General features: G+C 41.4%; 2 protein-coding genes across 3 annotated transcripts in view; both read left to right on the top strand.

Moving 5' to 3' along the window:
* The window catches only part of slc25a10b (solute carrier family 25 member 10b), a 12,451-nt gene extending 7,851 nt beyond the window's left edge, over window positions 1–4,600 (top strand). The window contains exons 7-11 of the mRNA XM_029435355.1: window positions 69–139; window positions 1,500–1,592; window positions 1,681–1,758; window positions 1,880–1,936; window positions 2,720–4,600. Coding sequence (XP_029291215.1) covers window positions 69–139; window positions 1,500–1,592; window positions 1,681–1,758; window positions 1,880–1,936; window positions 2,720–2,821 — 401 coding nt within the window. The 3' untranslated portion in view covers window positions 2,822–4,600. The remainder of the gene's footprint in view (window positions 1–68; window positions 140–1,499; window positions 1,593–1,680; window positions 1,759–1,879; window positions 1,937–2,719) is intronic.
* Window positions 4,601–15,372: 10,772 nt separating this feature from the next.
* gcgrb (glucagon receptor b) lies at window positions 15,373–71,492 on the top strand. Of its 2 annotated transcripts, XM_029433927.1 has the most exons (14): window positions 15,373–15,465; window positions 55,704–55,824; window positions 55,969–56,065; window positions 56,133–56,240; window positions 58,347–58,435; window positions 58,839–58,945; window positions 59,685–59,841; window positions 61,256–61,415; window positions 63,311–63,371; window positions 63,606–63,675; window positions 66,295–66,383; window positions 66,501–66,645; window positions 68,726–68,767; window positions 69,120–71,492. In XM_029433927.1, exons 2-14 carry the CDS (start codon window positions 55,771–55,773, stop codon window positions 69,534–69,536), a joined length of 1,596 nt encoding a protein of 531 aa, XP_029289787.1. In that variant the 5' UTR covers window positions 15,373–15,465; window positions 55,704–55,770; the 3' UTR covers window positions 69,537–71,492. The 2 variants fall into 2 exon arrangements, with proteins under 2 accessions (XP_029289787.1, XP_029289795.1); XM_029433935.1 differs by lacking the exons at window positions 15,373–15,465; window positions 55,704–55,824 and having other exon boundaries at window positions 55,983–56,065; window positions 58,347–58,430.
* The last annotated feature ends 597 nt before the right edge of the window (window positions 71,493–72,089 follow it).

Below are 72,089 nucleotides of genomic sequence, written 5' to 3'. Positions count from 1 at the left end.
AGTGTATGTAAAGTTTTTTGTACACAGTGGCATCATGTCTGACCTTTGACCTGTGTCCTGTCCCACAGAGGGTGTGAGGAGACTGTACTCAGGAGCCACCATGGCCTCCAGCAGGGGAGCGATGGTCACTGTGGGACAGGCAAGTCACAGATACCAAACCTTTTAAATGCCTGCAGGTATTGAAGACTCCCAAGGGATTTTCAGGCCAGTGAAGAGCAACAGTTTGTTTCCTTCTTTGCGTATTGTACTTTATTCCATCTGGACTAACACAATCGCAATTTAGATACATTTTCTCTTAAACACATAGGAAGACATTTGTTATTCATGTTCAATGCTCCAATTCAGAATCAATAAAGCATCTGTAAGTCCTTTTTAATAAGATAATGGAATTACATTTAGTTCAATTTAAAGGTACATTCATTTATCAATGCTGAAATGGTTTCCAAGATGAATATGCTTCTTGTTCAGATGGTTCCATTTAATTAATGCATAATGCATGATTCCACAGTTGCAATACAAATGCAGAGCCAGAGCCATCATGTGCCTAGACCTTTAAAACACATGGCCGTACACATTCAGACGCTTTAGCCCGTAATACAATACAAATAAGGTGTTTAATGTGGAATTATATCGCTTAATCGTCACTAACTGTTTTTTCCATAATGAAACAAAAACGATCTTAAACAAGGTAATCATAAATCACAAGGTCCCCCTGCACAAATAAAGGAAACATTATGCGAGTCTGTTCTTTCCTACATGATAGTTCCTGTATTTTCTTCAGGTCAGATCTATATTTCACTTCTACTACGAGCTAGACGGCTTCTTCAAGTCATGTGAGGATATTCTGGATTATCCTGATTATGGAAATTCAACACGCTTTAATTTATTGTTAATGTTTATCGTGATGAAGTCTTATACGGTGCCATTCCTACATGCAGCTCCGTCAAAATATTTCTGACCTACGCATACACTGAATACATACATTTAAATATAAAGATCCTCGGGTAGTCATAGAAAAATAAGACGATCCCAATGGTGCATGTTTTTATACCATCACTAGAGGGCGCCGAAGTCGGACAATTTCAAGCTGCTTTAAATTTGACAGGCTGATATTTGATTGATCTTATATCTATTTGTAAACCACATGAAGGCCAACACACTTAAAATCCATCCTGTGACTCTAATATGCACACCATTTTGGGGGCTTCCAAAATCCAGGAGTGAAGGATTGTGGGGGTTTTGAGACTTAGTTAATTATCATGACATAGGGGTGGCACACCGTGAGGTCATTTATATCAGTCTCAGCTAACCCCGTGTGTAATGTGAGGCTAGTTGTTTGCTTACATTTCTGTGGCTCATTACACACAGTTCTGAGGAAGTCCAGCTGTATTGAGTGAGAGCTGTGGCTTCAGGGAGTAAAGAGATACTTCAGCACAGGTTAGATCATTAACATGATAGCATTTCTTTCTTTTTCTCCTATTGTTCCCACCTTTTTTCAGTTGGCGTGTTACGACCAGGCCAAGCAGCTCGTGCTGGGCACAGGCATCATGGGGGATAACATACTCACACACTTTCTTTCCAGCTTCATCGCTGTAAGTATCCGGTGTTATCTGTGTGTTATTTGGGTCAGCGTGAAGTTTACAGGCCTCTTTTGTGAACTGACGATCTGTTCCTCCGCAGGGAGGCTGTGCTACATTCTTGTGTCAGCCTCTGGATGTACTAAAGACGAGGCTGATGAGCTCAAAGGGAGAGTACACAGTAAGTCTAACCCCCCCCCCCTCATCCTTGTCTCCTCTAATCTTTTCATTCCTCTGTTTCTCTTTGTCCATCTTCTTCATTCCTCAGCGTTCATTCTCATCCAGTGTGTCTTTCTCTTTAGGGGGTGACTCATTGCTTACAAGAAACTGCCAAGCTTGGTCCGTTGGCATTTTACAAGGTACCTACACACTATACATAAACACCACTGTGGTTTTTTAGTGCCACTTTAAATCAGAGGTTACAAAACCAGGCAATATAATAAGAATACTATAAATAAATGCTATACAATGTGCTCTAACATGCTATTGTGTAATTGTTCAAAATGTAAAAGATATTGAGAAATGAAAAACAGGCTATGACACAAAACAATAACCCTCATTAGCCTTCCAGTTATTACGTCCCTCTTATCTACACACATGGACACATTGCTCTTCTTTAGCAGGTTACACAGCAGCCAGTCTGTTGCACTTTAAGCAGTTTAAAACGCACCGTCTAGTTTGGATGTTTTGTGAAGCTAAACTGTGGTGATGCTCCAACAACACTGCTAACGAAACACTGTCTGCACATCAGGGCTCGCAAGCTACAGTTACCAGTTCACATTTGTTTACCCACAATGCCTCAGCCAGCTCAGCTGTTAGGCAAACACAGATCCAGACCCGCCCTCTCAGGGGCGTGAAGGAGCATTTCTGATGTAGATCCAAATGACTATGTATAATATGAATATGTGTTTTGTTTGACAAAAAACATGTGAATTTTGGAAATGATTAAATCTCTATTTTCAAATCATTTTGACTTTACATAATAAATACAAATACATTAGCGGTCAGTCTACCTTTTTTTTTTTAAATGATGAAGTGCCTGTTTTATACCAAATACTTTAGTTACACACAGTATATTTGAATTGATGGATGTAATGAGGGGAAAAGTACAAAAGGTAATCTGATGCTAATTGTTTTTGCAGGGTCTGGTCCCCGCAGGGATCCGCTTGATTCCTCACACAGTGCTCACCTTCATCTTCCTCGAGCAGCTCAAGATAAACTTCGGCATTCGCATCATCTCCTGAGCACGCTCAGTGACCGGCCGCATTCCCGCCCCCACAACTTCCCCTCCCACAGCACCCTGTCATCGCTCTTCTCTTGGCATTTACAAGCAAAGAAGCAAGAAAGGGAGTCGTGTACAGTTTGTTATGGGCTTGTGCATGTTCCCCTTCTCTTTCTGCTCTACCTCCTATCTCACCACTAGTAATGATTATTATGAGCACCAGCTTCTAGAAGGGACAATGACGAGAACTAATGGACGGTTTCCTTTTGTCAGCATAGAACATGCTAAATGTAAAGGCGCTTCAAATGTGATTAATAGAACGGCCTCCCAAATTCAGAGAGGAGATTAAAACGATCTCCCGCAGATGTTTAATGTAGTCGTCCAGTTTTAAGTTCAGCTTGGGTTAGTTACGTGACAGGATGAGACGAGATTAAGTGTTTATTTAGAGTTAAGGAGCAATTAATCTGTCACGACAGACTAAATGTTGATTTTCTTTTACTAATTCCAGTTCAGATTTTGTGATTTTATGTTTTAATGTCAGCAGTTTCACCAGTGCTGTGCAGCGCCCTGAGAGCTCACTCCAGTGTGTGAGCCACGACTGTGACTTAAAAAGTTAGTGCCAGGAATGTGTTTCCTACTAATACGAATACTTTTATTGGTGTCATGTTATCATATAGCAGAAGTCCAAAATGCAAACAAACACAGTGTAGCCTTGTCATCAGTGCCATTCTTTCCCATCTGTAATATTTCCCAAAAGCCATTCACTGAAAGCTGTTGTAATTACATGGTAATCATTCCCAACAGCGGTGACCAAATGTGATGCACCCCGAATGTAACAGTTCATTCGTTTTGCGTTTCTCTTCACTAAATGTTTTATAACTGGAAGTCACCTACTAACAGGTTAAACTGTCGTTAACTTTTGACCCGATTCTCCTTTACTTCATTCCGATTCCTCTGTCATCGTTTCACTCCCAAATGTATTGGAGAAGAGGACCAAGCTTGTTCGTCTCGTGTTTTTAAGTAAGGAGGGAGTTTGTGGAGGAAGCCCAGTGACATTCTGTACGACCACTTGATCTCTTAAAAAGGTTCTTACTGATCGAACAGAGATGCATGTAGAGGACTGCTGAACTGTACAAGTGTACATGTAGCATTTCCTTCCGTAATGTTTCGTTTAGCTGAATGCATATCAGACTTTATGACTCAGGATGCTACTGTTTTATAAGGCACTTTATAACAATCTCTGGACTCCTACTGACTAACCTGCTGCGTAGAAACACATGCTGCATACTAGAACAAGCTCTAATAGTAAACACATGTATTCAGATGTTTTGAATTCACGATGTTAGAAGGTTAAAATTAAGGCCAATCTCTAATGCTTTGTGACTCTTGCCAGTTATTGTCCAGCGATAAGTTTGGCCTTGGTTCAGTGACATAAAGCATTTCCTGTGCTGTGCCTGCTCTGTTGACGTCAAGTCATGTTGCCTTACGTTATGTGTCCTCCAGGGAGCAGTATAGTAACGTGAATGATATCAATGCCAACAACCTGAACTCCTGGGTATCCTGTGAAACCTTCATCTGAGGAGAGCCATAACTTTAGATCAGCCTCAGACTGTAACTGTGCACGTTGTTATGCTCAAGTGTCCCTCAACAATGTGAGGTACTGTAGATCAGCCATAGAGAGTAATGTTAACCCCAGGTTTATTCATATGCACAGAAATGAAACTGGAGGGGCCCTCAGTGCTGGGTGATTATACTTTGTAGATGACTGACTAATGATTTTGGAATTAAAATACTAATGGGACATGTGTGTGGTTTTGTATTGTTTCACCGTCTACTTTAATTCAATGTCAAGTTATTGACTTTCATTTTGGTTGTAAATCGGATTTGCTGTAAACCACACCACATTGGTATTTAATTATTATTTTTCTCATTTTGTAAATCAGCTGCGTGCCCTGTGGTCAGTGTTTAATCCATGTCATAAAACAAACGGCAATATCTTTGTGTTAATTTTCTGCTGCCACAGGCTCTTACAATGTTGCTGGCTGTGATCGTGAATCAAGCTTCACCCTCTGGGACTTTAACGGACCTTAAATGAGTTCTTATTTTGAAGAATTACAGTCTCCCAGCCTGCACCATATGGAGTTAAGTGGTGATGTTCAGCTGTGATGATGAACAGCAGCAGTGTGACTTGCTGTCCAATGCTTTTATTAAAACTATCGATCACATGCAAAGCAATAATGACTGCGAGCACTGCGAGCACCTCTACAATCATGTGTGGGAATTGCTGAGCCTTATTCCTCTGCATGGACTGCTATTATAGCAAAGCAAAGGCAGTATCAGGCCTACGTATTGTGTTGTTCCTATTTCAGAAATGTGCTTTGATATTAGGATGAACCATCATCCTATATACGTTCCGGGTCTATAAATATCTGAAGCTTTCATAAAAGAAAATTACAAGAAGGATTAAAGATTCCCAATCCATCGGATCAGCTTCTGTGAGGCTTCGACTGTGATGTCTGTGGATTCTTCCTCTCAGGACGACAGCTGAGACCTTTAAGTCGAGAACAGGGAAGCATTTTTTCTTTTGATGCACATTGACATTTTTCAATATTTTTTGGGATTAATTCTGTATATTCAACATCCAAACACTAATTTGTAATCAGGGTTTTCTGACTTTACATCTATGTTCAATTTGTTGTACTGCTGCTTTTTTATGTACTGAATAAAATCATACAACAGCAAAGAAATGTTGCAGGAGCTACAATTCAAATGTGTTTTTTTTTTAATGAGAAACTAACGCATATACAAGTAATATCTACTCATTTGTACATGTGTTCGTTTCAGCCTATTCAACATTTATAGGCTGAATTCATTATCTGTAAAGAATATTGGAAATAAATGCCTCTAAGGAATTTATTCAGTTCAAGGCTGTTAACTACACTTGTGCGATTTTCATTTAGAAAACAGTGTTTTGTTTACCATTGTGTGTTATTAAGTCGTGCTCATTTATATGTTGGACTTCAATTCCTTTACTTTGACACCATCCTTCACCCTTTTTCAAGAAGACTTGAGTTCCAATGAAGGACCTTCCCAACTGGAACACGTTTGTTTCATTCATGTGGTTAAAAGGCAAAGCTAAGAATTTCTCTCAAGGTTTTGACTTCAGCATGACTGTGTGAGTGGGAGTAAACGTGAATTAGAGATCTGGTGAGAGCAGCTGTGAAGGTATTGAAATAAAACGTTTATCAAAAGCAGAGAGGGACCTGCAGTGTTGTAAGGGTATTAACGACCATGTGTTGGTTTTAATGTGGTCGTATAGAAAGACTTCAGCATCCACACACTGCATCTTAATGAAGGAACTGTCAACGATCAAATCTACATTTTGAATGATCTGCATATCCTATTTTTTATATTTGTTTTATCTTTTTAAATCGTTCATATACTTTGAATATGTGTTGTAATGCTGTAAGTCATATAAATAAACTTGCCTTACTCGGTTTCGTTTAGATTTCAATGGTTGGCTTGTTATTGAACCCAAATGTAACTTGTTTTTATTGTGTTTCATGTATAAAATATATTTTTATTATGTTGATATGTTGGAACCACATGTGACAGGTGTAGGTTATTTTAGTTCAGTAAATGGAATTAATCAATTTACCATTGCATTGCTCGTTCTCTTTCACTCCCACACACCCCACTACAATACCACACACACACACACACTATTCTGCTCACCTTTTCACAACATCCCCACCACAAAGAGTGCAGGCGTAAGTGATCAATACACTACATGACTGAGGTGTGACAGCTGGGTCCTTGCAGCTCGCTCAGAGCATTGTTGAATTGTCTTCAATTCAATTTCAACCCTATCTTTTGTTTAAGTGGTTCTTTTGTTCACATTACTTTATAACAGTTTTTTATCGTGGAATGTAGTTTATGTTGGCTTTATCTTTTATTTGATAGGAAATGATTTCACGTGTGCCTGCAATTGGCATTACTGTAACATTAGGATAGAAGAGCTGTAATTTCCAGGATTTCATGGATGAATAAATTCAACTCTGAATCTTGAACCTTAACAGTTTGATATTGGTCAATGGAGCGGATCTGCTTGTCAAGCGCACCTTGATGTGAAAGCTGGGGTCATTTAGCCTGTAGGAGTGAATCCACTGATCAAAGGATTACTTTAAATTGATTGCATTTGATTACAAATGTTGTCGTCTTAAATATGAGTGGGATCATGCCCTAAACCTGAAGAGGATGTATTGAGTGACACAATGAAAGGGGAGATGAGTTTTGGTTGTGTCCAGAAGTAAGGCCCTGTTCACACCTGGCATTAGAATGCAGCTCCACTTGAGTGAACACTTGTTAATGGCTCTCACCTCCTCGCTCTATATGCAAATAAACATATATCATTTCTGTAGACAATTACAAAACACATTATGAAAAATCATTTTTGCGATGACTAATGAAAAAGCGCTGCCAGACGTTACAGTCTTTTTTCTGTAGGGTCTGTGCCAGTGTTGGCTTATTGTGTTATTGTTGGAAAATGATGTACCACGTATGTATCACATGAATATGCACAAAGTTCCATTCACTACAATTGAGGGTCCGCGTCGGTCTGGCGTTCCACTAAAGAGCATTTACCGATCCTAAACTCCATTCCACTTGGTGTTGTTACGTGCCAGGAGTCTTTGTATTCCTTTAAAGACTAATTATATTCATGTTGGTAACTGCAAACCTCCTGGTGAAACAATCATTCAGTTTGTAATCTCTTCTTCTTCTTCTTCTTCTTCTTCTTCTTCTTCTTCTTCTTCTTCTTCTTCTTCTTCTTCTTCTTCTTCTTCTTCTTCATCTTCTTCTTCTTCTCGGCAAACAAGAGGTAGGCTGGACTGGAGTCTGAAACGAAACAGGATCGTGCGCAGTCGGAGCGTACAGTCTGTGCCATCACAAATTTGACATGGCGGATGATGACATTTGCGTCACAAAGACAAAAGCAGAACCTTTGCGGGCACACGGATGTCAGAAGTCATGAATTAGCCTTTAAACCTCTGTAGTTGAGATAAAGCTATGTTAACAATTGAATATCAAAGTTCATTCTTGAAACAGCAGTTCCAATGTCAATGCAACAGAGTCTGCGTCACTTTGTGAATGAACAAATTCATCCACGTTAAATTAAAATGGGGTGGGGTGTATAGGTATGTATTGCTGAAAAAGAGTATGAGAAATGCCAGAGGGCAGTGTGTGATTGAGTTTTTCTCTCTTTTTCTCTCATGCACACAAACCAGAACACATATTTCACCACAACTAATAAGACACAACCAAAAAACAGGGATGTAAACTGAGTGTACAACAGGGAGAATTTGTCTCACTGACACATTCGCATTACATTTCTGCTGGGAGGAATATGTGAACGATCATAACTTACCCTCAGGCTGACGGTGGGACAAACAGAGGGGGAGCAGCAGATGTTTGCCGACGTTGAGTGTGTGACAGGGTGTGTGGTCATTAGGGTGGATATGAAGGAGTTCTCCGATCTGATCAGCGGTGTTAAGATAAAAAGCAGGCTTAGTGATTTATGACCCGGGAGATAATTCCTCTTGACCCGCAGCCTCACTCGCTGATTGTTCTGCTGTCACTAAATCAAAAACAACTGAGAAAGGGCCAAGAAACAAAGATCCTCTGTGTTTTTAATTGCTTGTTTCCTCTTGTGTGACATGTGTGTTATCACTCACAGTGTGTGTGTGTGTGTGTGTGTGTGTGTGTGTGTGTGTGTGTGTGTGTGTGTGTGTGTGTGTGTGTGTGTGTGTGTGTGTGTGTGGTGAATGGGCTTGTTGTTAGAGCTGAGTGAGTGAGAGCGTCAGCAAGGATAATGGAGATTGGGAGACAATACGAATAAAGCAAACTGATGTCTTTGTGGATGTGCTATATATATGTGCAAACATGTCTGTATTTGTGTGAAAGTATATCCAGGCCTGATCTATGAAGGCAAGCTGACTTCAATTAGGTGTCCGTCTTAAGTTTAGTTAAAGAGATGTGTGTCTGTGAAACTTACATCAATAACATCATTTCCTTTCCCTTCCTGCTTTGTTTTACTCACATTTTCTTTATCGTTACATTTCCACTTATGGTTCATCATTATTTAATTCTTATTGTTGTATTTATTGCAGTTATGTGAGGTGGGTTTGGACTTGCAGATTGGAGCACGTAGGTAGAGTAAATAAGTAAACATTGGTGCCCTGCAGTGTGCAAGCTAATTTTATGATCTACTCACATTTGGGTTTAGCACCTGACCTCTTTGGCTTGGATGTGCGTGCATACTCCCACTAGCAGAGACACATTGTCTCACAGGGATTTAAAGCTGCACAGAGAACAGCTATTATAACCATATTTCTTAGAAATGAGACGAGAGGAGAAAAACATAAGCCATCAAATAATTTGCATATATGCAAATAATGATTGCAATTCTTTTTTTGTTTGTTTCAGATTCAGTTGCTTTACATTCAAGGCAAAACTAAATAATTGGAACTGTGTTGAAGTGCTTGGCAACCGCCTGAAACGATGGCTGAGAAACACAATTTGTCTTCCCCAGGGGAGGCGTTGGATGTATGAGGCATAATTTTCTTTCTTCAAATATACCCAGGAATATTTATTTATATATCCAGAAAAGGGTTTTGCAGATCATAGAAGCTTTTGAATCTAACATTTTTCTGTTATCCCCTCCTGGAACCACATCCAGAGGCGCCGCAAATAAATCTGGGCTCCGTCCATATGCAGCCCCAATGGGCCCCCTTCACCTTTTACTAGATCCATTGTCACACATGTACAAATAACTTAATGAACAACACATGCATCTGTAGTGGTTATTACGCTCACCAGTCAAGGTGGTAAAACACATTTAAGCTACTGACATGAACCAAATACATTAAACAATGAAGGAAATAAGATTTTTAACAACAAGAGCACAATGGATCGGCAATGAAGAGATAAAGAAATGAGAGGCAAACTCAGGAAGACAAAAGATGCACACAGGAGGCATTCAAAGCTGGCAACCTCCAAACAACGTGGGAGACAATGAAAAACATGACAGTTTTGCCACGTAAAAATCATAAATCATTTGTGACTACCGATGAGTTGCCCTCTGCAAACGAGGGCAATGACTTTGGCCCTTTGGCCCTAACCTTTGTATTAATGAAGACATTAGAGAGAATCATGTCTCACATGCTCTCTCGGTCTATACAGGATAATCTTGATCCATACCAGTTTGCATACCAGCGAGTGCGCAGCCGTGAAGATGCTGTGTACCCTCATGCACCTTGTGTGAAAACATCTGGATACACCGAAAATGAAACCATATGCTAGAGTGCTGTTCATAGACTTCTCCTCTGCATTCAATACAGCTGGACATTCTGCTCTTCAAAATGCATCAGTTAGTGTTTAACCCATATATCATCCGCTGGTACTGCTCCTTCCTAAGTAACAGGCAACAGCTGGTTAGGGTCAGTAACATCTACTCGCCCCTTGTCACAACCAGCTGTGGCGCTCCACAAGGATGTGTCAGCGACCCACTGCTATTCACCCTTTACACCAAGGGCCCTGTTACCTAACCACTACATCATCAAAGTGGTTCAGTGGTGTGATCACAATTCTCTCATACTCAATACTCTCATCTTAACATAGGGTAGGAATAGATTATCCACTCGTTATCAATACATTGGCTGTAGGATTCACCGTCAGCCGACGTAGCCGATATCTAACGTTCCTCTAACGTAGTCACGTAGGTATTCACGTACTATATTTACATAGGTAAGTATTCACGTACGTATTCCGTATTCACGTATGTCTAACGTCACGTAACGTCACGTAACGTCTGCATATCTAATGAAGCACACGTCTGGTACGTCCGGTAATTTCGAACATGCTCAAAACATCAGCGTTCAACAACGCACCCCAGCGTAACACCGCCTGCTCTTAACGAACACTACTTATACCTTACCTTATATCAACGTACACCAGGGTGTACGCCATATTTTTGTATACGTTATGCATTCGTTGGGCATTCCTCTGATACATTTTGTATAAGTAAGTGATACTCTATCAACAGGTTAGACATGCGTAACTGTATATGTTCACTTTTCCGATCCGATGAAAAGTTGGACGTATTTGGACTCTGACAAATTTTCATAAAAGCCAGCATACGTTTCTGCCATACAGATATGTGTGACAGGGCCTTTAGTAACTTTATTAAACCAGGAATTCTCATTGAGATCAAGTTCTCTTTTCCAAGAGAGACCCGGGAACAAGAGGTATTCGTGTTAAAACAACCACACATCTTATATACAAGGACAACACGTTTAAACAACAAACATTCAAGCATCAAATAGCATTATGAAAAGCATTGAGTCAAGAAAAATAGAAAAAAAAAAAGAAAAACATCAAGTAGTAAAATCTTCAAGGCGAATACAATTATCGAGTTTGAAGGCAGTTTTCAGTTTATTCCATTTAAAAAGTGTGTATCACCTGAAACTCGTTCTTCCAAGGTTAGTGTGTATATTGGAAATATAACGTCAGATAGTTAATGGATTGTGTGCTGCAGTTACAAGAAAAGCAATAGCACTAAACACTTTGCCTGCATGGTTCCTCCACATTCATATCAATGAAATGTTTTTCTCATAGATTCAGAATGAGGAACTATATCTTTATCAATGTATCATCTCATATTTATGTATATTAAATTGGAGAATGTTTGGGGACATGCAGCATGCAATAACATCCAATTCTGGGTTTTTGATGCATGTCGTCAGCATAGAAAATGAATTTTACGTTTATTTCACTAACAATCAGAGATTAACACTGAAACAAGGGGATTGTGGGAAAACACATCAATGGGGAACAATAAAAGGGATTTTGGCGTGGTTAATGTTATCAGTCGGCTGATGGCGGATATCAAAGGTGATGAGAAAGAAGAGACATCATGGTGAGGCTGATAATGACCATCGGAGTGGATTTCATGTTTTCTTTTTTTTTCTGGTGTAATTGGCCAGAACGTTTTACAGTTTTGAAGCTTAACCACTGGTTTGTGGGTAATGAGGAAGTCAGTTTGCTGCAGCGATACACACTAGTATTGATTCCTTAAGGGTTTTGGGAGTATCATGGATGTATCTTATACACACTGATAATTGTATATTAGCATGGATCAAATGACCCTGTGTAATTTATATATGTATGTATGCTCTATATCTTTTATTTTAGTATAATTCAGAACCAGATAATTGTTGGTGGAGACCAAACCAGAGCCAACATTTACATTAGACTTGTATTTGTACAAGTCCAGATGAATGATAATGTTGCCCGTATATCTGCTGCATGTGAAAACAGGCAAGTATTTGTTAAACAAGTTCACCTTTAAAACTTAATGAAGGGATACATGTCAGTGTAACTTTGCTTCATATCTGAATTTTGAATTTTCTTTTTATAGCTGTCATGCGTGATGGGAGACCATTTGTATCTGGCAGATATCTTTGATCAACTTGCTGTTTGACTTAAGAAAAGGTACTGGAACTAAGATGACAGCTTATTTTACACACACACATTAGAAGAGAGAGGCGTCATCACTATTGGTGAGGGAAATTACAAATAAATTAAACAAATGGAGCAGATGGTAACAAAGAGTCTTATTATTTTGAAGATCTGCAGTTACCATCTGCACAATGTTTACAAGTTAATTGCCCAGATACATCTTTATGAACTTCAGATCAGAGCTGTTCGTCTATTCACAGCAGGAGTAAAGAATGACTGTCTGAGAATTTTCCAATGATCACTTTAATGAATAAGTAACAATTGATATAAATGTTAGGCGGAAAGAAAGTTTGATGTCAGTGGGCCTTTTCATTTTCTCCTCATTCAGGCTCATAAAGTACATCAATTATAAGTAAAAAAAAAAATACTGGCTTTGTATTGCAAAACACCCTTATTCAACCTTTGTGTGTGTGTGTGTGTGTGTGTGTGTGTGTGTGTGTGTGTGTGTGTGTGTGTGTGTTGTGTGTGTGTGTGTGTGTGTGTGTATGTGTGTGTGTGTGAGAGAGAGAGAGGGGCCTAAGTAAATGATTTATTTCTTCATTCAATAAAATACTATCAGATGACTGGAAAAGACATTTCAGATTCTTCCAGCGCTTAACTCTATCTGAACCTTGACATTAAGTATAATTATAAATCATCTGACACAGCATTGAATGTGTAAATAGACTCTGGTGGACATGTGGAGAATGGTAGGTCTGGGCCTTGGGAAAGGGTCTGTAGGCAGGAACAGAGGGGCAGGCTGATCAAAATTCTGAAGCAGCTTTCGCTTTGCTTAATGTTCAGAAGTCTCTTCCTGTTGCGGACTGCATCCCACACCTGCCTGAGTGAAAGCTTTCAATGCCCCTGTGCTCGTCCTCCTAACGCTGCATCTTTTTCCTCACACAGACACTATGGTGTACTTTATCTATTTATCTAGAAACACTACAAAATATCCCCCCAAAAAAACTACAATATGATCACTTTCCATAAAATTCCTTTGGACTGATAGGAGCCCAACAATACATACCTGTCAACATTGGAATTTCAAAATAAGGGAAATGTTTTCCAGGAAACATGTCACTGCGACTGAAATCATTGCAGAAGCTGAAGACTACATTATTTTTGGCGCAAAGCATTGACATCTTTCACTCAACTTCGTCTGCCTCCGACACAGTTCTTGTCACACATGAAGTCATTGACAGTGTGTGTTTTTGTGCCCCTCGGCGTGCTTGTGCTTGGATGATTGTTCATGCTGGCGAACAACGACCTGTGCAAAGCTAAAATCTAAATGGCACACTTTACAAAAAGCACGAGTTTGCCCGACAAGTTTTAACTTGTTCGGCAGGTACAACTGAGTCTCCATCTATCTCCCTGTTCACTGTGACTCTCATCCATATGTTTTTGTCTCCTTCTGTGCTATTGTTCCTGTTTTCTTCTTCTGTGTGTTTACTGGTGGATAACGTTTTTCAGCTCATGTTAAACATAATACTGCCACCTACTCTACCGGAGGCCACTTTACCACCTTACACTTTTTTTAATTAGGCTTTTTTTTTTTTTGGTTAAAAATACGGGATAATTACGGGAAAATATTTAAACGGGAGAAAAACGGGATAGAAGTAAAAATACGGGATAATCCCGGGAAAAACGGGAGGGTTGACAGGTATGCAACAATATATAACAAACATCGAATGACCACATTCAATTAGAAACCCCAACCAGGAACCGACCTGAATAAAGCTAACCACATTTAAGAATATTCTTACCGGAAATTCTAAAAGTGGTATTTCAAAATAAAAGCATAAAAGCACGATTGCACCAAAAACACTGATAACCACGATCATGACAGACAAACAAATGTTATATTCGCCCAAGGCTGTGAGATGATGCTGCCTTGAATGAAGCAGCAGCCTCATCTCTCGAGAGATTCAGCAGCGGGCAACTTCAAAGCTGCTGTAGGATTGTTACTTTCCTGTGCTCTGGACTAATCTGTTCAGCATCTGTTTGCTCTGTCTTTCTGGTTCGAGCGCCATCATTTTGTTTCTGTTTTCCTCATTAATTAATACATGTGCTATAACAATGATAGTAATAATGCCTCAGTTTTGGTGCTTCAATTTAACTGAACATTTGGACTGTAGCTTTTAAAAAGCACGTTTACATCCAGGCACATTGTAAACATATCGAGATTTCCCTTTACAGATTGAAGAAAAACGTTATCGTCTATCATCACATAATGAAAGAAAGTTGTCTTAGGTTAGAGGGCTCACAAACAAAATAAAACATACACACACTCATATAAATAAAAAGGTGTGGGTTACTTCTGTTTTCCAAGTTCTATTAATGTGCATTATAGCACTATAGGCTAGGTCTCAATTATATTTCACATATTTTAGTGATTATATATTCTTATTATATAGATGAAGGTTTAGGATTATTACTTGTCTTTGATTCATTACCTTTCCTGCATTTTTGCAGACCTTCCTCTGCTGCTATTCAAAACAATAATTCACATTTACAGGACCCTCTTTTACAGTAAATGGCCCAAAATCACAAAGATCACCTGCAGTCCATATTTTGTGTTATGTGTCTGGTTATTGTAAATGCATTGATCTGATTCTCCAAGTTTAGGCCATTTATTACAAGGGGATAATAAAAGTTTCAATTTAACCTTCATCTACAGACTTGCAACGCTGAGTTGTATTTTGAAACTTTCCACCGGAAGTCTCGGTCTATATTATGACAGAAATCGGGAGTGCAGAGCACCAACAGCGAACCACTCAGCCTCGTTCAGTCCGACGCACCTCAGTCCACTGCAACAGGAGCGAAATTTCATTTAGAAAAGTGCTTAATAGAAACATCTACAGAGAAACAAAAGCGGACAGAAGCCTAACTGGACAAAGGGAAAAGTTGAGAGCTCATAAGTCCAGTCTTTCTTTCTTATTTATTTATTTCCATCCTCAGCGCCCTTGTTTTATTTTTTTCTCCACCTTTGGACACGGTGATGCGTGCTGGCCGTGCTCTCCGGACTGTACCTGAGGTGATGGGCCGGGCCGGGAGATGAGCAGCGGGCGGAGCGGGGGTGCCAGGGGCGCACGAGGAGGTCTGGACGCTTAGGTAGGAACTCGTTGTGTTGATGTTTGTTCTGTTCATCTTTACTCTTGTGTCTGTTCTCTCCAAGCTTTAGTGGAGCAGGGTGTCGGATACAACTTTCTGATGTATGTGAGGAGTTGTTCTTCTTTTTCTTCTCCCTGTGGTCCAAACAATAATAATAATAATAGTAATAATAATACATTAGATTTGTATAGCGCTTTTCTAAAAACTCAAAGACGCTTGACAAAGACAATGTTTTATTATTCTGGAGCAGAGTGCAGCCTCAACGTTTAGAGGCGTTTCAGGAGCTTTAGTGTGTGTGTGTGTGTGTGTGTGTGTGTGTGTGTATGTGTGTGTGTGTGTGTGTGTGTGTGTGTGTGTGTGTGTGTGTGTGTGTGTGTATGTGTGTGTGTGTGTGTGTATGTGTGTGTGTGTGTGTGTGTGTGTGTGTGTGTGTGTGTGTGTGTGTGTGCACGCACACAGTCGTCTTATCGCTAAAAGGGAATTAGAGAACTTAGATAAAAGAAAATCGTTAAATAAACTGTTTCCTCTTTCAACAAGCAACTGGTCTGTCCTATTTTAATTTGTATGAGCAGCAAGCCAAGTTATTTATTCGTTATCTGCTTGTCCTCTTCATGCCATGGTGATACATAACTCCTTACACATTATTCATTATAATTCATCCACCTGCCGTTGCATAATGTAAACTATGCACTGGTTATCTGTCTCTGAAACATGCTGATATATTGTTTTATTGTCTGTTTTAGTATTCTATTCTATTTTCTTCTTTTTTGGTTGGTTGCTTTCTGGCTACTGTGTTTGATAGATGTGATAAATGAACATGTTAAGACTTGATCATTTCACTTGTGGATATCCAGAACAGATAAGTAATTGTTTGAGACTTTGGATAAGGTGAAAGACAGAGCACAGAATATCTATCCATGGATATTGTATTGCGTTTTACAGATTATTCTTCTGATGGCCAATGAGAGGCATGTGATCACTTGAAATTTCATTATAAAAACTTTGGAGTCTGATAAATATCTCTTCTTTTTTTCTTCCCTTTCATCCATCATTCTCTTTCTCTCTAGGGCTTATGTTTACCTGCAGTCATGACTATGCAAATGCTTATTGATATTGGTTTTTCACTTTTGGTGGTTTGCGTTGTGTGATGTGAAGTGCTGCAGAAAGCTGGTTACATGATGGGTGAAAATATTCTATTTAGTTTGATTCCAATGTGATTGCTCAATGATTATTTCACGACACAACAGGTGGTTTTATTCATGTGAAACTGGAAGAAATATTTTGTAATCTCAACAAACTAGATTTCCTTTCATTAACCCTAAATGTCTTGTTATCACTGCGCAAAGACGCGCCAGACTGCGCTGGGTAATCATCTGGAATCAGAAGACATTAGGCAATCACTGCTGGTTATTTTGCTGCATACATTTGACATATGCACAGAAGAATTATTGTAGCTTAATGCAGCTGCAACCATGTAATATGCCTTTAGGGCTGAGAGTGGCCCTGTCGTCATCAGCTGGTTTACATTAGCCTATAGGGGCCCCAGAAATCAATGTTATGTTCCTATAAGGAACTCATTGTGTGCAGTTGCTGTAAAAAGGCAAATCGTATTACATCTAGATCTTTGATCACAGAGCTGCAACAGTTCATCAATTAATCAATTAGTTGTTTGGCGGAAAACTATTTTAATAATGAATTGTTTTTGTATTTTTTTTTAAACAAAAATATGTATAAAGTATTGATTGTTTCCAGCTTCACCAATGTGCTGATTTGCAGCTTGTAATATATTATAATTAACGGAACATTTTGTGAGTTTTGGACTGTCAAAACTTTGGCTTTTGAGAAGCAATTATTCAAAGAAACAATCAGCAGATTCATCATGAATGAAAATATTTACAGTCCTATGTAAAAACAAAAAATATTATTATACACATGCCCTTGGCGCTTTCTGTACTCTCAAGTGATGTATTCAGGGTATATATATTTGTTTATATATGTGCTGACGACACTCTGCACCTCACTGACAGGTTTTCTCCTTGGAGGAGTTGACCTGGACTTTCGTCCCGGGCCATTTGAAAATTGTTTTCTGCTTTAAAAGGGGATGAGGGAGGCTGATGTGATTGTCCATTAGTGCAGCCTGTCCCAAGAACAATGTATCATCCCGTCCTCCCTTCTAGATTGTGCTCCGGTACACCTGGTTTACAAAAACTGCCCCAATTCTTTTCTCCAGAGCACTTTCTCCTCCTTCTGTGCTTTCATTCGCTGTCCAAGAAGTAATATCCTAAGTTGTCCGGACCCCGGGCTCTGTGGTTTCCTCAGACATCCGACCGCTCTTTTGTAATGGTATGACGGCTGGAGATTTGATTTGCTTGGTCAGGATGGGTCAGCGAACACACAGGAAACATTTACAAAGGGCAGATATTGATTCACAGATATTTGTTCTTTAAACGTGAACGCAGACAAAAAAAGGTAATGTCTTCTTTCCATTAACTTCTTCCTCCTGACACTATTGTTGTAAAGCTTGCGGTTTCACTGGCTCAACGTTTATTTTCCTTCAGTAAACAGACAAAGAGTGTTGTTCTGAAACAAGACTGGGCAAGTCTCTTTCTGAAGGGCTGTGGATGGAGCCTGTGGGTTGTGTTGAAGAAAGTAATTACTTTGACCTCTGAAGTTTTAACACATTGGACTTGTTTTATGCTTCCTGCTCAATGAGACACAGTTTCAGAGAAGTGAAGTGAGGCTTTAATATACACACTATACATTATACCAGACTTACATTCCACTTAATAATGTCTACAGTACTTCTACACGTGATAGTAAGTGATGAAGTGTCACACCCTGATCCTAACTGTCTCTTCTTATATTGATTAAGACAAGCTTTCACCCAAAAATGTAAACCAACAAATAAAAAGTATTTGAAAAATGTTTGTTTGCTCAATAAGAAAACAAACAATAAAATGTAAATATAGATGAAAAAATGTGCATTTTCCCAAAAAAGTAAGCTAAGCTTAAAAAAAAGAAAAATCCCCCCGAGCCCTTATGATTTTAAAATGATCCAAAAACTCAAATCTTTCTGTCCTCCCTCTTGGGGATGACGAGCCCCGGCTACTGTTCCTTAACTTCTTCTTCTGTCCGCATGACACATACAGTACAACGCGTGTGCTAATGGCGTCAATGACGTGATGCTCGGCGATGCAGCTGGTGTGTGTTACACTGATTTGGTACTTGTTATTGTCCTGATTAAAGTTACAGTACAGGTATATTTTGTTACTGACGGCGTTGATTGCGATTATGTTGTAATTTCTTGGAGTTGGCGATTGAAGCAAAGGAGGAGTGTGTGACAGCTGCTTGGAGCCTGATAGACAGACCAGACAAGCACAACTTTAAACAATGTCCTTTTTCATATTGTAATGCAGTAGTATGAATATATTGCCATAAGGATTGGAAGTAGCCTCTCCATTTATAAGAGTCTACTGTAGCAACCATAGCAATCCATTAAATAGTTGCTGAAATGTATCAGTTTCTAAGTTCCTTTTCCACACTTTCAGTTAAGTTAAAGGTATAGAGAGTTTTTGAGCACTTGTTACGCTATGAAGAAGTGTTTTTACCTCAAATCAGAAGCAAACACCAGGACATCTTATCAAACCTTCTGGCCAAATCTACTGTGCTAAACAACATCACATGTTGTCTGCCTGAAACCAAAGCCACAGATAATTGCATGTGCAAAACAGAGATCATATAAAACAAATAGCTTATGGGATGGTTTGTGCTTCTTGCAGGAACTTCAAAGTGTTGGACCTTTGTTAAATCGCTCGGAGAGAGAAGGATGTTAGAAAGGTCTTACATAATTCATGTACTGTTTTTCTTTTGTAGACTCATCTATTTGATCTCTCTGTAATTTATTCATTAGGATGGGTTGAGGCACAGCGTGAGTGATCACACAACGAACCCAACTTTAGTCAAATTGTCAACACACACACACACACACACACACACACACACACACACACACACACACACACACACACACACACACACACACACACACACACACACACGTGCATGGACATATAGTAAATGTGCACACATACATTCAGATTTTCTGCAAAGATACCTTCCCTGATCATTCAAAGTGCTGGGTCTGGCCCCCACATCTTTAAACTTCCTCCCTGCCCACTTTTAATATTGTAAACATGTGTTGAGGGGTTTCCACCCTTTAACGGTGAGCTGGGAGGACACTCGGGGAGCTAGAATGATATTGGAGAGTTCTTACATTGTTTTACATTATTGCTCCCCTGTCTTAGAAATCGTTTTGTGTTCCTGTGTGGCAGTTGCGTTTGAAGTCAGTCGATCCACTAACTATAATTCCAACGCAAGAAGCCACATTATTCGTCTCTTTGTCTCGAGTGACAAAAACAAAGTAGTGTGACAGCGTAGCATGTGTATACTTTTTATGCGTGTTGAGAGAAGGTCTGCTCTATAAACACAATTGTTTATTTAATCAACATTGACCCAGACTGGTTTCTGACGCACACACACACACACACACACACACACACACACACACACACACACACATACACACACACACACACACACACACACACACACACACACACACACACACACACACACACACACACACTCAGAGCACATTAGAGGCAGATTGCCCCTGCTTGGTTAAACAGAGACATTTCATGTGTCAGCGAAAAACACATTAATTAATCTTGGTCCGATGCTGATGCCCTGTGACCAGTTAATCTAAGAAATTACCGCAGAGCAGCGCAACAGGGGACATCGCACCTTACAGATGTTTTAAATTGCTGAGCTTTCTGTACGGACAGAGAGTGGAAGGTGAGGCAAGTTTCAGTCTCGCACTCTTACATGAGTAAAATAGAAAGTTGTTGTCACAGTAGTCGACGACATGCAGTTAACACAAAGAATCACACATCTGATAAAAGGATAATGACCATGTTGTTATACTAACATGGTGATTACTCGTGTTCTGGCGTTATGAGGGAGAGGAGTGCAGGGGGAAATAGACCCAAAGCCACAATACATACTATCATTATACCATATATACTAATAATTTCATAGTTTTTGCAGTGGGTAGAAGACATGAATGTACTTTACCATTTTATACAGGAAATCATAAAAGACAGGAGCGGATCAAAACTCCATATTGCAAATTACAACATTGTTGTTCCTTAAACTCAACAAGGAGGAAGCAAAAGTTGTTCCATATGGAAGCAGCTCTTGAATATATAGTGCTTTTTTACGCTGAAAAAGTAGATCCTCGATGTGAGTGTGTTGTTGATAGACACTATCCTGTTTTTTAACGCTGTGTGTGCCGTTTTGTTGTTGTTGTTGATTGTATGTTTATAGTGTCTCGTCGGTTCTGAAATGAAAATAAAAATTGTTGATCACAAAAACGATGAAGACAATGCAAATACACAGGGAAACGGAGGACCTACTTACAGCTGGAAAAAAGGGACCATAATTCCCAAAATGAACATCACGCTGTATTGAAGACTAGAAACGAGGGATTGAGACCAAAAACTCATCAGGAAAATCGGGTAATTTTCTCATAGACTTCTATACAAACGGACTTCATTTTTTGCATTATGCATTATGCATTATTTGCATTATTTTTGCAACAAGTGAAGTCGCCCCCTGCTGGATGATAGAGAGAACCCCGGAGGTTGCCGCTTGTCTGAAACTCACTGTAAAGCTCCGTAAAGCTGATTGGAGCTGCCTTATCTTCTGTAGACTGTAAACTCACATTGTTTCCACATTTTCAGCTTGCGGTTCTGGCAAATAAAGTATAATTTAGAATATGGTTAGGGCTAAATTTGGTAAAGGTTAGGGCAAGATGGTGGTCATGGTTAACAAAAGAAAAGAATAAAAAGAAAGTTATTTGCAGATTAGCGACAGGACGGAGGGACGGAATTGTCTGATATGGACGTCTTTCTTTGGGACAGTGTGCCATTAAAACATTTGTATGCATGTAGCAGAGTGACGCGAGCAGTGTCACTATACCTGCCTGTTATCTGAACTCATTTAACGTATGGCAAAAAGCTTGTTAACTCGCAGCCATAAAGAGCACAATGGTAATTTGAAATGTGACAGTTTTAGAAATCTATACTGTGACGCTCTTGCGTGTGCCTGCAATGTGTGTGTTTGTTAATGACTACCTGGATGAATCTAATCTTCACGCTGCTCTGTGAGTTTCTCTGACTGACAGTGAAATTTAAAACCATGGATCAGTCCATCACTTTCATTACATACCTGCATCATGCCTCACTCCACCACTTCCTCGTTCTCTCTCTGATCAAATCAGTTATCCCACTCAGTTCTCCCACTAAAGCTAATAATACTTCCTTTGTACAGCCTGTCTGATAAGTGAGTCAGTTAAGCACACTCCCTTTGTTGTTCGGCTGTATGTCTCTTCCCCTCCCTTTGCCTTCCCTTTTATTCACCTTACCCCCTTCACACTGTAGAGTAGCCATCTCTGCATCTCTTCCCCCTCTATTCCTTCTGCGATGCTCGCTTTAAAAACGGCCTCAGTCTGACTCTCCTTGTATTTTCTCACTCTCTTTCTTGAAGCGTAAAATTTAACCTCTCCTGCCTCTTCCCATCAGTGGATCGTACAGTATGCATGTGTCTGTGTGTGCATAAGTGTGTCTGTGTGTGATCAGCTCATCCATTCTCCTCACCTGTACCCTTGACTTTCATTTGACCCCCACTTGGAAGCTTCACAGTGTCTGAATGCAGTGTTCAGGTATATTTCGACAAATTAGTATTCTGTCTACACCGAAAGACACATTATGTCTGATGAGCTTCATTAACCATACAAACTGTGTGAAGAGAGAAGAGAGTGATACAACCGAAGAAGAGAAGAGGAATAGGCTACAATGACAAGTGCTATAGACACGTAGCCACGATAAAAATAGGTTTGATTTAATTTGATACTCGCTATAAAGTTTCTCAAGTAACCAGATATGTTGAGTGATTGACACTTAATCTCGCCACTTTTTAAAAAATACTTAAAGGTGCAACGTGTAATGGCTGGCCACATGCTCCAAACAAGTAGGGGGCAGCATTTCACCTCCAGGTTTTACTTATTGCAGCGATGACACTGTTTAAGATTGTTCATTGTTCATTCAGTCCAGAAAATCTAAATATATTGTTATCCATTATTTTAAAAAGAAAACTACTAACTAACGGGATATAGAAAGAATATGCAATGAAACATGACAAACAAACGTGAAATCATTTGAATTAATAAATGTAGATTGACGTGACGTGACGTTATTAAGTGCCTTGAAGAGGAATTACGTTTCCTATGTTCAACAGGACTTTGGATCAACCAAACCCTTAACTGTACCGTACCCAACACCTTTCACTGCAAAGGTTTGAAAATATGTTGTTGTTGTTGTATCTCTGCTGAAGTGACAACTCTAACTTTATTCTAGGGCTGCACAATATGTAGTTTCAGCATTGGCATTGCAGGACTTCCAATGTCAGCAAATGAACTCGAACACGTCATGCACCTTTTTTTGTTGCTTGATACAAAAGGAAAACTTGCACGGTTTTTATTTTCCATCACTAATCCAGAGTTTCCCATTAATTACCCACAGTCTACTGTAGGTAGGCCCGCCACAGTTTCATAATGAACCGAAAAAATGCTTGCTTCCCCCTCTCTCCCTGTGGGGGAGGGGCAGGGCTCCCGGTGCAACTGTCAACCCAGGCGGACTGTCCTCACTGTGAGGGCTCTGCCACCATGTGGGCTCTGCCACGTGACCTGCCTTTAAACGTGGACCCCGTCGTCAACTGGGTTTTGTGGGTGTGACTTTTTTTGCAGTCACCAACATGTGTTCATAGAGCGCACAATCTTTTCTAGCCTCTAAATTTAACTCTCAAAATGCACCTGATGCATTTATTTTCAGAATGTAAAAAATGTGTAATCAGCTTTTTCCAATGACGTACAACCTCTCGTTCTTATTCGGCACAAGTTTATCTGCCAGTCTTACGTGACTTACGTACATTAGTTATAGCAGCAAATAGAAAAAAGATATGCTGGGAGCAAAGCAAAGTGAAGCTGGCGAGCGATGCGCTGCCTCTGAGCTGATCCATTATAGATCGTGTGCATGTGACGTCACGCTTATTTCCCAACCCGTAAGTCAGCCATGTTGGTTGTATACACAACCAAGACTGCAACCGTTCACGTGTGAGTTGCTGCAACGGTTCGTAATTTTCTTTGTATTTAAACGTCTAAGATTGAAAGAAAATGCCAATCGTGTGGGCAGTGTATAATTGTTGTAATAACGCTACTCGTGACCCAGAGAAACGGTTCTTTAGATTTCCTACAATCATCAAAACCAACGATCCACAAAAGAGGGATGAATTGCTGTCTACCGAACGCCGTCAGCTGGTTTAGCAACATAACTCGTGAGGATTTAACAGAAGAAAAAGCACAATTCACCCGTGTGTGTGGCTTCCACTTTATATCTGGTAAGAGCTCATGCTAAAGCTATGTTTTCAATGTTTACGTTAAACATTTGTGCTTATGATATACCCGAACACTGTAGGACCTTACTTCTCCATATCGCTGACTGGTAAATAAGGCACTTTCTTTACATGTGATGGCAGCCATTTGCTCATCTGTCATCTTTCACTGGTTTGGTAAGAAGACTACCAACCCAGCCAGAAACAAAGACATTATAAGCATCTAAGCTCTTGTATGCCTTCATTCGTGCGTTGGTTGCCCACGACGTTTGTAGCACAAGGTAGTTCACAATATCCGGATATTCAATCGGCGGTAATGAATCTAAATCCTCAATATAATCCGACGGCTTTAGCGTGTACGGGTCACGGAAACCAATTTGGACTTTTTCTCTGAATCTTGCCTTTGCAGAGGACTCCAGAGAGTCACAATACTTTGAAGAAGTCGGAGTTGTTGTTGTTCACTTTAGACGTTTAGACATTGTTGATTTGTTAGTCATCCAAAATGGCGTCACACGCATACGTCACACAGTTCTGTCACGTGTTTGCACACTACCTATACATGAAAGGCTAATAGATAGCGTGATCTACTGTATACAGCTGGGAGGGAAGACAGAGAAGGAGGAGGGAGGGAGCGGGGCAATATAGATGGGGTTTGTCTGTGATGTCTGTTTGTCAAACGAGACATTTTGACATCATCAATACAGCTCTGCTGTCGCTGCTGTTTCGCTTACGCAGATAAATCCCAACTGACAAACTTGCTACTCCACTGACTCATAAATTCCTTTACATAACTCAACTTTGCACACTTTGTCAAACCCGTGTGGGGGCATAAATGTGTTTTTAGCTAACTCTATCGACACGCACATGCCCATAATTTAAGATATGACAGAAATCACTGAGGATCAGGGACGTGCGGTCAAGGGAGGATCATCATGAAAAGTAAAAAAACTAAGAACAATAAAATAAATAAATAAATATGTATATTTGTCCACTGGTCTGTGCTATAACTGCATTTTCTGTATGATTCCAATAATTTCGATAATCTTTACAGTCAAAATCGCTAAATTGGCATATTCTCTGTTAGATACAGGAGAGATGCGAGCTGAGGCAGCGACGAGCTGAGCCTCCCCTCGGATTGCGCAATCCCTTGCAAACTAGGTTGAGCGCATGCATTTGGCGCGTGGCTGTTGCTATCTCTCTGTATGTCGCCAATATAATGTTTAGACACTTTTATTATGCGTCCTGACTTTCCATAGTCCAGTTAATGTATGTAATGTATGTGTGTAACATATTTAGTCTTGCTGATGTGACATAAAACCACAGTGAAAGACACCAGGTGAGGCAGACAGTACTGGCGCACTGAAGAGGGCGCACGTGAGCCCAATACATGTACCTCTCTGAGCTGCTATAAATGTAACGTTCTTTTTTGGCCAAATATGTACCTTACCTGTGTGTGTATAAAGAATGCTGATATGAGATGTGAAAAATAACCAGTAGTCAATGTTCATGCTACCAAGAAAATGGTGAATAAGCTACTCAGTTGGGTTCATATATTTGTAAATCTGACTCTGAAAGAGTGAGTGCCTCACCAGCCATGAACCTCACTCCACGTCACTGCTGAGGATACGTCCAGATCACACTGGCAGAGCGGCGATCTTGAGCTTCACTGAAGGAGGTCTTGTCTGGCTCACGTGTACGTCCATGCATTCTTTGCAGCGCGTGCATGTGTGTGTGTGTGCTGGGATGTGGAAGACTGTATTTATAATTAGACAGGTGAACATTTAGCCTCTAGGATATCACTTACCCCTCAATGTCTTTCACCGACCTCCAACTAATGTTTTAGTCATGCTGCTCGTCTGTCGTCATGACTCCTGTTGTTGGGGCAACCACTATCCGAGCTCTCTACGGGACAGCAGAAGTTTACTCTGCATATTTCGCATCCATCGTGTCAATGAGCTAATGCTGGTAGTGGCAAATAAATGGTGAATTAACAATTAAAGTTGACCAACTTTCTGCACTCAGCTGTTTTTAAGTACAACAGGGAACCAGAGATGATTTGACAAAATCATAATTTATTTTTATTTTTATTTAATTCGACATTGCCAACAATGATGAGACGTGCAAACTTATTTTATCATGAGAAACAGTCCTGCAGTCAGCATGTTGAAGTGTCCTTGGGCAACATACTGAACCCCAAAGTGCTCCCAATGGTGTGTGGGTGTGTGTGTGTGTGTGTGTGTGAATGGTTATCACTACTGACGCGCTGATGTGCACGCCTCTGAATCTGTATGAATGGGTGAATAACATGTGTTGTAAAGCGCTTTGACAGATGGTAAAAGCGCTATATAAATGCAGTCCATTTACCATTTACTTCAACACCCCAAATGGCTGGGGATGGGAATGTCCAATCCCTCATCTGATAACGTAAATTACATGCCAAGGCCTGGTCACAAATCAGAAGGTTAACCATGACACCAGAAATCTCTCATCTGGATTGTTTTGGTTTTATCATAACATTGGCTTTTATTGTAGAATATATAGTTTGATATTTGGTTTATGCAAAAGGAAACAAAATGGTTCTTTTACCAAGGAGAAAAGGGAACCAAGATTGTTATTACTTTTGGTAAAAAGTGGTATGCAACACATGAGACCATAAACAGTTTAATGTTCACGCTGACAGTTTTTTCTTCAGTAAGAAGAAACAGATCATCATAATATGAACCTCACATGAAACATTCATTCAGAAATTCAGAAAAGCCTTAATGTCAAAGATAAACATTATGTTCATTGGAATAGGTGTATATTGTGGATTTAGCATTTAGGAAACGTTTAAGATGTATCAGATATACCAGAGATATAATAATAATATAATAAGTGTGACGAATGGAAATCATGTGACATAATCACAGATGTCACTTTTTCCTCAAGTCTTTTTTCTCTATTCTTCTACTTTTACATTTGAAAAAATAAATCTATGTTTCCTATGAGATGTATTGCTATATATTTAAAAGGAAAAACAAGTATTTCATGTTCACCAACCATTATTTCTCATTCAAAATGTATTTCTTTTACTTGATTTTGTTTGATTAAATAATTGTCTGGTTCTACCTCTGTGAGCGAGACTGGCAGGATGTGAGTCTCGCGTGCTGATCAGGCGTAATCGCTGCCAGATAATTTCACCAATCTCTGTTCATTAATGCGGTAATCCTCTGATTGAAGAACATGTGGGTAATTTAATGCATTTAACATTTAATTTAATGCAGACTGCCATCAGAGCAGCGACACTGTGATTCATTCAGCAGTGAGTGTGACAGTAAGGAGGGGGGAGGCAGGGTGTGCAGGTCCTCTGGATACTACAGGACATTTATGAATGGTTTGTCAGTTAAGGACTGTGGAGCAATGAATATCTAACTGGGTGAACACATATAGCCCTCAAGGATTATTACAGTTAGTAGGTGATATGAGGGGGGATGGCCTGCCCCTTGTTAACCTGCCATTCCCCCTCCGCCCCCGAGCAGCAGAGAGAGTGCAGGGGCAGAGGGGTTGTTTAGATGAATATGTTAGTCTAGTCTGTCTTACTCAATCGTTTGTGCAAGTTAGAATCCAAGGCCCAGACCATGGCTCTGAATTAGTAGCCTAACCGTGTTGATATAAATCCATGGAGCTCTCCGTGGTGCTGTACTAGCAGAAATATTTGAAATTGCGATTTTTCCCGCTCTTCTGTCAGTTTCGTCTTGGATGTTTTGTCGTGTATATGGCAGTTTGCTAGTTACGGATGATCAAAAAGCACCGGGTCCGTCCCTCCTGTTAAAAAGTACCTACTGGAAAATGTCAGTGATCTCTCTGTAATTCCTGTTTAATTTTGGATTAGGTGGAAGTGCTCACGTCAATAACATGTGATACAAGGTATTCAGTAATGAGTGTAATAATAATAATCCAAATGACAAAATGATAGGGTAGATTAAAGGGCAACTCCCCCGGTTTTAGACGTCACAGTCTGTTTACAGGTCTGGGGGAGTACTACATGACACCTCAAGTGATGTCACTGGAGTCAGTGTTGGTCGGGTCAGAAGAATACAAGTTTGAAAATGAAAAACATCTGCGGGTGTGGAGTTAGAAATCTTACCAGACCTTCTTAGCCCGCTACGTTATCTGTCACTAGCATAACACACCCGAATCGCTGACTGAACTGTCGGTGGTCACGTTGCATTGTGGGTAATGAGCCGGGTTTTAACAAGGAAGAAGAATGTGTGGAATAAAAAAGATGATATCTTCGGTTCTGCTGCATCAGTTGCATTGCATCTTTGACTGGTTATTGCAGACCAAACACAAACTGAATCATCACTGAAATGCACCAGAGACGTCCATAGTTGTATATTGAATAGTTGTTGCTGTATATTTTCTTGTACAATTTATCACAGTCTTACAACTGTACTAATTATAGTCAATTGTTAGCTATAATGTAAGTTGTTCTAACAGTATCTGAGTTTGTTTATGAATCCTGATGGTTTCCAGGATTAGTATTACTGTGGCCAAACAAGAACAGGGAGTTGAAAAGAGGAAGAACTAATATTAGTTGGAGGAAGTGGATTATATTTAGTATCTGCTGTATTTGGGGAACAAGAGAAGAGAGAAATGGGGCATGGAGTGGAATACTTTGGGATACAGTATTTTAATACACCTTTAAGTGTCTGTTTGAATACCTAAAATGTATTTCTAATGTCCTTGCTACCAAAAGCTTGACTGCAGAATAAACTATCATCCCCACTGTAGCTGCTGCCTGTTTGGTTTTCATTGCACATCATTAAAGAAAAGACCTCACAGACCCTGGTTCATAGGGACAGCAGAACAGTGAGGATATTGATCCTGGAAAAACAACAAGTCATCTCATTACAAACCTTAATCCCAATTGAGGTTCATTGTGAATTACTCGTGTTGGTTTGCTCAGGCACTAAAGACAAATGTCTCCCAGATCATTGGAACGTGGCCTCAGCAGCACAGCTGACCACCATCATGACCATTAGTGTGTAGAGCGCCGGCCAAACACAGATCAATATGTCGTCGATCTTAAACACGGTGGATTAAGAAACTGATTAAAATCTCCAAGAGCCTCTTGCATTTTTGACCTCAAAGAGTCCCAGCGCCACCGTGCATTTACCTCTACAACCACCACAACGCAAACATGCAGACACACCGCAAAATGAGTAAGCAGCGACCAAACGATTAATCCACTACTAAAAGGTCAAAAGCAATCAAGCATTCAAGCACAATCAAATTATTCAAAGCGCTCCTTATTGATTCAATATCATATTAAATATGAAAATGACATTAATGAAATGTTTCAGAACTTCTCACTCAGCTAGATGACATCCGCAGTATCACTGAAGTGTACGTCAAAACAAAGTACCTTTAAGGGAATGTCTGAGATAACACAAAGCACATCCACATATCTCAGTCCAATTAAAAATGACACCATATTACAAGACAATTGACGCCACTAATGCTCCATATATCTGAGTAATACATATCACACCAATACATGTGCAGTACTAATAATAATTACTTTTCAAATCTTCAAAATCCTTAACCAACTCAGACTATTTAAAGCAAATGCTTACGGTGCTCTCGTTCTGCAAAAACAGTACTGAAGCGGAGGCGGCCCTCCCCACAGCGCAGACCACATGGTCAGCATTAAGCTGTGAGAATAAACAATCATCCTATTCCAAAAATAAGTCTGAATTAACATCATCTAGGCACAGCAAGCTATGAGGAAAAAAAAAAACGCTCTTCGTCTTCCTTTTCATGTTTAACATTCTTCTGCTGTGGAAGTGAATACCACAAAGCGTACAGGGATGTATTAAGCTAGAAGAGCTGGTTCCATGTGTGGAAAAGTGTAAAGAGGTTCTTGTTGCTTCAGGAAAGGCTGGTTTGATTAATAGATTTGTGAGTTTGAAGGCTTATCAGACGCCTGCACACTGCACCGTGGTTTATAACAATATAAAGAAGGATTTTACAACTTTTAAGTTATCACACTCACGCAGCGATCACAAGGTAAGCAGTATAAATACGGCACTGTTTATGTTACAAAGTCATTTATCAGGACTGTGCACTTATACATATTTGAGAAGAGCCTTGCCTTGACGTTGCGTTGTGTTGCAGCTGCTGTTTAACTCTTGTTGTTGTCTGTCTTAGTTTGGACGGCGAAACAGATTATCATTTGTAGTCTGTAGCAGAGAAAAATGTGATGCTGAGTTTTAGTCACACAGTCATGAGCGTGACTTTGACTCATCAAGGTACATCTGACACAAACACACACTTTGTGTCTCCTTTTTTTAGAACAAATATTTTTACATTAGTGGATGTTGTTTATTATTTTGTCTCCTTGTAGTGCCACCAGTGACATAACAATGTTTAATATTATGCATCCTTTTTGCATGCATATTTCTTGTTTTATAGTTCCATAATTGTATGACAGAGTAATCACTGAATGTCGTCCCGTCATATAGAAAGTCACTGATTTAGAACAGAGGTTAAACTGTTGATCAGAAACATGTCCGATGTCCTGATGTATGATTTTAACCGACGCTGGTAAAAGTCTTGCAGAAAACAGAAATCTGCTGGCTGAGGATCAGCCGCTCTTCACTTTGTGTGTGTGTGCACACTCATCAGCCTGTCTTATTATATCATATGTGTGTATCCACTCTCTCCTCCTTGCCATAATTGATTTTCCTTTATATTTTCTAGCTTGTTAATCTTGTGACAGAAAGAGCCTGAGGCTGGTTAGATAGATGGCCGAGGCGTCATGTTGGTATCTTAATGAAGCCGATCATCTCAGCTCTTCTGTTCTGACACTGTCGCTGCAACGTCTATTACGGTGGGCCAACTCTCCAGTCTGATTATTTATGTTACTCACTCCTTCACTTTCCTCTCTCCTTTTGCTTTGAAGCAGAAAGACAGCGAGGGACAGTGCTGTCAATCAAACCTGCCAGATCTGATTTTGCATCTGTAACTCTTTTTTCCCTCTTATATCTTTTTTCTTTCTTTCACTCTCTCTCTCACACACACTTCTGTGATTGTTAGGTGTTACAAAGTCCTGCTTTTTTCCTTTACTTCAGGTGTTTGAGGCAGGTCACACACGCGTGCAGACACACACTAAGCCTGTTGAGTGTAAATATTTGCGTGTAGCAGCAGGTTCGACACAGCTGCTGACTCTCTGCAGAGCAGGCTCGGCTCCATTAATAATGGACAGTGGGCTGAAGCTTGGACAGTAGCGAGCGAGCCGCAGAAAGGGATTATGGAAGGAACGGGAGGATTGAAACTCAGGTTACATTGACTGTGACTTTGTAAGGACGGCGATCATGTTGGTGTACACACAGCAACACTGATGCAGAGGCACGAAAGAGACCATTGGTAGTTCACTAAACCCTGCCCCCCAAGTTAACGTTGCTTTATTCTAGCATTGCACATATGCCGTTTGATAACGGTGGCAGATTTACCGCTCAGAACTCAGGGGTCTTTTTGTTTAAACAATGGGTCTTTGATAGGGAAATTAAAGATTTTGAATCCTCTTTTAATGGACACACACATGTACACAGCACACAGTGAAATGTAGACTCTGCATTTAACCCATCCTGGTATTACGAGCTGTGGGCAGATATTATACTATCAGTGCCCGGGGAGCAGTTTGGGGCTCCGGTGCCTTACTCAAGGACACAGATGTGGACAAAAACAGGAAATTCATTTCTGACGACTGTCGGGGGCAGAAGTAATCGACTCTAGCTAACTATTTAGTGTTAACTCTGTCAGTTGGTTGAACACTGTCTTCGTCTGTCTCATTTTGAAATAAGTACTCTGTAAAAGAGTTGTAAAGATACACTTGTTTGCTGCATACCTTACATCGTGGTAAAAGACTCGGGCTAAGGCAACTGAAGCGCTGTCGAGTCCAGTGGGCAGATTGGGCCACATAGAAATGCTCGTCAGTCTTAAACCGGCGAAGTTGGCGACGGGGTCTGTGTTGTGGGAGTGTTGGATAATGTAGCAGTGACGTCCACATCGCATTCAGACTCCTCTGTTCCTCAATATAGTGAAAGAGTAACTGAACATTTACTTATGTAAAAAGTCCTGTTACCGATGTTAGGACCAGATGGCTCACGTTGACCACGTGAGCCATCTGCACAAAATTCCGACTCATTTGTGACGCCTCACAGAGGAGATCACGCCGCACACTTGCCAGCCTAAAACTCGTTTTTTCTCTTCTAAACAGAGTTTCTGAAAATCTCCACCTGGGAAGGAGTTTCACATATGGTCTGTTCCAGTGACCTTTTCAACCTGGACCCTTATTTCCCATATTTTTGTGTCTAACTGACTATTAGGGAATTGTTTTTGAAATTGGTCCAGTATTGAGCGACAGCGCTTAAGCTAGCGTCCGCTAAACACGCTGCAATGAAAAATACTATCGGAGCAACTGTGCACCGCCAATGTCCAGAGAAAAAATGTTTGTTTCTGCCACTGACCGGCTCACATTGTTATTATAAGTGTCTGACAACATTATGGAAACAGAAATTAAACATTTTTCTTTACCTTTTTACATTTACGTTTCACTTTATCTGCCCTTTTCCTGGAGCAAGACTTGGAAAGAAATACCAAAGTTACCCTTTAACTAATGATTAAGCTGCTTGACAAACTGTCAATCCTTTTTGTATTTCTTAGATGATATATATATTTTTAGAACCTTTTCCAGCAGATTATTCAAAGGTCAGTGGGCCTAGGACAACTGCTCCAGTGTTCCCCCGGTGTCTGAAGTCCTACATCACACCACATAACTGACGTTACAGTTACTGTTTGCCACGTATAATGCGCCTGGTTGTCCCTTTGGCTTTTTTATTTAATGAAGAGCTGTACAGCGATGATCTCCTTCAGATGACAAAAAGCATATGGCCCTTTTTCCCTCATTTGCCTGTCATCCTGCTCTCCACTCAGTCCCCTCTCAGCATTTATCTGTGCTAAGAAACTATACGCTTGAGAAGTTGGGTTTTGTAAGTGTGTGTGTGTGTGTGTGTGTGTGTGTGTGTGTGTGTGTGTGTGTGTGTGTGTGTGTGTGTGTGTGTGTGTGTGTGTGTGTGTGCAGAGTCCTTCATTTATGTGCTGCATGCATGGTTACATTTCTATCTACAGAACATGTCTAGAGGGTCTTGTAGGAAATTATGTGAGTGCACAGTAGTGTGCATGTGCAGCCTCGGTCTGCGGGCTTGTGCATTACTGATGTTGATTAAGAAAATGAAATACTACATGAACAAATATGAACAGATGAACCATACGACTCTCTTTGGTGACATCCCATCATCAAACACCTCATGTTAGCAGCTCAGAGAGCATTGCCAGATTCGGCCAGTGGGTGAAAAGATGCCGGTTTAAAATTCTAATTAAGTTTCCACTTTTAGAAGTAAGACCCCTCAGAACCCAGCCAAAGGCAAGAGATCAGATATAACAGTTGGTAATATACGAAATAACAGTTGGTAGTCAAGTGCAAGAAATGGAAATGAGATCACTTATGGTGGAAACTGGGCCACATTAACTTAAGACGTATTCTGTGTTCCAACCCTGGTTACATACATTCGTATTCATCATAAAGTTTTTGCTAAACTTTCCTCATCCAATTTAACAAATGCAAATGTAACAAACATATTAGAACCTCAATTTGTTTTAATGGTTTGGTCTTCCTCCCTCTTGAGGACATAAGGCACCAATGGGTGCTCTAAAGGCGAGACACTACAGACACTTTGGACTAGTGGAAAGACAACATTCAATATACCTATTTAGGTGTTTAATTTAATAACGTTGTCTATATGCAGATTTCTGTTCTATTAATGTTTGCAAATTAAAAGATATTTAAAAAGACACGTTGCATTTGCATATTCAAACTTAACATTTCAGAAAACTTGTAATACAAATCTTCTTTTGCTTGATTTTAAGTAATTAACTGGAGAAGTTTCATGATATCGATGAGTCAAATGTTTACCCTATTCACTTTATAGTGTCTGCCCTAAAGCTGTTGGATTTGATGCTACACAGTAGAGTATATATACTGTATATATATAGACCAGGATATACAGGATCCTTTTGGCCTGTGTGTGTCATTACACAGCAGTGGTGTGTGTGTCATCTGGACCACAGGTACAGGCTAATTGCATGCCACATGACGCACAACTGAATGTCCTGCAAAGCTGCTTTCCAGGCTCACTGTCAGTAATTCAGCCTTGTGAATGGTTTTGTAACAGACCTTATTCAGAGTAAAAATAAATACTTATGTGTCCACAATTTCTTTAAATTCTGAAAAAGAATTATTGACACCCCTTTAGTAAAAATGAGCAAAACAAGATGCCAAAAATGTCTATAGGATTTAAGTCCGGGGACTGTGATGGCCGTGGCACAACCTTTATCCTGTAGTCAGTAAACCATTGTTGTGTAGATTTTGAGGTGTGCTTTGGATCATTGTCCTGCTGGAAGGTCCAACCACGGCCCATTTTAAGCTTCCGGGCCGAGACTGTTAGGTTTTCATTTAATATCTGCTGGTATTTGATAGAATCCATGATACCATGTATCCTAACAAGTTCTGGGCCTTTGGAAGAAAAACAGCTCCACAACATCAAAGATCCACCACCATACTTCACAGTGGGTATGAGGTGCTTTTCTGTATGGCTATCTTTCTGTCTACGCCCAAACCCACCTTTGACGTTTGTTGCCAAAAAGCTCTATTTTGTTCACATCTGACTATATAACCCTGTCCCATTCAAAGTCCCAGTAACGTTTGGCAAACTGTAGGCGCTTTAGTTTGTTGTTAATTGACAGCAATGACTTTTTTCTGGGAACCCTCCCAAACAACTTGTGGTGATGTCGGTGGCGTCTGATGGTCGTTTTGGAGACTTTCTGACCCCAAGACTCAACTGACCTCAGCAATTCTCCATCTGTGATCCTTGGAGATTATTTTGCCAGTGGAACCATCCTCCTCACGGTGTGTGGCATCATTGTACACACACGTCCTCTTCCAGGCTGATTCTTAACATCTCCTGTTGCTCTAAAATTCTTAATTATTGCCCTGATAGAGGAAATGGGCATTTTCAACTGTTTCAAGATTTTCTTATATCCTTTTCCTAATTTGTGCAGCTCAACAACTTTTCGTCGCAGATCTTCACTGTGTTCTTGGATCTTTCCCATAGTGAAGAATGACAAAGAGAATTTTGGCCTGTGTCACCTCATATTAATACCCCAGTGAAACAGGAAGTCATGGTTGACCACTTAAGAGTTCCCAAAAAAACAGGTGAATCTAAAAATGTAAGAGATGACTGGAAATATACTTCAGTTAGATTTTAATCATAGGATTTTCTAGGGGTGCCAATATGTTTTGGAGAAAAATATTTATTTAAAGTCAACACTTTTTTGTGAATATTTTGAGTGAAAGGCAAAGACAATAAACAGCAAATATTTTTTTTATACAGCCTGGTTTGCTCATTTACTAAAAGGGGTGCCGATCATTCTAGAGGGCACTGTACAATAGGTGCAAACAATAATGAGAATACAACTCTGAACAGCAAGAGTCTTGCAAGTACATTAGCTTCAAATATGTGCAATCGTTTGAAGTGCAGAACAATAGCTCCAAATAACCCAAAGCAATGTAATTGCAGTCGAAACAGGTCGGCCGATGTAGAGCGCGCTGAAGGAGCTGGGGTTTATGGTTCAACCATGGCCTGGATGTAGCAAGGGGCTGAAATACATTTAGACTTTAATTAAGGGCCCTTCACATCCATGCTCCAGACAAACAGGTGTTTTCACTGATTTCACTGATTAGATCTCTTCTCGTGCTGTGTGGACTCGAGGTGATCACATTAGACTCCTGTCCAACAAAACCGATTAAACATGAAATGTTTCGATGCGGGTACTGACTAAATATTGAGGAGAGCAATCATAGACTGTAAACAGACTGTGTGCAGTTTGTATTGCTCTGTACAAAACAAGGTGATAACGCTGCACTGAAATAATTACTTCCCCATTCACAGTATTAAAGTTTAATATGACCATACAGTTACACCTTATTGACCATCAGCTGACATTTAGATATGTCGTAGCAGGATAAGCACAGGTGTAACTAATAACATGAATTAGGGCAGCAGTCCACTCAGTTGTATTGAACATCATTAATGTTATTTATTACAGCTGTGCTTTTCCTACTGTTAGTCCAAATATCTGCTGTGAAACATCACAGGTGAGGCTAATAATCTTAACAATGGCTGCTTCAGTTTCAGGGTCCTGGTATTGTGCATGCTGGCTCACTGTCACGACTTACTGGGACACTTGAACACAACAGCGCCATCATTAATGTTATTAGTAACACCTGTGCTTTTCTTGTAATGACAATTAAACAGGTCTGCTGTGATAAAAAAGGTATATGTCTACAGCACAGCTCCTCCCAGCTCAGCTTTAATCAGTCAGGATGATTGAAAACACCTGTGTGGGTGTGCAGGGTCATTAAATGAATTAAGATTGGATTGCTTTCTAGCCTGGGGAGGCCTGAAACTACATCGAGCAGAGTGCTATGCACCTACAAATCTGAGAAGGCAGGTGATTTGTCTTCACTGGTATCTTCGATTGCATCCAAGATTAAAGGAAGCCCTTTTCTTTTGCATTAAGTTTCATTTTCATTAAAGATTTTACCTTAAAAAGCAGATTTAAGCTTATTAAAGTTACATTGCGTACATTTGAAAATATTAAATTACCACTCTGTGGAAATCTTTGCTTAAGTGATTAGAAAATACATGACTCGCTCTTGGACAGAGTCCACTTGAACTTATTGGACAAGTTAAACATTTTTTGCCTTTGAATGCCAGAGCCTAGGTTTTTCTTTTGCATATCTTGACCTCTGCGCTGCCAAACACCCTTGATTTTAGAGACTTTCAGCAATTTATGAAAGAACATTGGAGGCATGTGTTGACCGTTTGGGAAAATGTTAAAATATTTTACAACAACAATGATTGTTCCACACGTTTCTTGAGTCCTGTGGTCATTTTACATGGAATCATTTTTGCACATAAAGATCATTTACAGGAGACTCAGTTAGCCTTTAAATTAGTGGCTGGCTTGAATTCAACAGGACACGTAGTTGAGTTTTTGATGTAGTCTTACCCCTTTGAGCTTCTCTGAAGACAACACAATAAATGTAATTATCTGTAATATCATTTATAGGGAGTAATACTGCAGCCGAACGCGCTCAGTTGAGTTATGAGCCAGGCCCTCGCTTTGTGTCTCTCTCTCACCCAGAGAGAAAGTTAGACCTCTTGTATATCTCAAGCAGTGGTTTTCAAACCTTTTGTGGCCTAGGCACACCAAAGACCGAGCCAAGGCACACCTGTATCTGGGCAAAATACCCTCTATACACAAAGTATCACTGTTATCTCTGTGAGAATGTTTTTTTATTTACTAATGCCAAACAACATTTGACAGACAACTATATTATTTAATTAATCATTTATTAACAAAATAATTTAAGAATCCGTTTAATTAATTAATTGTAAAATTAGGTGACATTAAAGCAGCAACGCACCCATTTAACTAGAAATGTCACAACATAAAAAATTAGATAATGGAGATAACTAGAGAGAGAGTGGGGCATCCCTGCTGAGCAATATGTATCTTTACTGACCAAAGTATTACAGAGAAGCACTGCAACTAATTTGTGTACAAAAAGTGCATTTATATTGACATACAACAGTATGCAATGAGTGGAAAATAAAACGTTTTCAACTAAAAAAAGTTGCATTGAGAATGAAAATGAACTGGAATGCAAAAAGAGAATACAGACAAATCATCAACGCAGTTTAGAAAATGTTTGGTTGTGAATTGAAGGCTAAATTTAGATCAACCATCAATGCAGTTAGCAATAGGTGAATGTGAATTGTTGTAAATTGAACATTTAGACCTAACTTGCATTTAAATAAGCATTCAAATAATTGATGGTGAGAAGCTCAGCCATCCGTGAGAGACCTGGAGTAGAGCCAATAATAATAATAATAATAATAATAATAATAATAATAATAATAAATTGTATTTATAAAGCGCCTTTCACAGCTAAAAGCAATCTCAAGGTGCTAAAATGCAGGACAACAACAAAAACAACAACAACAGACATAAGATTTTACGGAAAGGCTTTTTTGAAGAGAAAGGTTTTTAGGCCCTTCTTGAAGGAGTCGGTGGCCTTTGGAGCCCTCAGGTGTTCTGGGAGGGAATTCCACAGGTGAGGAGCGGCTGAGCAGAAGGCCCGATCGCCCATGGTGCGGAGCTTGGTCCTGGGGGGGTGGAGCAAAGTTTTTTTAGAGGAGCGGAGGTTGTGTGTGGAGGTTTGTTGAGGGAGGAGTTCCTTGAGGTACGGAGGAGCATTTCCATGTATGCACTGATGGGTGAGTAGGGAGATTTTGTCTTCGATCCTGAATGAGACAGGAAGTCAGTGGAGGGAGTGGAGAATGGGTGTGATGTGGTTATATTTTCGCCCAGGATGCCACCTGGGTGCCTCCCTAGGGAGGTGTTCCAGGCACGTCCAGCTGGGAAGAGACCCTGGGGAAGACCCAGGACTCGGTGGAGAGATTGTATCTCCTCACTGGCCTGGGAACGCCTCGGGATCCCCCAGTCGGAGCTGGCGGATGTGGCCCGGAGAAGGGAAGATTGGGGTTCCTTATTGGAGCTGCTTCCCCCACGACCCGACCCCGGATAAGCGGTAGACGATGGATGGATGGATGGATTCAAATAATTGCTATTGTAAATATGCTTGCTTATAAACCCCCGAATCTTGTCTGTGGATGAGAAAATGTTTTCATTCCTACCCTGAAGGTTGATGTTCAACTCGTTGAGATGCCCAAATATGTCTGCAAGGTACGCTAGCTTAGCGCACCATCGCTCATCCGTGAGCTTGTCCTTATGTGGGACATCGTGTTTTCTTGAAAAATTCCAAAAGCTCTTCTCGGAGCTCATAAAGACGGGACAGGACTTCCCCCCGTGACAGCCAACGCACCTCTGTGTGGAGGTTAAGGCTTTGGTGGCCAGCTCCCATCTTAGCGCACATTTGCGAAAAGAGCCGCAACTTTAGGGGCCTTGATTTGATGTAATTCACCATTTTCACTGCCTGATCCAGAACCTCAGCTAAATCAGGGGGCATGTTTTTGCCTCTTGATGCAAAATGCAGTGGGTTGTCACGATGTTTGGGTTTTGTGCTTTCACCTTGGCAATAAATCCTCCCCGTCATGCATGCCGCACCATCTGTGCACAGACTGATGCACATATTCAGGCCAGACTTTTCTCTTTTTAATAGTTATCAGTTATTCTGATTATTTCTTCTCAGTATGGCTTTCCATTTCTTTGCAGAAAATAAAGTTTTCTTTGATAGAGTCACCGTCAACATATCTAATGTTTGCCAAAAGTTGGGCAGCGGCACTTATGTCAGTGGATTCGTCTATTTGTAGAGAAAACTTGCCGCTCACCTGAAGTTTTTCTGTTAAGTGTTGCTAGATGTCATCTGACATGTTGTCAATTCTTCTTTTGATTGTATTGTCTGATGAAGGCACTTTTGATAGCGCATCTGCTCCTATGACATGACACCGGCGATTTCTTCGCAGGCTCGCAGTATGAGTGTCTATAGTGTGAGGCGTCACACTGTAATATAACAAGCCTCCATCGCTCTATCAGACCCCTTCACACAGTCCAGCAAACGTTCTTGCTGCCTCTGATTTAGTTCCCGAGCTCTTTTGAAGTAGGCCAAGTTTCTCTGAACGTGGAATGGATGTTTCGTTTCCAAGTGCCTCTTCAGTTTGCTCGGCACCATGTTGATATTAGCTAACTTCTGCCGACAGATGATGCACTCAGGCTGAGTGCTGTTGACATCCCGGTCCAGGTAGCTTTCATGATATTGTCGATTGAGTGTTTTTTTCCTCTTTTCTTTAGATGGTGGGTCGTCCACATTAGTGGTATGTTGTTGTCTGCTCCGCTCAAGAAACCGATCCATTTTTATGTAGCATATTCTCCTTCACACTAACAGAGAGCCTTTGATGTGTCACACTCTAATATTTCCCACCATGCGCAAATGGCTAAAACGGGGTTCGCTTTGACAGATTAATTTTTTTGTAATGAATGTTTTATTTATATTTAGGCCAAAGCATATACGATCTATTGTTTCTATATTGTGAAATACGTGTGTAGTACAAAGTACCGATAAAGTAAATAAAATAATCATTAATAACCTTGTGTACAGTTAAATGCAATAGGCCTAATTGTTTCAAAATTCCACGGCACACCAGGATTTGTCCCACGGCACACGAGTGTGGTGCGGGGCAGCGTTTGGGAACCCCTGATCTAGAGGCATCTGGCACATATGGGTCTATTTAGCTTTAACATAATTATTTAATTATGTTTCTTCACTTACTGTGAAATGCATCTCATCTGAAAGAGAAGAATGTATCCTAAATTCTCTCCTCTTTTTAATTTGCTCACCTTTCAAACATACACAGATTCCCGGTTACAAATAGAGCCAACAGACAGACATGAGAAATGGAGAAATAAGTTCCTATTCATCTTATTAATGGGTGTAGAATTAATTACAGGGATACCCTCAATGTGTTTACTGGATTCATTCAAAGATGAAGTAGATTGGCATGCACATTTATTTCCAAGGGAAAATGTTATTTACTTTGAATCAGCAACATTTGTACACTGCATGCAAATCAGTTATTTCTATTCAAATGTTGGTATGAAAACAATGTGCACCGGTCCATCCTTCCATACTTTGTCATTTAGATCTGTATAAGTCGCTGAGAGAGCGAGTATTTGATACAAGAAAATAACAAGATGTCTGGATTTTCACCACGAAGGACTTGTTCTTCACCACTTTAACAAAACCCATTGTGCAGTCTTTTTATCTCCTTATGTTTGTCTTATGTCTGGAATGTTTTGAAAATTGATCAAATTGAGTTTTCGATTTAGATTATCGGAATCAAAAGCAGGATCGGCAATTCACCCATGTTTTCCCCTGATCCATCTACATGCGCGCCTCCAAAGAAAAAACAGAAACAGAAACACCAACACCAACGCCACAGTGCATCTGAGCCTGCAGCTCAAAAACAACACAGCGGAGCTTACTAGGAGATCACAGCTGTTGCCTTCCCCCGTCAATGATCTAAACAACAAACGTGTCGTTGACAGAAAAACTACAGTTCAGGATTTGGTGGCTTTTTGCAGGTGAAGAATTGTTACACCCAGAATATAAACACTATAGATGTGACCTATAATGATCTATAATCATTATAGGTCACACTGATAATATTTTATGAGTGTTGATATAATGCTTCAGAAAGCATTATGCATGTTTATATGAGTCTACTCGTGAAGAATTATGAATGTGATATAATTCACTTTGAATGTCCTCATAACGTACTATAGATGTGTTCTACCAAGTGTTAACAAAGAAAAAACTCAAATATAAGCAAATATAAGTAAAAACAAGAAATGTAATCATTGAACACAGGAACAATAATTAAAGTAGATGAAAACATAAACTATGGCTAGGAATACTATATTTGAAACTTCTGAAATGGTTTCTGGATAAAAAATTTTTTCGTACCTTTTGTTTTTGTATTTTATTTTTAATTGTCTTTGTATTGTTTTTTGTTTTGTACTTTTGATTTGCATCTTGTGCAACCTCGAACGATCCCATTATATTTCAAAGCTAAGTCACATTTCCCGAAGTTTGAATTAATTTATCTAAAATCTGCAAGGTAACAAAAGCCATGGTTGCAAATGTAGGAGGGATGTGGCGCTCTGAAGAACATTGTCCGACTCATCTTACCTTGAAATTTTTCTGTATAGAACAAAAAGAATACGATGGTCTTTTTTTCCAGCTCAAGGGCTTTGCAAGTGGCATTCGATTTTCAGTCAGGGTGGCGGATGAACATAAAGCATCTGCATCTGTTTGATCGTGTGGGTTGATTGGAGGATGCAGTTTGTGCTGTATGGCTGATGTGCTCAGACTTCTTGATTATCAAATATCATCTTTCCACCTCAATTGAGAGGGTTATATCACAATAACTTCCAAATGACAGATTTCACTACATACCAGACTGGTGTTGTTTCTCTCTGTGGGGCACAAAATTCCGAATCAGACAAGTTGTCTGTCACCACCACCCATCATCGTGTGTGTTGTCATGCACCATGATCACAATGGTGGTGCCCTGATTGTCTTTATCCTTTCCTTTCAACAGCACACATGCATGCATGCAGGTACGTATGTTATGTAAATCGAGTAGCTAACACAAACAGGAACGGTGGTACAGGATTGTTAGCTTCTTACTTTTTCAGTTTTTTATTAGCTTTTGTTTTTCTATTAGCTTTTGTGTATTATCAAGTTCATACAAAGAGTGTGTAGTTTTGTGCACCATTCTCGTGTTTTGGCTCCACAGACCAGTTTGTGTCCCTCATGTTTGTGGTTTACACAGATGTGACGGTGTGTGTCGGGACGTGTTTAGCAGATGCGCCTCTAGCAAGTGCATGACAGGCAGATTGGGTGGTTGGTTTGGATATTATACACACTGACACACTCGCTTGTGACATTTCTCTCTACAGGGAAAGGGTTGAGGGGGACACTATGGATCAGCCCTGGTTCATCTGTCCTTTTGTCCTTTTGTACATCATCTGCTGATTGTGTACACATCAACTAGCAGTTTTGAGTAATAACGCATAGTGACACGTTACTGTAATGTGATTACTTTTGAAGTATTATAACGGATTATCATTTCAGTTATTACATGACAGTTGCTAATCCCAGTAACTCTCTGTGACTTTGACATTTTGGGAGTTCATTTGTTTGCTGTTTTACTGGCACTTTGATGTGAGGGACGATCAGTTTCGTCTGCGTGTGTGCAGTACAGAGGCTGGTCAGGACGAGTTAGCTTGGTTTAGTGCTGGAAGTACGGAGAGGTAGCTTCTGCCAAAAGAGACGAGCATCATGCCCTCAAATGATGCTTAAGTTTTCCTATTTACATGTAATGTATTCTAAGTCTTTGAATGTCTCTTAGTCTCTAATGTTAGTTCAGAGTTGGAGTGTTTGTGAAGCCCACAGCTTCAATACAAGGAGAGGACGTCGGGGGAGCCGTGTGCAGCCACTGGGACTAAACGAGCTGTAAACACAGAACTATCAAACCAAAATGTCTTGTTTCATATTTTTTCATGAATTCAATTTAGAGTTGTTATAAGGAAGTCAGACCTGAGTAACACAATAAAGTAACAAATAACTTTTTGTGGTGCGTGCTTAGTTAGGTAATGTCATTATTGTTGTCATTTAAGTATGACTAATTACATTTATCAAGTAACTTGCCAAAAACGACTTCATGAAAGAAAGGGAAAGGAAAGGAGAGACCCTGCCTGGAGGAAGCCCGGGGTCCCCGTCTGGAGCCAAGCCCAGAGGGAGGGCCCGACAGCGAGCGCCTGGTGGCCGGGTTTGCCACGGAGCCCGGTCGGGCACAGCCCGAAGAAGCTACGTGGTGCCTCCCATCCATCCATCCTGTGGGCCCACCACTCATGGGAAAAAACGCTGGGGTCGGGTGCGCTGTCACACGGGTGGCAGTGATGGTCAGGGACCTCGACGGACCAGACCCGGGCAGCAGAGGCTGGCTCTGGGGACGTGGAACGTCACCTCTCTGTGGGGGAAGGAGCCGGAACTAGTGCGGGAGGTGGATCGCTACCAGTTGGATCTGGTGGGGCTTACCTCCACGCACAGTCTTGGCTCTGGAACCGTACTCCTGGATAGGGGTGGACTCTATTCTTCTCCGGAGTTGCCCAAGGTGTGAGACGTCGGGCCGGGGTGGGGATACTCACTAGCCCCCGGCTGAGCGCCGCTACGTTGGAGTTTATCCCGGTGGACGAGAGGGTCGCCTCCCTACGCCTTCGGGTTATGGGGGGGAAAACTCTGACTGTTGTTTGTGCCTATGCCCCAAACCGCAGTTCTGACTCCGTAGTCTTGCTGGGAGACTTCAACGCACACGTGGGAAACGATGGAGACACCTGGAGAGGCGTGATTGGGAGGAAGGTCCTCCCTGATCTAAACCCGAACGGTCGTTTGTTGTTGGACTTCTGTGCTAGTCATGGAATGGCCATAACAAACACCATGTTCGAACATAAGGATGCTCATAAGTGCACGTGGTACCAGAGCACCCTAGGCCAAAGGTCAATGATCGATTTCGTAATCGTATCATCTGATCTGAGGCCGCATGTTTTGGACACTCGGGTGAAGAGAGGGGCGGAGCTGTCGACTGATCACCATCTGGTGGTGAGTTGGATCAAGGGGTGGGGGAAGACTCTGGACAGACCTGGTAAACCCAAACGGGTAGTGCGGGTGAACTGGGAACGTCTGGAGGAAGCCCCTGTCCTGGGGATCTTTAACTCACACCTCCGGCGGAGCTTTTCAGCCATCCCTGTGGAGGTTGGGGGCATTGAACCTGAGTGGGCGATGTTCAAAACCTCTATTGCTGAAGCTGCGATGATGAGCTGTGGTCTCAAGGTCTTAGGTGCCTCAAGGGGCGGTAACCCTCGAACACCGTGGTGGACCCCGGTGGTCAGGGAAGCCGTCCGACTGAAGAAGGAGTCCTTCCGGGTTATGTTATCCGGGAGGACTCCGGAAACAGTTGCAGGGTATCGAAGGACTAGAAGGGCGGCAGCTTCTGCCGTGTCAGAGGCAAAGCAGCGGGTGTGGGAGAAGTTCGGAGAAACTATGGAGAAGGACTTTCGGTCGGGACCAAGGTGCTTCTGGAAAACCATCCGGCACCTCAGGAGGGGGAAACGAGGAACCATCCAAGCTGTGTACAGCAAGGGTGGGACCCTGCTGACTTCAACTGAGAAGGTTATCGGCCGCTGGAAGGAGCACTTTGAGGAACTCCTGAATCCGACTAACACGCCCTCTATGGTTGAGGCAGAGCTGGAAGCTGATGGGGGATCATCGTAAATTTCCCTGATGGAAGTCACTGAGGTAGTCAAACAGTGTGGTAGTCCACAGTGGCAAAGCCGCAGGGGTTGATGAGATCCGTCCAGAAATGCTGAAGGCTTTGGGTGTTGAGGGGCTGTCTTGGTTGACACGCCTCGTCAACATTGCGTGGAAGTCTGGGACAGTGCCTAGGGGTTGGCAGACCGGGGTGGTGGTTCCCCTATTTAAAAAGGGGAACCAGAGAGTGTGTGCCAACTACAGGGGTATCACACTTCTCAGCCTCCCTGGTAAAGTCTACTCCAAGGTACTGGAAAGGAGGGTTCGGCCGGTAGTCGAACCTCTGATTGAAAAGGAACAATGCGGATTCCGTCCTGGTCGTGGAACAACAGACCAACTCTTTACTCTTGCAAGGATCCTGGAGGGGGCCTGGGAGTACGCCCATCCGGTCTACATGTGTTTTGTGGATCTGGAGAAGGCGTATGACCGGGTCCCCCGGGTGATACTGTGGGAGGTGCTGCGGGAGTATGGGGTGAGGGGGTCACTTTTGAGGGCCATCCAATCCCTGTACGCCCAAAGCGAGAGTTGTGTCCGGATACTCGGCAGTAAGTCGGACTCGTTTCCCGTGAATGTTGGCCTCCGACAGGGCTGCGCTTTATCACCAATCCTGTTCGTGATTTTCATGGATAGGATATCGAGGCGTAGTCGTGGAGGAGAGGGGTTGCAGTTCGGTGACCTGAGGATCTCATCGCTGCTCTTTGCAGATGATGTGGTCCTTATGGCCTCATCGGTCTGTGACCTTCAACAGTCACTGGATCGGTTCGCAGCCGAGTGTGCAGCGGTTGGGATGAGGATCAGCACCTCCAAATCTGAGGCCATGGCTCTCAGCAGGAAACCGGTGGATTGCCTACTCCGGGTAGGGAATGAGCCATTACCCCAAGTAAAGGAGTTCAAGTACCTCGGGGTCTTGTTCGCGAGTGAGGGGACAATGGAGCGAGAGATTGGCCGGAGAATCGGAGCAGCGGGGGCGGTATTACAGTCACTTTACCGCACCGTTGTGACGAAAAGAGAGCTGAGCCAGAAGGCAAAGCTCTCAATCTACCGGTCGATCTTCGTTCCTACCCTCTCCTATGGTCATGAAGGCTGGGTCATGACTGAAAGAACGAGATCACGGGTACAAGCGGCCGAAATGGGTTTTCTCAGACGGGTGGCTGGCGTCTCCCTTAGAGATAGGGTGAGAAGCTCAGCCATCCGTGAGAGACTCGGAGTAGAGCCGCTGCTCCTTTACGTTGAAAGGAGCCAGTTGAGGTGGTTCGGGCATCTAGTAAGGATGCCACCTGGGCGCCTCCCTAGGGAGGTGTTCCAGGCACGTCCAGCTGGGAGGAGACCCCGGGGAAGACCCAGGACTCGGTGGAGAGATTATATCTCCTCACTGGCCTGGGTACGCCTCAGGATCCCCCAGTCGGAGCTGGAGGATGTGGCCCGGAGAAGGGAAGATTGGGGTTCCTTACTGGAGCTGCTGCCCCCGCGACCCGATCCCGGATAAGCGGTAGACGATGGATGGATGGATGAAGGAACTTGCCTCAGATGCAGCCGAACGCTTCAATATTTTAGGATAATAACCTTATTCAATTTGTTGCTGAGAGTCAGTTGAGAAGATTGATACCACTCTCATGTCTGTAAAGTACAGAGAGCAAGCCTTTGTCCGAAGACAGATGTCAGGCTATATGTTCTCCTCTCGTCTTTATGCTAAGCTAAGCTAACCGATAAATGGCTACATTTGTATCGCACTTTTATCCAAAGAGCTTTGCAAGGTTTTTGACGTACAAACTGACACACTCACACAGGCCAGGTCGAAAAGATATATATTTTTTAATGCCAAAAATATCCATTCCAGCCTGCATAAACCCCCAGCAGGTTACATGATGTAATATACTGCATGTTCTACTTATTAACTTGTTTGTGTGTGTGCGCTGGCAGGGGAATGTGCTCTCTCCTTGTTTCCATAGGAGAGAGGATGTGTGTTGGAGCAATGCAAGGCTGAAGGACAATATATAGCTCGCAGGATATCTGTGGTAAAAGTAAAGCATTTTTATGGAGGAGTCCAGGGAGCACATGGCTGAGGATTTAGGGTCTGGCTCTTGGCATTCTCCACGGGACACTGAGAATGGTATGTACTGGCCAAGCCTTCCTCTTCCCATGTGCTCTCCCTCCCTCTATCTCCTTCTTTCGCACACTCCTCGTGTTCACACACAAGTTTTACGACGCTCATCTGGGTTCATCCGCAACCGCCACTGGACACTTCAGATGCAGCGGTTGCCATTATTTAATCTTATCTCAGTTAGAAATACTGCCTGATTCTGAATGTAGTCAAAGATCGCTCGGACCATCTGCCAGTGGCTCGGCAGCATCCAAACGTCTTTCCAGCCCAGATGTCTCCTAAGTGGTGACGATTTGAGCGTATTATCAGTGCTGGGAACCAAACTATCTTCACTATTTTAATGTGAGAACCAGGAAGCTGCTGTGTTTTCTACATGCAGTGAAAACACTTAATGAACAGATACTATGGGAGGTTACAGGCTGACATACAAAACAGTGCAGGTCATAGAGTTATTTGTGTTTGTAGTGATACAGGAGCATGTGTGATCTATTAAAAAGAGTTTTGATCAGCTATTGTTCAACCTGAAGTGCTCATAGAAGACATGGGACTGACATTTGTCTCTGTTGGACCCTCATCTGCTGTCTGATCTCCCATATGAGACAGGAAACAAGATGGTCAGATAATTCTCCCCCGAGGAAAGCAAAATAAAAATAAAAGTCCACTTCTGATATGTCGGTTTGCAGAATGCAGAGTTATAAAGTAGACGAGTGGGGTGAAGGACAAGGAGAACCCAGAACAGGAAGAGAGACAGAGAGAGATGAGAAGAAAATAAAAAATAGATGGCTCTTGCTCTGTTTGTGAGGCATGACATCTGCTGAAGGAGCAGATTCTGGGTCACCTCCATCACCTATACCTCCGTTAATCATAACACAAAGCTTCCCACGCTTGCATGCACAAACACACAAACACACCCGCACACACACACACACCCGCACTCACACACACGCACGCACGCATGCACACACACACACACACACACACACACACACACACACACACACACACACACACACACACACACACACACACACACACACACACACACACACACTCTTGGGACTGTCACTGGTCCCAAGTAAACCTAATCTGCTTTAACTACTGTCACTGAAGCGGACAGAAAGCTGAGCAGAGAGCTGTATGAGGGCCCTTAAAGGACATAAATCAAATTTGTGTACATGGCTTCATGACTCTGGATAAGATTCAAAGGGTCAGTTCACTAAATATTAAACCCAATATGAAACTAAAACCTGACTTATATTGTGCCCTTATTTGCTAGGCGCTACACTCTTAATTTAAGAGACACTAGAGATGCATCACTGCGACTCAAATAGCTGGATTTGTGACAACGTGGTCGATCTATTCAATGCAATTCTTTTTTTATGTATTACACACATTATATACTGGATTTTTTTTTTTTTTACCAATGTGTTGCTGCATTTAAAATGTTTACACTTGTATTTGTAATTCCGGTTAATTTTGAAGATTTTTTTACCAAGGTGTACCATTTATCATTTTAATTATAAATGACAATTCAGCAAATTTATGAAAGTATTTGTTACATTTGGTTGAAGGTTAGAAAAGCAATGTTTAAGTCAAGCATGATGTTGCCAGTACAAGAATGAACGCAGTCACTTTCACGCAGTAATGCACACAGCTCATTAATTAAACCCTGGTATCGGATTGTTACTTGGTAAAGGCCTAAAATAGTCGAATCGGCGCATTGATTTCACATTCAAAATAAGAGCCCCAACCCTTATAACAAGTAATGAGACAAATAATGACACTACTTAGAGGCTTATTGATTTAAACAACTTCATTGAGAGGTGCTCATGGAAGGTAGCATGGACAGCATAACCTTAGTGATAACCTTAATGATGACGGGGAACGCTCTGCTTTCCTGATACACTTCATTATCGCTCATTTGATCGTACGAGATCCTTGATGTGTGATTAGTAGTAGTTATTAGATTTTCAAAGGATTTGCTGTCACACATTTCTACTCTACTTCCTTCTGCCTGTCCGTCTCTGTGTTTTTCCCAAGGACAAACATACATATTGTGCACTTAAAAGGAAATGTGTGGGAGGAGAGAGGCAGGGACTTTCTTCTGACACAAAGATACAGAGTGAAAAAGAAAATGAAAGGAGGTACACTCTGAGCTTGTGAAGAGGATGACAACTATGAATGAAAGGGACTGACAGAGTGACGCGATTCATGCATTCTGCAAAGTGGTGATTCAAAATAAAGGATAAAGTGAAGTATTGTTGTCAGGAATGTTTAATTCATTGGGCTCATATGCTTATCATTTGCATTATAAGCTAAAAGTGCCACCTCTTTCTCCCTTAGAAATGTGTGTGTGTGTGTGTGTGTGTGTGTGTGTGTGTGTGTGTGTGTGTGTGTACAATGCAAACAATGGCTCAGTGTGTTTAGGCGCATGCAACTGTTAGAATGACCACAAACACACAGAAAGAGACGGCAGTGTGCGGCTTCCAGTTATTTTGATGTACATGAACGGTGCAATATTCAGGAATATTGCTAAGGAACAAGCCGTGACTCACACAGGCTGATTGTGCTCATTCAAATCAGTGAGCATGGTTATGCAGATATTTTCTCGCTTGCTTTTCTTGTACCTATCTCTGGCTTTGTCTTTCTCCTTGATCACACAGACAAACAAACACAAAGCTCTGTATTTATCATATGATTACGAGGGACAGGGACGTCCAGAGCAGATATTTAGAAGAAGGATGCGAGCATTGGCTCAGTAATGGCCCGAAGTTCAAAGAAAGGTTCCTCTGAATGAATGAATGAAAATGAATTGTTCAAACCAGAACCTAAAAGCATTTTTGAACTAAAGATCCATGTTGTAGCATGACTGTTGGGTAAAACCTAACACCAATAGAGGTTTGGCTCGTGATGTCACGTAGGCGGAAGAGTGGCAGCGTTAGCATTCAGCTTGAATGGCGAGAAAACACAAAAACACATCTAGAAAATGGGAAAGAGCTGTTGTAAGTTGACTGTACAAATAGATTCAACAAGAGCTAGGAGCTATCTTTTTTACGGACTGCCGAAAGCTAAAGAAAATACAGGCAATTTGCAGAAACAACTGGAATCAAGACGGCGAAACGTGGATTTGCGGTTGCCATTGTGTGTCAAAAACTCTTACCTTATATACTGTATTGACTACTCATTAATTAAATATTTATATTCTGTGTAACTAACGTTTCACATAGTGTTAGCTACGAACAAAGCTAGCTTACATCCATCCATCCATCGTCTACCGCTTATCCGGGATCGGGTCGCGGGGGCAGCAGCTCCAGTAAGGAACCCCAATCTTCCCTTCTCCGGGCCACATCCTCCAGCTCCGACTGGGGGATCCTGAGGCGTTCCCAGGCCAGTGAGGAGATATAATCTCTCCACCGAGTCCTGGGTCTTCCCCGGGGTCTCCTCCCAGCTGGACGTGCCTGGAACACCTCCCTAGGGAGGCGCCCAGGTGGCATCCTTACTAGATGCCCGAACCACCTCAACTGGCTCCTTTCAACGTAAAGGAGCAGCGGCTCTACTCCGAGTCTCTCACGGATGGCTGAGCCTCTCACCCTATCTCTAAGGGAGACGCCAGCCACCCGTCTGAGAAAACCCATTTCGGCCGCTTGTACCCGTGATCTCGTTCTTTCGGTCATGACCCAGCCTTCATGACCATAGGTGAGGGTAGGAACGAAGATCGACCGGTAGATTGAGAGCTTTGCCTTCTGGCTCAGCTCTCTTTTCGTCACAACGGTGCGGTAAAGTGACTGTAATACCGCCCCCGCTGCTCCGATTCTCCGGCCAATCTCTCGCTCCATTGTCCCCTCACTCGCGAACAAGACCCCGAGGTACTTGAACTCCTTCACTTGGGGTAATGGCTCATTCCCTACCCGGAGTAGGCAATCCACCGGTTTCCTGCTGAGAGCCATGGCCTCAGATTTGGAGGTGCTGATCCTCATCCCAACCGCTTCACACTCGGCTGCGAACCGATCCAGTGACTGTTGAAGGTCACAGACCGATGATGCCATAAGGACCACATCATCTGCAAAGAGCAGCGATGAGATCCTCAGGTCACCGAACTGCAACCCCTCTCCTCCACGACTACGCCTCGATATCCTATCCATGAAAATCACGAACAGGATTGGTGATAAAGCGCAGCCCTGGCGGAGGCCAACATTCACAGGAAACGAGTCCGACTTACTGCCGAGTATCCGGACACAACTCTCGCTTTGGGCGTACAGGGATTGGATGGCCCTCAAAAGTGACCCCCTCACCCCATACTCCCGCAGCACCTCCCACAGTATCACCCGGGGGACCCGGTCATACGCCTTCTCCAGATCCACAAAACACATGTAGACCGGATGGGCGTACTCCCAGGCCCCCTCCAGGATCCTTGCGAGAGTGAAGAGTTGGTCCGTTGTTCCACGACCAGGACGGAATCTGCATTGTTCCTCTTCAATCAGAGGTTCGACTACCGGCCGAACCCTCCTTTCCAGTACCTTGGAGTAGACTTTACCAGGGAGGCTGAGAAGTGTGATACCCCTGTAGTTGGCACACACTCTCTGGTCCCCCTTTTTAAATAGGGGGACCACCACCCCGGTCTGCCAACCCCTAGGCACTGTCCCAGACTTCCACGCAATGTTGACGAGGAGTGTCAACCAAGACAGCCCCTCAACACCCAAAGCCTTCAGCATTTCTGGACGGATCTCATCAACCCCTGCGGCTTTGCCACTGTGGAGTTGTTTGACTACCTCAGTGACTTCCATCAGGGAAATTGACGATGATCCCCCATCAGCTTCCAGCTCTGCCTCAGGTCAGATGATACGATTACGAAATCGATCATTGACCTTTGGCCTAGGGTGCTCTGGTACCACGTGCACTTATGAGCATCCTTATGTTCGAACATGGTGTTTGTTATGGCCATTCCATGGCTAGCACAGAAGTCCAACAACAAACGACCGTTCGGGTTTAGATCAGGGAGGCCCTTCCTCCCAATCACGCCTCTCCAGGTGTCTCCATCGTTTCCCACGTGTGCGTTGAAGTCTCCCAGCAAGACTACGGAGTGCCCTACTGGAGCCCCCTGCAGGGCTCCATTCAGGGTCTCCAAGAAGGCCGAATACTCAGAACTGCGGTTTGGGGCATAGGCACAAACAACAGTCAGAGTTTTCCCCCCCATAACCCGAAGGCGTAGGGAGGCGACCCTCTCGTCCACCGGGATAAACTCCAACGTAGCGGCGCTCAGCTGGGGGCTAGTGAGTATCCCCACCCGGCCCGACGCCTCACACCTTGGGCAACTCCGGAGAAGAATAGAGTCCAACCCCTATCCAGGAGTACGGTTCCAGAGCCAAGACTGTGCGTGGAGGTAAGCCCCACCAGATCCAACTGGTAGCGATCCACCTCCCGCACTAGTTCCGGCTCCTTCCCCCACAGAGAGGTGACGTTCCACGTCCCCAGAGCCAGCCTCTGCTGCCCGGGTCTGGTCCGTCGAGGTCCCTGACCATCACTGCCACCCATGTGACAGCGCACCCGACCCCAGCGTTTTTTCCCATGAGTGGTGGGCCCACAGGATGGATGGATGGGAGGCACCACGTAGCTTCTTCGGGCTGTGCCCGACCGGGCTCCGTGGCAAACCCGGCCACCAGGCGCTCGCTGTCGGGCCCTCCCTCTGGGCCTGGCTCCAGACGGGGGCCCCGGGCTTCCTCCGGGCAGGGTCTCTCCTTTCCTTTCCCTTTCTTTCATGAAGTCGTTTTTGAAGCTAGCTTACAGTTTTCTAAATAAAAAGGTTTAGTAAAATATATCATCTTTTTAATAAAATAATACGTGTACAAGCCTGTCCACATATAACCGGAACATCCATTGTCGACTGTCTATATTTTAAGAACATAATCGTTTTTTTTACTCCCGGTTTTGCAGATTCTCCTAACGGCAGCCATGTTGCAGGATATTGATCTTCACCTTTTGCCACTCAATCCGTCTGGAAAATAACGAAAGAGTTTTGTTTTTTTATTTAGGAAACTTTCACAGCCTTTTGGTTCTTATTTAAAAAACCCTCTAGAATTAGTTTTTTAAAGGCAGTCATCAAGCAAGGCATATTATTTTTCACTCCTGGAAAAAGATGAGATACTGAAGCACTACACACTTACTGATAAGTTCACCCAAAAGCAGCAAAACTAGGATTTAATGGATGTTTCCAGGATAGTATCAGGTTGTTTTGGCCAGAGATTTACACAGGCTGCAAAAGGCATTAGGACATCGTCATTCCACAGCATGCTGGAGTGTGTGTGAGTGTGTGTGAGTGTGTGCGTGTGTGTAATGTAAAACCTGCCTGAGAGGTCGATAAGGCTATCAGTTTGAGACAGTCCTGTTATTATCCGCTGTCCTCTTCTCAGTATTGTGGTTAACTCAAAACAGACACACAGGCGCTGCCAGAGGCACACATGTTCACACACACACACACACACAGACACACACACACACACACATGTTCACACACACACACACACACACACACACACGCACACACACACGCACACACACACGCACAAACTTACACGAATGCACTCGTAAGCCCAGCGTCCATGGAAATCAAGTAAATCTCTGCTCTCTGTTCATATGAGATGAAATTACATAAACTGTAGATTACAAAGATCCTATTTAACCCAAAAATACATGTTGGATCAAAAGTGATCCGACTTTCAATTGATTATTTTATTCATAAGGCTGCATAATTTATATATGATGACCAAAACATTATTTTTTTGTTATTACAGTAATCATAACAGTTTTATTTTAGAACAACTCATAACTTCATACTCAATTAACATTTCATTCTAGATTTCTAGTTTAAAAAACAACAACCCAGAAACGAAGCGGACTCTTCCACTCCATTTTCACACTTTTTACTTAGAGAAAAGTATAATATTGCTGATATTGTCAACAAATCAAATGAATTAACCAAAGCCAACAATGTGACAGTTAGTGTACCAATACTTTCTGACCTCTGTGGCGCTCAGCACTAAGCCCGTTAGTTCCTACTTTTATTTATATTTTAGTGTCTCTTTTAAAAATGCTCAGTACCTTGTAAAACAGCTGGACACTAGGGTTTTGCCAAAATGTACTCAAACTGAAGTATATTGTGAATTTATTAGAAACCATTTTCAGCTGCGAATGAACACATGCTTGATTCTAGTGAGTATTTACAGCAGCAGGACATTTTATGTGCGATTGATTGTAAATAAACCTGCCTGTGTTCATTATAAGGAAGGGACATGTCACCCAGTACAACACTGTGGCTCACTGATGTGTTTTTAGCACGTTTTGTACAACAATAGAGATTTATGGCACAGAGCAATACAATATATCAGACTTGGGATACACAGAAAAGAATCATGCATTCTTGGGTTACTTGAATCCATAGCTGCCCTGATAAGGCTCCATAATCTAATTCATATTAATATCATTCACAGAGAAAATATTCCGCCTATTTCTTTATAAATATATTTCATCACAAATGTTTTTCACCCTGGTACAGTTTAATCTACCTGCAGGAGCATGTAACCTGTCCGTCTGTTCTTCGACTTCCCATCTTGCTGCTCAGTTGATAAGGGCTGCATGTGATCGTAAAGGGAGGGTTATTACTATAACGCCACAAGAGAAAAGTTCTGTTGCAGGAAGAAAAACAGCAGCAGTTCGAAGTATGGGGGGTTTGCTCTGTTTCAAAATGAAGGTGCTAATCTCTGTGCTGTGATAACACGACAGGCTATCGATGTTCGGTTTAAATCTCTGTGAGGTGCAGCAGATCAATGCCATGGACACAAACACACAGAAACACACACATCATCATCAGGGCCCTTCAACAGGAGCACAGAGACCGGAACAGAGTGGAATTTGAAACGTTTTAGCCAAAAATGTTTCCATGGTCAAGGTGTTTTTTGCAGAAACGTTTCAGATTTCGTTTTGTTCTCCAACTTCGTGGGTGAAGACGGTCAACGGGTGTCGCAGGAAATACGAAGATCCAACACGTAAAATCTTCTAGCTGTTCACTGTAATAGTGCTGCTGCTGTAGATGTGAGGCTCAGCACACATACACAACTTTGTTCTTCATGATGACATCATCTTCACCTCTGACCCACTTCCCCCTGCTGTCCAATCCTGTTATTGAATCATCTGCTGAGCTCACCGGATACTTTTGTGCTTCAATTTCGCAGTAAATGTCCTGAAAAATGTTGCATAGTGGAAGAGTCCGCTATGTAAAGCACGTATGTGTGTGTGTGTGTGTGTATGTGTGTGTATGTGTGTGTGTGTGTGTGTGTGTGTGTGTGCGCAGTCAGTATATCACTGATTGTCGCTTGTTTTTTTTCTTTTCATTGATTCTCGATACTTTCATTATTTCACTCCATCTCTCTTTCAGTTGCAGTTCAAAAGACGCCCAACACACACACACACACACACACACACACACACACACACACACACACACACACACACACACACACACACACACACACACACACTCTCACTAACAAGCTCCTCCATATCGTGTGTGTGTAGGCCACATGTGTCGGGCCTCCTCTGTGTTCTGGTCCCCACCCACCCCCATCCTCCCAGCATCAGTGGGATGTCCCAGGTGTGTCTCCTCTTGGCCTTGCTTATGCTCTGCAGATGCACAAAGGTACGACTCCCTGCCTGTCCCTCTTTTTCACACACCCACATACAGACTGAGATGTGTCCTTGATCTAGATGAAGGGGAGAAAAAGGCTGTGATTGTGTTGCTGACACTTGACATGAAGCTTCAGGAAGTTTCCTCTTCCTGCAGGTCTCCTCTACTAACTCCCTGGTGCTTGTGAAGGAGCAGTGGAGCGGCTACAAAAACCAGTGCCTGGACTACCTCAACGCCACGCCCCCCGCCACAGGTGAGTCTTTCTCCTCCCAGCATGAGCTTGTGTCTGCAGGAATATGAAGCTCTGCTCTCTTCTGCAGGGCTGGTGTGTAACAGGACCTTTGACCTGTACGCCTGCTGGCCTGATGGACTCCCGGGAACAACCGTCAATGTCTCCTGCCCATGGTTCCTGCCCTGGTACCACAAAGGTAGGTGTGTTTAAAGAATACTTCCGAATAAAAAAAAAAACTAGAATAGTCTTGATGAATTGAAGTAAATGGCAAAACTATATCAAAACATCCATCATATGCTCACTACTTTCCAAACAAATGCTTTTTGTGTTGCTAAAACCTCACTATTTAATGCACTTCTGCATAAATAACCTCACGCTTGTGTAGGCGCGCTACACGTCTGGACAAATCCGAAGTGTTAAAGTTTGTAAACTGATGTTTTCATATAGTTTTGCTGTTGATAAACGTAGCCTACATTTACCTCAATAATCAAGACTTTTGTCCATTTTTGGATTCTTCGTTTTTCTTCACAAATACAGGGAAGCACAGGCTGAGTCATTGATATGCAAAATGATCATTTTGGGGTGCAAATATATCGAGTGCAAATACATTAAATGTAAACATCAGTAAGGTACAAAAAACAAATGTTCACAATGCTAGAAATGTAAACAGGTTAACGGTAAGTGTCATAAATATAATTAAAACAATAATGCAATATGTCTTGAATTAAAATGAGTAATTCCAAAAGCTGTGTGCAGAAATATTCCCCTTTTTCAAACTAGAGCTCCTCTTTAAAACACCTGCATGAGAAGTGCACTACTGGATGTGAGAGCTTGTCTAACCTGCTACTGTACTTAATCCTTGTTGTACTTGTTGAAGTGCTGACGAGAGTTTGTTTGAGAAATTTAAGGAACATGATGTGAGAGTAGAACGAGCTCTTTCAAGTTCTGTGGACTGAATGGAAATTGCTTTGCATATGTCCTTGTCATTCAGTGAGATGAAAGGAACCGTATGTTTGAAGAGTGCTCTCCTGAGTCGTGTACAGCGGTTTCAGAGAGTGGATAAGTTGTTAATTGTGTGTGATAAATATCAGTCGGCTATCACTCTCACTATCAACCTGAGAGTAGTGTTAAGACTTTCTGAAACGTTTTTGTCTCAGCTAGATAACAGCATGAAGGGCCAAGATTTGATCTGCAGCGTAGTTTGGAAGCAGTTAATAGGTGTGAAGGTGAGCTTGTCTCTATTATCTCCTGTGGACTAGCAGCCTGGCAGGGGATTCTCACTGTCCTCTCCAGGAAGTGTGGAGCGTCAAACCACCTCTTCTACCTCTGCTTTTACTTGTTAGTGTAAAGTCACCTGGGGATCTGGGAAGCTGTGATGGATATTTATTTTATATTTCTTTATGGTAGTATAGACAAAATGTTTTCACTGTTTTAATTACAATCTTCTGCAGATTTATCAATAATAAAACAAGTTAGTCACAACCACGCACATCATAGATAGCGACTTAATTGCCCTGTTCAGGTTACATTTTAAGCACGGTTGAGTAGGATTCATATTTATTATGTGTTTTTGATTTAATCTCAATCTGCAGGACAATAACAAAGAAAAATAAATCAAAACATTTCTTTGTTGAGAAATAGAACATTTTGTCGGAATAATTTGACATTTTAGAAAATATCCTTATTTGCGTTCTTGTTGAGAGTTCGGTGAGAGGATGTCTGTACGGTAAACATGACGCTACAGCTAGCTAGCTTAGATTAGCACAAAGACTGGACAATTGCTCTGTCTGAACAAAAGGTAACACGATCCACCTGACGGGACCTCTAAAGCTCACTTATCAACTCTTTCCTGACAGAGCAGTTGCCAGGCAACCAGCAGAGACTCCAGGAAATAGAGCAGCACATGCACATTTCTGTACGGGTTAAACAACGGGGAGTTGACGTGTTAATGGAGAGCATAAGATGTGTTGCTTTTATTTGACCTTTTCGATCGAGAAAGGCTAGCTATTTTCCTGTTTCCAGTCTTTGTGCTAAGCTAAGTGTTGCTGGCTGTAGCTTCATGCTAACCGTACAGACAAGAGAGTAAATGGATTTAAATGTACTCAGCGAACTCACTAGCTTTTTATGGAGCTTTAGTCAAAGATTGAACTGTTTCCAAGGTCAAGAACGAACTTTAATGATCGACAATATTGGTTTGTTTCAGATAAGATAATGTTAATAAATATAATTAGTCAGCGACTTCTGCGAAGTGGGAGGGACACAAGCCATCCTAATGTAAACTGTCCTAATGTGTGTCTCCCAGTCCCGCAGGGTCTGGTCTACAGAGTCTGCAGTGAAGAGGGTCAATGGGCACAAAAGAATACCAGCGAATGTGAGGACGACCCTGGTGAGGTGTGTTTATACAGTACAGTGTGTTTGTGTGCGTCTGTAAAAGTGTGTGTGCGTCTGTAAAAGTGTGTGTGCGTGTGTAACAGTTTGAAGCCGACAGATGGTTGGTTGATATTGTTAATGTGACACAATCTGAAAATACTCACCATGTGAAAATAATCCCATCTGTTCAAATATTCTTAAGGAATATTTGTAACATAATTTGTGCCAGATTTAATCTGTGTGTGTGTGTGTGTGTGTGTGTGTGTGTGTGTGTGTGTGTGTGTGTGTGTGTGTGTGTGTGTGTGTGTGTCTGTGTGTGTGTGTGTGTGTGTGTATGTGTGTGTGTGTGTGCGTGGGTGGGGGATGTATGAAGGCAATGCGGCAATGCATGGAAATATCTGACTCTGTCTCTCCTGTTCTGCAGCAGCAGTATGGCCGCATCCTCAGTCAGTTACGGATCATGTATACAGTGGGATACTCGCTCTCCTTGGGAGCTCTGCTACTGGCTCTGGGTATCCTCATCACCTTCAGGTACAACATGTACGAGGAGTACACAGGGGAGGGAGGAAAATGAAAGGAAATAATCAATAAAGGGTTAGGGTAGAACAATGAGAAAAAAGGAAAGAGGAAACCAAGGAAAGAATAGACGATTCTGTATGTAGCACTTAAATTGATCAGCTTATTTGAAGCTAATGGTTGAGTTTTTATTCTATTGTTTCTGTATGTTGCACCTACATTGGTTTGGCCTATTTGAAGCTATTGCACTGCACTTAAAATGATTTCACCTATTTGAAGCTAATGTACTTGCAACATTCTTGCTGTTCGGAGTTGCATCCTCATGATTGTTTCCACTTTAAAAATTGCTTTGGACGAAAGAAACAAAAAATTAAGTAAGGAAGGAGAACGGGTGAAGAAAGGCATAGAAGAATGGAAACAAATGAAGTCCAAAAAAACTATGGAAAAAGAAAGAGGGGACTAAGGAAAGATGGAGGGAAGGAAGGGGGAGAAATGGAAGGAGGTGAGAGAGAGAAGTAAGAAAAAGAAGCAATGAAAGAAAGATAAGAATAAGTGGGGGAAAATGAGGAAGGGAAACAGGGAAGAAAAAAACAAGGAAGGAAGGAAGGAAGGAGGAACACATGTAAAGAACAAAAGATGAAAGCAAGAAATAAAGGATTGGAAGAATAATTTAGTCATCTTCCTGCATACAGAGTGCTGAATACAACACATTAGAGTCAAAAGCCGTCACACACTGCTGTCCCCTCTGCACCAGGAAGCTCCACTGTATGAGGAACAACATCCACATGAACCTGTTTGCCTCCTTCATCCTGAGAGCCGTGTCCATCCTGGTCAAAGACACCCTGCTGACCCTCACACTGGACCCCAGGAGCGGCAGTGACACCCGGACACAAGCCTGGGTCAACATACCGGTCAGAGCCAAAACACCACGGCAGCCCCTTATCTGCTGTGAATCGTGTTAATGTGCAGCTCATTAGCATGGGAACAATGCTCACTGCAGTATATAGACATCACACTACTTCCTGCACTGTTAATGCAACTTAAAGTAGAAATGCGAAATAGTGCTTATGAAAATAACAATAATAATAATAAGGAAACACAGGGTTGGCCAAATACAAAGGCTACTCCATATTTCTTGAATATCTGTATTTACAACCTCTTTTTGGACATCTAAGCAATTCCATATGCATTTTTTTATATTCTACAGCTATCACACACATAACTTCATATGGTGCTGATTAGCAGAAGGAGCTATTCTACCAAATATTATTTGTTGAGCCGCTCCACCAGTGATTCATGTTTTGGAAGTGTCATTTCCTAGAATTAATAATATTAATGAGAATATTTCTATATAAAATGTCACGTATCATCATCACTTTCTGAAGAAGATATCCAAATTAGTGAGACATGTTTGATGTCAGGGAGGAAGAGAAAATCAAGAAATTCCCAGGTACTGAATTCTTCCAGTTTTACTTGCTTCTTTCTTTCTTAGCTGCTCTACATTTGCATCGGAGGAATATACAATATATCTCAAATAAAATGGTACAAATATACATAATAATTCCACATTAAGTATGAGAAGTAGGCAACTTAAAATGTCCTGTAAATGTGATTTGCTGCTTTTTTGCAGACGTGCAAGTGACATTAGAAATATATTTACGGTTATGTTTTACACTGGACACATTTTTTTCTGCTCATATTTTTCACGACTTTAAGTATAAGATCTTAGAAAAAAAGTCTTATTTCCATCCAGATTATGTGCACAAATGTGTTATAATCCCTGTTAGTAAACACTTCAACATAATCCATCCACTTGACAGTCCAGAGTGACTTTTTTTCAAAATAAAACTGCACATTTTAGAGCGGTCTTTTATTGTGACTAGCCCAGGGCACGCATGTGTAATAATCATGCTGTTTAATCAGCATCTTGATATGCAACACCTGTCAGATGGACGGGTAATCTTGGCAAAGTGCTCATTAACATGGATTAGAACATATTTGTGACCATGATTTCAGAGAAATAAGTCTTAGCTCTTTTATTTCAAAAGAAATAAAATGGGAGCAAAATCAAACGTGTTGCGTTTGTAACTTATATTGCTGTGAAGGTTTGTCAGCAAAGAGAAAAATATATGTGGGACCCAGAATCAATCAGTTCATGTGAAGGACATCAGTCCTTGTTCTCTGAAATGCTGTCGTAAGACAGGATTTGAGTACTGTATTTGTGCTGTAGTCTAACTCAGAGTCAATTCAAATTTGGACTTTTGTACTATTAGAAATGTTGTCACCTTGGTTTACTGTATCTCTACCTCCCCCGTCCTGCTTCAGGCTGTTACGTGGTGTCGTGGTGCCATGGTGATGATGCAGTACAGCGTAATGGCCAACAACTATTGGCTGTTGGTGGAGGGCATCTACCTGCACAGCCTGCTAGTCATCACCGTTTTCAGCGAGAGGAAGTACTTCTACATTTATTTGGCCATTGGCTGGGGTAAGAACCACAACTGCTGCTCACCTGTTTGAGTGTTATCAGCCCATTTAATGGCTGTTATCAGTTGTTATCACTACCATTCTAATGCTTCAGGCACGGCAAAATGGGCAAACTGCACCTACCTGCACATTGAGAAAGTGAAAGTGTCGTCTAACACATAATTTAAGATAAGTCAATGTGTTGAGTTTTGGTTTTACAAGGGACACAAACACCAGTGTCCTTGGTGAAAGTCCTGCAATTATTAGATCCATCCATCCACTCTGACCTCCTCCCTACATAGACTTTGTCAAGTCGGTCTATCTGTGGACATACTGTAGCTACGGTCAGGTTGGTTAGAAAAAGATCTGAAGGGTGGGTGCCATGTAGTGAAGTGGGTAGTCCGCGAGACAGCAGCTAGACAGTTCTCGACTTTATACTACGGTACGTGACTCCCTCTTTTGCTCCCATCAAAATTACTACCGCCACTAGAGTAGAGTCTTGTATTCTTATCGGTAATAAACTAGTGATTAGGTGATAACGGCCATCTGAACCTACTAGTAGGTGTAGCAGGCCCCTCCTAACCCATATCTATGAGGCTGATAGCATCTGAAGCGGACAGTGACCAATCACATAGTAATGATGCTCCGGTTATTAAAGAAGATGACTGATATTGGTCAAGTTAGTGAGAAGAATAAACAGGATTCTGACCCAAAAGCAGTCAAGCAGTTGTTAACAGGAACAAAGGTGTGTGCAACAGGAAGTAGTCTGGAAAAGGAATAATTAACAGGTATGTAAATAGACTAAAGAGCAAATACAGAACAGCTGTGTGGACGGATGACTCTTCTCAAGATGAGTCAGATAATTCAGTGACGTGATACTAGTAGACAGGTATGGTTCTGAAGTGACGACACAAGCAAACACACATACTACAGAGTGTATAGAGGGACACGCAGAGACAGGGAAAGATGGTGTAGGTATCATTGTGGCATAGTATCAAAATCAATCGAGAATGAATTTTTTTTATTCAACACATACTTCTTCCTCCTGGTGCCTTCATTACCCACAATGCAACTCGACCGCTGACAGTCAGTCAGGCATTTGGGTGTGAGGAGCCACAAATAAAATTTAAAAAGAAGAGATATGAGGAGTGAGCTGTGTGGGTCTGGTAATCTCACTTCTTTCTAACTCCACACTCCCAGATGTATTTCATTTTCAAATTTATAAACCCCGAGTAGCTTCAGTTTATTATTTCCGAGCTGCTTTCTTGAGAACATCGACTTCATTGTCTTATTGTCTCTAAATAAATAATGACTTTATGATGGTCGTATTCAGTGTTCAGCTTGCTATTCTGAGATAACAATTCAATTATATAGTTATCTTGAGATTTTAGACGTTGTTGATTATGAAAGTCCTCACTGAGCGGAGATAACAAATCAACGTCTCGCCAAGATATTAACGGGATTGTCCAATTGATGTTAGTAAGTCATAATCGACCGACATAACAGATCATGTCCCGAAGAAGAAACCAGATTAATGAACGGATTAGATTTTGCTTTACACAGGCCCACATTTTATATATTTAAAGACCTCTCAAGTCTTCATTGGGGAGAATAGAAATATTTGTCCTGATATAATGAGATTTTAAACTCATCATCATATATAATGCTAATTATACATATATAATATAAAGTAATACAATAAAATCATGTCATCATGATAACTGGGTAACAGAATAAACATAGCACAAACTGTCATTTGTTATACACATTAGTTGTGTGAACTAAAAAATGAAGCTTTGGAGCGAATGATGAACCAGGTAGCAGAGCGCCTGTAATGTCTTCATGATCTGTTATGTGACGACAGTCTCAACAAGTTTTAGTCTGTTCACATTCACATTTCGCCTCTGTCATTCTCAGGTGCACCACTCATATTTGTGTTGCCGTGGATCACAGTGAAATATCTGTATGAGAATGAGGAGTAAGTTGCTTTTCGTCATAATATTGTCACATCAAATGAAAGGCAGTTGAGATGTAACAGCTTTTATCTTTGAATTCATACTACAGTGTATGAATACTTGATGACTGTGTGTGTGTGTGTGTGTGTGTGTGTGTGTGTGTGTGTGTGTGTGTGTGTGTGTGTGTGTGTGTGTGTGTGTGTGTGTGTGTGTGTGTGTGTGTGTGTGTGTGTGTGTGTGTGTGTGTGTGTGTGTAGGTGCTGGGAGAGGAATATCAACATGGGATATTGGTGGATCATCCGTTCTCCTATACTTTTTGCTTATCTGGTAAGACTGTCTGTATTTGTTTGTTTGCGTCGCGCCTTCTTGTTCTCTGTGTGACAATGTGATGAAGGAAATTGAAGTCCAGAGTGTTCTGGCATGTGATCGAGATACAGATGCACAAAAACACAAACACAGAATCTGACATTCACCTTGTCTTGGCAGATGTTGCTATGAATAGAGATACTGTCACAAACCGGGCTGCACGGCCATGATGAAAGACAAAACCAAGGAAATTAACAAATGACTGATTAATTCAAAGAATGAGAACAAGCCAAAAGAGAGGAGAGAGACACCAACTGAGCTCCGAGAGGTTTTTTAAAGGAGCACTGGCACGCAGGGTCCAGGTCCCTCAAACAAAGTAACAGGCTGACAAGGCGGAGAGGGTCGTATCTATAGACCAGGGGTGCCAAACATATGGCCCGCGGGCCAAAACCGGCCTGCCAGAGGGTCCAATCTGGCCCGCGGGATGACTTTGCAAAGTGTAAAAAAACAAGCACTTGACAAGTTGTTTTGATCATAAAGTAAAATACTGTTCCAGATACCTGTGACTAAGTGTGTTGTGCCTTTATAGACGCACTGTGATATGTAAGTTGTAATGCACATGTGTAAATGATAAACTGACGCATAATATTGTTGAAATTGCACCTTTTTTTTATTAAGACATTTCAGGTTGTTCATAATGTTTTGTAAAAAGATATATCATTAAATGTGAACATTTTCAGAATGTACTTTTTTGGCCCACTTGAGATCAAATTAGGCTGCATGTGGCCCTTGAACTAAAATGAGTTTGACACCCCTGCTATAGACCATTTTTTCACATTTTCACTCCTCCATTGTCCTAGTAGGAAAAGCACAGGAGGAATTGCCATGAACAATGGCTCCGTTCCATTAAGTGACTTTCAAAAGCAGCATGTCCCCTAAATTGGAATGCTGCTATAATTAATGTTATTAAATACACCTGTGCTTTTCCTACTATGACATGTGAACATGTCTGCCATGTAAAAAGTAAATACCAAAAGGCACCGAATGCTTGCGTTTGGGTGCATGTGTGCTTCTTTGAAAGTATGTAGATCAGGCAGTTGTCAAAAGTAGGGTTGGAGTAAAATTCCCCTTAGAATGACACCTCATTTTACAGTTTCCCAGCATCCATTCTTGTACAACAGTAACATTATGATCTCTCCTCGTTGAGTATTTTAGATCATGTCGACAGAATGACTCTCTGTGCAGTCGAGTGAAGCTTCCAACTATGATTTTATGGAGTAAAAATGAATGAAATCAGCCAGATGTTCAGTCAACATCTCCTGGGGGAGACTGTGACTTGACTCTTTTTCAGGCTCTTACTGCAGTGCACTATACACTAATATAGCAATAAATTACTGATAATGTTAGTCCACCCCATACCTAAAAACATAATTGACAGAAAAATGTGGATTCATTTAAAAATCGATTTTTATGAAAATGTTTTTGAGTCAGTAGCTGAGACTTTTTACACACATTTAAAGCTCATTGTTCTCGTTTATTAAGCAGTTAGAAGCCTGAGAAGATAGAACGACTAAGATTAAAGTCAGACATCAGTTTTTATGATGTCATATCTTGTTAACCTTCTCTTGTCGGGTCTGTTCAGAGATTAAACTGGTAACAGCTTCATCATCGTCAAAAACAGATTTTAAATGATTTCATAAAGTTCCCAAAGATTACCACCATAAACTGTAAGATTAACATATGTAGCTTTAGACTATTGCTTATCTAGAGTCTCTTTGGTGTTGTTGCACATTGCACACACACACACACAACACACACACACACACACACACACACACACACACACACACACACACACACACACACACACACACACACACACACACAGAAATAAATTGTGGAATTCCTCTTGTGTATTTCCTGCCTCTCGTTCCCATAGAGACAAACAACATTATGGATGGACACACTTATGAGCACAAGTGCACAGTAACAGTAGCAACCTTTGTGAACTCATGCAAAAGTGTACGTGTGCACACACACACACACACACGCTGAAAATATGCAGAAACACGTACGTTTCCAGCACTGTGTAAGTCACACAGTTTGTGCTCTGTGGAAAAACTCTCTTTATCGTAATCTCTAAAATAGTTGCCGTACGGTTGTGTAACGTCATATGTCATCCTCCAGCAATCCCAAACAAACAACCCTGCAGTTCAACTGTGCACACACACATATTCACACCTAAATATACTGCGTTTGTGTGCACTCAAACACACACACACAGTCACACAAACACATCTGTCGAGACAACATACACACAATACCAAATTTGGAGCCCTAATAAGTTGAGTGCTGTAATTATTAATGTTCTCTGTCATTGAAGAGGGTCTGCACTAGATCACAGTGTGTGTGTGTGTGTGTGTGTGTGTGTGTGTGTGTGTGTGTGTGTGTGTGTGTGTGTGTGTGTGTGTGTGTGTGTGTGTGTGTGTGTGTGTGTGTGTGTGTGTGCGTGTGTGTGTGTGTGTGTGTGTGTGTGGAGCTGAAATCCCACAGAGCACTTTCAAGTCTCCTACACATTATGTCATCCAAAAATCTACAGAACATATTTGTTTGCATCATTTAACTCTCCTTCTCTTTCAGATTAATTTCTTCATATTCATAAGGATTATCAAAATCCTGATGTCTAAACTCAGAGCTCATCAGATGAGATACACTGACTACAAGTTCAGGTGGGTCTTACCTCAATCTTGGATCTTACCTGATGAAGGTCACAACTAAGCAACATGAGCAGTGTCTAACCTTTGTTGTAATATAATCGTATTTCCCTTTTCCTCCTCTGGTTCCAGATTAGCAAAGTCCACTCTGATTCTCATTCCTCTGCTCGGGATTCATGCCATCCTCTTCACCTTCGTCATCGACGAGTCGGTCCCTAAAGGCTCCATGCTGCGCCTCATTCGCCTCTTCTGCGACCTGCTGTTCAACTCTTTCCAGGTCAGAGCTCAACTTCACATGAAACTCAAACATTTGAACATTAGTTTGTTCATCCGCGTTTTCTCTTTTTCTTTCCTTTTCTGTTGCATTCAAGATCTTTTAAATGCATTTTGACTCGATTATCTTTTGTCTTAAATCTATGATAAATATTTTACATTATAGGAAATTCTTATGATTTGGTGTTCAAATGTATTTTATCCATTTCATATTTTGTCAAATGTTTCAGCACTTTTTAATTGGGTACAAGTAATACATGGACCTTGCTTAAAAAAATGGATGAATAATGGATTAATAGCATTCATATTTAACCTCTTACAGTGTGGGGGAATTTACCCGAAAATACCTACAGACGACGTACCCAAAGTAAATTAGAAGCTGCTCTTCAACCATTTGCACCAGCTGCATGATTTTGGTCTCATTCAAAAGATAACTCTCTTATTGTTCTTGCAAAACATTGAATAATCACTCCAAGTGATTCTGGCACTGAGTAATAGTGGTCTGAATATACTGAATTTGAAGAAAATACACTCCGCCTGAAGTTTGTTGTTAAAAAGATGCCTGAAGATGGTATAGCTGGTAGGTATGAGCTGGAAAACACAATATGAACATAGAACCAAGTGTTACCAAGTTCAGGTTAAAATGTCAGATAAAAAGGATAAAAACTTAACTTATTAGACAGGTTTTTCTAAGAATAACACCAGGCGTTCACAAGCTGTGCATTTGGAGATATTATAATATTTATTGATAAAAAGGCCATAAATAACTATCATAAACCCAATATTCCCTGTCAGTAGTAATGACACAAAGTAAGTGAAGTACCAAAATACATTGTAATATTGTTGTATTTATTTTATATTTTGTAATTAATCAATACAAGTATGAAAAGATAATAACATTTGTAAAATAAAAACATGGTTGTCACATGTCTAAAGCTAGAGCAGTTCATTGGCTACACGATACGTGAGTCACCGGGAGACTGTGCTGCTGCTGCTGGCTCCGTCTGTAAACAAAAGAAGAGGGCTGGCACTTCCTTATCAAGTTGACACTCATTGGCTCTTGATGGCTGTAGATAACGCATGGAAGCTCCGATTGGCTCAAATGAAGTGTCAATCGAAAGGTCAGAGTTTGGCATCCCGTTAGCAAACATCAAAATAGCGCTAATAGCTTGATACGTGCCGTTTTTAGCAAATATCATCACGGAAATAAACACATCGATCAGCTGATTTCAAAGATTGCAACAGCTGTTCATGGGCTTTTATCAATGTGACGATTTTCATGATGGATATATTTTTACTGGAAACGATCTATTGGACCTTTGGCAATGACACAGGAGTGTTTGTTTTGGATTATTACTGATTACAGGATTATGATGAGACTTCATAGGTGAGTTGGCTCAAAGTTATGGGTTTGATTGTGAGTGTGCTGGTTTGTGTGAGATGACTACTGTACTTGCTGTTTTCTCACTAAATAGACGCGACTCTAAGCTTTCGAACGACATGTGGCATTCCGTAACAACTCCATCATGGCGGACTGTAGGGAACACAGGGCAAGATACAACCTCTCTGAAAATGGATGAAAACGTTAAGTGATTAAAGAGGCCCTGTGAAGTTTTTCTTGTGTCACTCACTAAGATGCATTGAATCCTGGAACTCTAACAAATATGCTGTTTTCCTTCTTCATAAAACCCTTTTTGAAGAATGTGAAACTTGTTTTGTTCACATCCATGTTTACTTGCTAGCAGTCTTCTTCTTTCATGCTCTTGCGTTCCTAAGTGCATCACCGCCACCTGTAGATCAGCCATAGAACTCCATTTTAACATGCAGGTGAAAACAACCCGTACTGATGCATTGGGTGACTTATAACTTCATTGTGATCAACATGGTCAGTGTATTTTTTTCTTAAACAACTTCACAGTGGGGAATATGATATGGCTCTTTCATATGCACAAGTGATATCACAGCATTTGTTGATAATAATTAAAAGATTAAATATTTAGAGCTGTGTCCTTTAGTACCCAGTAAAAAAACTGCATAATATTAGTTTCTTTCCCAGTGTCTTTTAACTCCACTTTCTGTTTCAGGGCCTGCTGGTTGCCATTCTGTACTGCTTCGTCAACAAAGAGGTGAGACAGATGTGCTTTCACGTCAAGCACCACCTTAATTTAATCTCTGCTATTCCTTGCAGTTCCTCCTTTCCCTTTGTAGAGACAATACATTAGACATTGTTCATCATCAGTGTTCTTGGTGCCAGCCTTTATCTGTCCTTTGTGTATCTCTAAAAGCGTTCCACTTTATCTTTTTGTCTACAACGTGGGACAGACACATCATCTAATCTCTACATTTTTAAATGTAGTGTTTGGCAAGAAGGCAAGTCCGTCTGATGAAGTGCTTGCCATCTTATTTGATCTTCATCACATATCTTCATGTGTCTGTCCTCTATCTGCTCTCTCTCCCCGCTGTCCCGTCCTCCCGCAGGTGCAGTCGGAGATGCTGAAAAAGTGGAGGAGGTGGAAACTGGGTAAGGACATCGACGAGGAGTACCGCCACACCCACAGCCACACGCCACACATCAAGAGCGGCAGCATCGGCACCGGCAATCTGCCCTATCTCCAGGACAACAACGCCAGCGACCCCGGCGGCGACTCTCCTCGCCTCGACAAAGCTGACCCCTCCTGCTCCATTCCACCCGAGGAGAACCGCAGACTAGTCGTCTCCTACAGCAACGGGACGGGGAAGAGTGGGACCGCCAAGAGCAGACACAGCCTGCAGTTCTCTTTCCTGCCACACCGAGGCACCGGCAGTAACGTCAGCACTGCCACCGAGGACGTGTGTCTGGAGGAGAAGGTGCAGTGCCGCACAAACGCTCTGGAAGGAGAGGAGACTAATGTCTGAGGACACCATTCTCTAAAGGCCTCGTCACGAAAACTGCCACTGATTGTGCGTATCGATGTTTCGAATCAGTGTTTGTCATGCGCCAACAACACAGCCTGAGTGGGAAGAGAACGAGGAATTACCCCACACAGAACAGGATGTTTTAACCTGCCCGGCTGCAAATTAATATTTATTGGTTTTGGGACCTTGGGGGGAAAAAAGCACTTATTGACTTCAGGCTTCAGGAATGATAAATTACATTAAAAAGAAAATCTAGTGGTGTCCAGTGTGTGAGTGTGAGTGTGTGAGTGTGTGCGTGCGGGCATATGGAGGAGTGCCATTTCGACCCTGCTCACATCGCTCCACTGTTATTGCTGTTGTCGTGGTGAGTCACGCTTGTGTTGTGTGTCTGTTTGCAGCAGTGGACACTCATTTGTGGTACTTTCCTACAAAAAAAACTCTCAAAAGTGCCAAAAGAAATTGTTTCTTTTTCATTTTTCGTTTCATGAAACTGAATGCGGACTTCAGCATTCATGACTCGTGATGTCTTGTTCATATCAGGAAGAAGGCAGAACTGAGAGATTCAGGGCACGGACTGTTGACACAGTGTTGAGGCAGAAGATGCTTTGATCTTCAGAGAGACTATAAATGTTTAATTTATTCTGGTTTTAAATGGCCAAATAAAAAAACACGCCCATGATAGGTTTGCTGTCAATTGGTTAAAGCAGGTATCAAATCCACTCTTTCATGTACATTCCTTTCCTCCCTGTTTTGTCTATAATAACCCCATCCTTCAATTTTTTTTAAACAGATTTTCCTGACTGAATGTATATGGACAATGGAGAAATATGGTTGAAACAATATTTAAGTGTATATATGTAATTAGAAATAAGCCCACAGGACCTGCATTTCAGTCATACAGTATTCTGTAGAATGGAGACAAACAGAACAAGAGGTGCTTTTGTACACAATATAAAAAGTCATTGTATGTGCCAGAAAAGTTTTTCATTTCATAACATAGTGTGTTAATATATTGAATATGTTAATGTTTTGAAAAGAACGTGACATTACCAACAGAGGAAACACCTGATATGGTGTTTCTTCTGCAGATGGGATCATGGCTCATATTGCATGACTCTGAAAGCAAAATGTACAACACAGAACCACTTTTCAATGTTTAACATTTAAATTCATTTCAGAAATGGACTGGATATAATTATTGGTATTTTTTAAATATGATTTCAGTCACACGAGAGCCAGCAGGGATTTTTGACAAAGAGATTTCCTATGAACTTCTTGATCAAGGATTGCAAACATATATTTAGTTTGAAGTATAAGAGAGAGAACTGTACATAATACAACACTGATACGAATAAATACCGGTATTATAAAGACAAGGACGTGTGGGTGGAGGGATGTGTTGTTTTTTTGTGCTTTTGCTGGCAGGTGACTGAAAAATGAGAGTAAACATGACTTCTTGAGAAAAGACACAAAACGTGATTGTAGCTGTTCTTTATTTAAAATGTTGCAATTGTCAGGAGGGGCCGAAAACAAACAATGTCATTTTTTTAATATAAAATCCTAATTGTCTTATATGTCTCTGTGGATCCAATTAAACTGAATTCTGTCCGCATTGCGACACACAACACATGCGAGAGAGACATTAGTTTGAGTCTACTGATCGCGAGCTGACGCACTTTTGACAAATTTGTGAGCAAAGTAAGTAGAAATGTTTGTACTTAACTGTCATTTTGTGTCACGACAGAAAATGTTCCAACATTGGCTAAAAGATTTGACGAATAAATGAAATGAATCAATCTGTGTGTGCGTGCATATCATAGTGCAATTATTCCACACCATGGTTGACTGCAGACCAATCAGCGGACTTACTATCAATCAACACGCACGTTTCCAACGGAGATGACCGCGACATGAAATTATAATGCCCGCTCAGTCTGTTGCTGCGCAGATGGTGATAAATTGTCAGCCGATGAATTATGTATCGGTCACACACACACATGTCCAATAATATGCGCACGTGTAAGTGTGTTCTTGTGTGTGATTGATCTTGTAATCTCTCTGAAAACACCTCCCTCTCCATGCCTGTATTTGCATACAATAGAGAACATTAACCACTTGGGGCGGCTCTCTACAGGGCAGGATGAAGCCAACGGAGAACATCACATCATCATCATTATATCACAATGTCTCTCAGGGGAATCGTTTGACTTTCACGATATGTAAAAACTACAGAAGGAGATCGGTATGCATTGGAGAATTTTGAAGTGAAAGGTTTTGTCTCTTGTTATATGGACGTGTTGCAAATTTTAATTTCAAAACCAGCCCTGTGCCATCTAGAAATAAGGAAGTGCTTTATATGAATAACTGCATTAAAAATTCATGATAGGTTATTCATATGTTAAGGTTGCCTGCTGGTATTCAATTATGGAGTTTCTTCTATGACAGCATTCATTCTCTTTTGTGTTATGGCCCAATACCCTCACCAAACTAAATGGGAAAAAGAAATGTAAGAAGTTTGTCTCAAGATAAATAAATAGAAAGATATATAAATGA

Source organism: Cottoperca gobio, chromosome 1 (genome assembly GCF_900634415.1).
Source record: "Cottoperca gobio chromosome 1, fCotGob3.1, whole genome shotgun sequence".
Classification (NCBI taxonomy): domain Eukaryota; kingdom Metazoa; phylum Chordata; class Actinopteri; order Perciformes; family Bovichtidae; genus Cottoperca; species Cottoperca gobio.
This window is presented reverse-complemented; position numbering and strand designations above follow the sequence as displayed.

Excerpts from the sequence above, each read along its gene's own strand:
- gcgrb (XM_029433927.1), top strand. The coding sequence starts at position 55,771 with ATGTCCCAGGTGTGTCTCCTCTTGGCCTTGCTTATGCTCTGCAGATGC. Across the intron at positions 59,842-61,255 it reads AAGCCTGGGTCAACATACCG|GCTGTTACGTGGTGTCGTGG; the intron begins GTCAGAGCCAAA and ends GTCCTGCTTCAG. Across the intron at positions 66,646-68,725 it reads TGCTGTTCAACTCTTTCCAG|GGCCTGCTGGTTGCCATTCT; the intron begins GTCAGAGCTCAA and ends TTTCTGTTTCAG.